This window comes from Carassius gibelio, chromosome B8, assembly GCF_023724105.1.
Source record: "Carassius gibelio isolate Cgi1373 ecotype wild population from Czech Republic chromosome B8, carGib1.2-hapl.c, whole genome shotgun sequence".
NCBI classification, from domain to species: domain Eukaryota; kingdom Metazoa; phylum Chordata; class Actinopteri; order Cypriniformes; family Cyprinidae; genus Carassius; species Carassius gibelio.
In genome coordinates, this window is record NC_068403.1 from 24,534,989 (window position 1) to 24,607,077 (window position 72,089).

Here is a 72,089-nt window from a genome sequence, read left to right on the forward strand (position 1 = left end):
CAAACAGCTATCTCTGACACGAGTGACACAGGTCTGTAAATGAACAGTGGTGCTGGATGTCGTTTATAGAAAAATGATGTTATTATTTACACTGTATGCTTCTCTTTTCTTTTCTAGCTGGTACATTTTATTTAAAGCTGTTAAAATATATGACTTATGATCTGTATTTCTGAGACTTTTAAATTCAAATGATACTTTTGTGAGAGTGTCAGTGATTTCAGTTTTCATTGAAAATCGTCCAATCCAGCTTTCAGAATTCAAACCTCATCCATTACAGTAATTCCCATTCTGGATACACTACACAGACAATGATCAATGGTGAAAAACCTGATATTCCAAATTCGGCATGAATGAGATTTCAGTGATTTATTATTTTTTATTTCATTCTTAATATGTATGAATGCATGTTTGTACTTTTATTTTCAATTGCCAAAGCACTTTTCTATTTTTTTATTAATTATTTTTTATTTTATTTATTTATTTATTTATTTTAGATTGTCGGAAGTCATAAGCAGTGAAATGTCCTTAAAAGGAAAGCAGAGGCAGTAAGACTGCTTTTGTATTCCACAGAAGAAAGTAAGTCAGTCAGGTTTGTAAAAACATGAGGGTGACTTAATCATGACATAAATTAAATTTTAGTGAACTATCTCTTTAGCTGTCAGTTAAAATAGTTTAGCTTTTTTCAAGACTTAAAAAAGGTTTGCTTGTTGACAATAATAACAACACACACATTTCATTCTCTCTGCCAATTGACTAACATATTGAACATATTTAAGAAGAGAATGGCATTGAAGCCAATCCCATAAATGTTTTCACATGACATCACAACGAAATGTGTTTGCGCGTACAGTATCAGAAGTAGACTTTGATGGGTAAATTAGGGTGTAACAGAAAACATATTTTGGTAAAGTGAGGATATTGATACGAAGAGACAGAAATGGACAGACGCTGAAAATTCCAGAGTTTCTCTGGAGCCGGGCCGAGTGGGTGGCATTAGGTGAACCTGCGGTCTTTACGGAGGAGAACCCTGTATCTACGCTGCTCTTATCTCACAAACCAAAACAATGTCACCACACAGATTACTATTATTAAGTGGCATGACATTGTTGTGGAGATAGAAATATGCGGGTGGATATGCCCTGCTTGGGTGGATCTGCAAGCTTCAACTGAAAGAAAGGGGCCAGATCCAGAACTAGTTTGATGTCAAAGTCAGAGTTCGCTGGACAGGTTTGAGTCTTAGATAATAGCTGAAACTGGTTTGAATCGTTTCAACTGGGAAGTGGAGAATTTCTGTCATCGGACCGATGTCTGAAATAAGAAATAATTTCCACCAGTCATACAACAAATGGGAACGGTTGATTAAGATAAAATTCTTGCAGCAACATCAGTGTAAAGTTATGCAGTAAGACAAGATAAGAGCATATGTTATATTATATTATATTATATTATATTATATTATATTATATTATATTATATTATATTATATTATATTATATTATATTATATTATATTATATTATATTATATGCTCTTGAATATCTGTTAAATAGCCATACAGACATACAAAGGTAAGAATTACATTTGTGTGTGTAAAATATAATATAATATAATATAATATAATATAATATAATATAATATAATATAATATAATATAATATAATATAATATAATATAATATTGCCTTGTAGGGTTGTGTTTAAGTTTACTTTTAAATGGCATCATATTCAAAAATATTCAGCCAAACTTAAGGTTTTTTTTTATGTTTTGGAGACACATTTTGGTCACACTTTAGTTTATGGACCAACCAACTGCTATTAACGAACTGCTAACTTCAACTTTTGTCTCAATAAACTCCTAATCGGCTTGTTATTAATAGTAAGTAGTTTAGTTTACTTATTGGGTAGAGATTAAGGGATCTAAAATATGCAGAATAAGGCATTAATACGTGCTTTATAAGCACTAATAAACAGCCAACATAATGCTAGAAAATAATGAGATTGAAGATTTTGGATCCTAAAGAAAAGTGTTACCAATATTTATGCATGCCTTATTTTAAAACCCCTGTAACAAACACACTGCTATTCATATAATCCACATACTTACTGAGACATTTCTTTGTAGAAATAGCTAAAGAGCTCTGGTTATGCCTGAGGGCTTTTTAAAGACAGGTGATTGATGACCTACGTGGCAGTTGCTTCCTGAAGGAAAAGTATCGCAAACAATATTCTTAGAAGGTTGAGGATTTTTGTGTGTAGACCACAAAGTGGTTCGGTTATTATTTCTATCAGATTTATCAGTTCAGCATTCAGGTTGAGCGATCATGACTCACTGATTAGACTGCATCTCTTACAGGGTACATCATGAGATCTTTCCAGAAGCCTACCTGTATCCCTCAGACAACAGACCACCTCCGGTCTCTAGGTGGTTTAAACTATCGCTCTGCTGAAGTCAACTTAAGTTGAATGGAAGAAGGATAGGGGCGCTTGAGATCACTATCTCTTGTAGCAATGTTAAACTTCTATGTTGAGCAGACCCACATGTTTTACAAAAGAATCCTTCTCTTGATTTATCAGCTGGCATGGCTTGTGAACGTGGCAAGTGTTCAGGCTGAAGAATAATTACAGTCCTTGTTAAACCATAAAGCGCTTTTAGGAATTAGGGAGTGCCATGATTTTTAAAGAATAATGATGTATGTGTGAAAACATTTACTGAAATCCAGTTAAAAAAAACACACTAGATGACTGCAGAGAACACAAATGTTAAATGAAGTTAACTGAAGACCACAGTATAACGTGAGCTTCCAACACACTCACATTCATTATTTTAGTTTTGGTAAATTAATGGCTAATGATTTGGATGCCAATAAAATATTGCATTGGCCTTGTTGCACTATTTTTCACAGTTCACTTAGATCCATATTCTTTAAGTTCCTCAGTTGAAGGTCAAAACATGCTTAGTCTGTTTAACCAGATAAGGCAAAAATGCTTTTCGCAAGTTCACGTTAATATAGGCTAAGTGAGATAAATGCAAGATAAAGCTAAATATGTGTGGCTTTCTGTCAATGATAGAAGCAACACACATCTGGACTTCTTACAATGTATGAATCAAATATAAAAAGTGAAGACGAAGTGGGGATGATTGAAAAAATGTCATCGGAGTGACCACAATACTTTTAGCCTATAGCTCATGAGGAAACACACACATGCACCTTTAATAAAAATATTTTATTTCACAAAATATAAAGCTGTACAATACTTAAAATAATAATAATAATAAAAAAATCACCATAATAATTAAGAATATTATTCACAATAATCTGAGAAAGTCCATTTTAATGTCCCAAATATCATCAGAGTGCTGATCTCCATACACTCAGTCCGTGTAAGTCATACACGTAAGGCCGGTATGGAAATGATTTATAGACCGTCGCTAAAAGCGAAGCTCTGAAGAAGTCCTCCTCTCTAGCAGCCATAACTGTGGCGTCGGGTTTCTGATAGTCTGTCGTTAGCTGCCTCCGCTTGGTTTTATATCTCCTGTTCTGGAACCAGATCTTCACCTGCGTCTCCGTCAGGTGCAGCGCGCTCGCGAGGTGCGCGCGCTCGGGTGCGCTCAGGTAGCGCTGGCGGCTGAACTTCTTCTCCAGCTCCAGCACCTGCAGGTGCGTGAACGCGGCGCGCGACCGCTTCTTCTTCCCGCCGCCGCCGCCTCTCGCCGAATCCGCGGTCGACTCTGATCTATCCTCAGGGCTCTCACAAACCGACACGTCCTCAGAGTCTGTGAACGTAAGTACGATACATTTAGGGTTTTAAACTCAGTTTCTCACAAAAATTAATTGAACTCAGAATACATGCTTTTACTACAAATATAACCAAAAACACATACTGTAGTTAAACCACGGTATCCACAAATCCACTATGGTTTTGCTAGACTAACCATATTTTAGCCATTGTATTTTATTTAGTAAAACTGTGATTATAGACTACACACGGTAAATGGTAAACATGGTTACTACGCTTTTACTACTCTTTACCATGGTTAATTTTCTTTAGGGCAGCTTTTCACAGAAAAACTGGTTTCAGAACATTAAAACCTGACAGATATCTCTGCTAGCTAGTACAGATACTATGTCAGGTCTATTTTTAAATAACTTTAGAAAAAGGTATTGCTTTTTTCAATGGTTTTGCAAAGTTTCTTTTTTTTTTTTTTTTTTTTTTTTTTTACATGATTCTTGTAGACCAACATAGTATAATCATGGTATTTGTAGCCTAATAGAATTGTGGTTATACAAAAGTCAATCCGCCAAAAACATGGTTACTACACTTTTACTATGCTAAAACCATGGTCGTAAGGCATAACGTTACATATTCAGTTTACCTAAACTACCTACAGTAGCCTACATACAGATGTAGCTAACTGCCTACTAGTTTGGCATGCAATTGTCATAACTGCTTAATCTTAACTAACTTAACTAAGCTAGAAGTGTACCCAGAAATGTTCTTCAGAGAGCTGTACCTGTTCGTCCGTCTGTGCTGTCGGCTCTGTCGCTCTCAGATTTGTAGAAGTCTTCTTTTTTACCCTCTTTTAAGGATAAAATGTCCTCTATGAAAAACGACGTCAGCTGCTTGTTCGAAGCCGCCATCTGTGTTGCTAAATTCCTGATAAAGGTAAGGATAAAGCGTCTTCTTCCTCGGGGTTAGTAATTGGCACTTTGATTCTCCAGCTCAGCTGCGTGACTTTAAATAGCGCGTGAGTGCTGCTGTCTCTTCTGCTATTGGAGGAGCGTCCTGCCTACGTCATCGTTCCAGGCTCGCTGATGGCTAAAACAGACACGTCTTCATGGACCACCATTCTGACTAACACCAGAGACAACTGCTGCTTGTCCTCTAGTCTTAATACATTTACACAGTCTAGATATTTTATTTACTTAGTTGTTCTCCCAACTGCAATCTTATATAAGCATAAGATATAATAAATGTATAATATATACAATATTATAATTTTATATTAGTAAAAATATACAATAACAAATATACTATATACACACACACACACACACACACAATATTAAATATTATCTATTATACTACATTTTTGTATTTTGTATTTTAGATATGCAAAATAAAAATATTATTTATTAAAATTAAATTAACAATGAATTTCAAGACCAAAATTCAAGAAACTAAGACCATGGAAATTGAAACAATTATTTATTTTTATTTTTTGGGGGGAATATTTTGTAGTATATTGTAGACTAATTAAGACTATATATATATATATATATATATATATATATATATATATATATATATATATATATATATATATATATATATATATATATATATATTGTTTTATTTTTATTAACTTTGTGTAATTTATTATTATTTTTCACATCTATCTATCCATCCATCCATCCATCCATCCATCTATGATTAATATTTATAGTGTGTAAAATTATTTGAAATTTGTCCTTAAAGCTTTGCTTTTATCCTTAAACTTAGAACATGTCACTGCATTTGAAATACAACAAATGCATATGCAGTGAGCTTTTTATTAATGTTGCACTGAGCCGCTCTGCCCCTCACTCTCAGTCAGTTGAGTATTTAGTGAGATTTATTGTGTAAAAAGATATCAGTATTAGACTCCTATCATCCCTGGATGTCAAGCTGGGGTAAGCCCTGAGGTCCAGGGCACTGGGGTATGTGTTCAGCCGGGGTCAGAGTGGGTGGCCCCCTCTCCGTGGAGCTAATGACTTCAACAGATTTGGTCCTGGCTCCTTCTCCTGACCCACACGTTGTTGCATGGCTGTGTGTTTGTTGTGCCCCTGTGCTTCTTCTGTGTGACCCCACAGTCCTGTGCAGAGGGGAGAGAAGAGGAGACAAGAGAGAGAGAGAGATGTGGTTAAGGGGGAGGCATGTTGAGGTAGAGAACGGGACGGGGAAAGAGGACGCACTGGCCCCAGGAGAGACGAGAGTTTGCTTGGAATAACACAAAAGCTGAGAGTGACAAACGGTAGTAATGTCCACCGGCATGACCTCCCACCAACATAAGCCCTGAAATACTCTACAGTTAACACATTTAACAACTTAGACTGTGTCTGGTGAGTGGCATAGCATCCACTCCAATTGTTTTATGAATATATTAAATATAAATATGCCTCACATCAACTAAATAGGCGATATTAAATAGATTAAGGCAATGTTTTATTTAAGGTACAGTTATGTTTCAATACTTTTAATCTATATTAGTATTTATTGTATTTGTCTGTGATGTGATTGTAAAGTTCATAACTTAATAATTTTTTTTTTTACTCTACAGTATACTTACAGTACATTCAAAAAGGGGTGATTCACAGCGATGCTAGAAGAACCAGTTTTGGTTCCCCAAATAACCTTTCAATGAACAGTTCTTAAAAGAATCTTTTTTTTTTCTTTGTGTGAAAATAAAGAAAGAAAGAAATCTTAAGAACTTTTATATACTGTTAAGAACCTTTTGTGCAATGAAAAGGTTCCATGGATGGTAAAGGTTATTTGTGGAACCACTGATCCGGATAAAGAACCATTATTTTTAAGAGTGTATATAGCCAGATCAATAATTTTTAATGGGGAAATTATTTGAAAATTAACAAATAATCTGGCTATTTATGTTTATATATGTTTATTTATGTTTATGTTGTAAACAGTGAAATATTAAATATAAGAATGCTGCCTCTATTTATATATTTATTCGTTTTGCTTCAGGAAAATCTTATTTTTAAGGACCTTTATATCAAGCCTATCATTCAGACATTATTCTAGTTTCAGTTATATTCATATTTTCTATTGTATTTTTTAGTAGTTTACAGTTTTTATTTAATTCATTTAAATGTATTTATTTAGTTTACAATTTATTTGCTTTTTTCAATAAATATGTTTTAATTGTTTTTAAGGTTTATTTCAGTTTTAGTTATTTACATTAAGCAGTCTAAAACTACACGAAAAGGTCAAATGTTGCCTTTGTAGGAATTAAATAAGTAAGATATATTAAAATAAAATAAATTAGATATATAATAATAAATCTAAATATAATAAAAAATATGAAACATTATAAAAAATTACATATATATATATAAACAAACTAACTTTCAGTTTCCATTTATTTAAGTAACAAAATCTTTTTCATGGTTATAGCTTTTGTTAACAGTAATAAATGCGCTCTTGTTGGTTTTTATTTCACAAAAGGAGAAGAGCTTAAAGATTTTTGGAGGTTTACCTCATTGAAGCTGTTGTCATGTAAACTTTGTATGTGAGATGTTTTTCATGATAGTGTTCACATTGAATAATCTTGCTGTCTGTTTCCTCCATCTCTCTTTAAACACACACATACAGTGAGCAGACTACCTGCATTGCTCATCTTAATTCTCTATACCTCTTTGATCAAGTCATTTTCCTGTTTTGTATATCTTTGTATATCTTATCTTAATTGCACAAACACATATTCAGTTCCTTATTTACACTGCAAGATTCAGAGACTATGTCATACTTTGGCCATACAAAACAAAACAAAACAAAACAAAACAAGCAGTAGTAATTGGATGAGCATTTCTTGTGGCTTGTGTAATGTAACTCCCGCTTTCTCTCCTGACCTCTTGTCCCTACACTAACACAATGTGGAAGAGATGAGTAACCCCGTTTGCTTGTTTTGGGCCAGATGTGGGCTTGTTAGAATCTGACCCTGTCGACAGGAAGACATATGTCACACTGCTCTGTGTGCTGGATGTCTCACTGTGGTTTGTTGGGTGGCATCAGAGGCTTGGGTCACTTTTTAGTACTTTACATTAATAAGGTTATCTGTTACCATACTGTTCAAACAGGGCTTTTTGATATTTTGAAGGTGTCTTATGCTCACCAATGCAACATTTATTTGATCGAAATTATAGTAAAATAGTAATATTGTGAAATATTATTAAAATCTGAACTTGTCTATTTATTTATTTATTTTACATTTATTGATGTGATGTTAATGCTGTATTTTCAGAATCATTACAGTCTTCAGAGTCACATGATCCTTCGGAAATCAGTCTCATATGCTGCGTTCATGCTCAAGAAACATTTCTTGTTATTATCAATGTTGAAAACAGTTGTGCATCTTCATATTTTTGTGGAAAAGAAAATGTGGTTTTGTGGTTTAAAGAAAATATAAATCTTTGGTAAGATTGTAAGTGTTTTCACCTAAAAATGATCAATTTAATGCATCATTGCTGCAAAAAATTAATTAATTAATCTTAAATTTTGACAGCAAACATCTGAGTAGTAGTGTAGGTGTACATTATAACTATGTCATATTTCTGTAATTATATTAACAGTAATTATAGGATTGATTAAGCTTAATTTCTTATAATTATATTTTATCACTATCCAAAACATTTTTTTCCCTATTTGGACAATTCAGCAATATACACTACCTGGCAAAACAAGCAAAACTAAACAAAGAAAACTAATCGGTACGGTTAAGGTCAGGTGGCCATTTCATATGTGAAAAATGGTTCCTTATGCTCACTGAACCACTTTATCTCAACTTGGCTTCAATGAAACTTTGTCATTCTGGAATATGGACCAGTACATCTTCCAACATAGTTGTTTAAGAAATGAAAATCTGCACATCAACACATCAATTTATGGAAAACTTACAACATGTCAGAAACATATTAATCACTGCAATAACGATCCAATCCTTGACTCTTCAGTATTATCATGTTTGGTTCAAATGGCCATAGTTAGTGAAGTGTTGCCCTCTTGTGGCCTTAAAACCTCTTTTCATTCTAAATTCCAAATGCAATATTTACTTTACACTTACAGTTAAATTTAAATTTAGAATATGTTCTCCTGGAGTGCTATTTTGTGTAAGTATACTATAATGGCTTGAGTCACGTGATGAAAATAATTTGACAGATCCCATTGGACAATATCAACTGAATGTTAACTGTGTTTTGACAGGTGTATTGTGCTAAACTTAAAAAATATGACCTCAGCTGCAGAAGATCATCTGTAGTTGAGCCGAGCATGTCTTCATTAATGCCTGCCTTAAGGTTAGATGTCAGTTTTGACTGAGGGATAGTTTGTGTTGGCTGGCACCCATGTGAAGTAATGTAAAGTCTCCCAGAAACCTGTCAGCTAGAGAAAAGAGCTTGCACTTGCAGGTCTGTAGTTCTTTGTGTAGACCAGTGATCAAAGCCTAAAGTGTGTGCTTACATGTTAAAATAATTTCTTCCATTGTAGTGTATCCGAAGAAAGAGCTTTATCAGAATCAGAAAGAGCTTTAATAGGGTGTATTATGTAGAGACAGTTGTAACTGTTATGTGTACACTGTAAGTAGACACAATAAAAGAAGACAGAGGAAAATGTACTGGTAAGTTAGGATTATAGGTTATGGCATTTCCTTTTATCATAAAACACAACACAAGAGAGCTCTGAGATATGAATTTAGAATTATAATAAATACTTGCAAAACTTAAAAATTTATTTTATATTCCACTGCAGAATTCAGAGAAAAACTGAACTATTTCTAAATAGAATTCTAAACTATTACTAAATAAACTTCTGTGTTCTGAGTTGTTTTGCAATGTTGTATTTATATCTTGGCATTTTGATATCATATCAATAAAGTGAGGCAAAAAGTTTGAATCATGAGATAAAAATTGATTTATATATATAGTGGAGATAAAACAATTTTAGGTATAAATTTCAAGGTCACTATTAAGTCATATTTGAACTTATCCTAACAGGAGTAGGACACTTTTAAGCATATTTCATACATTTATTGTATTCTGAAGCACAGTATAAAAACATAAATGAGAAATTAAAAATAAAATAAATAATAATTTTGGCACCTAGTGCTAATTTCCACTGACAAACCCTATTAAACCAGCAACATTCCTTCAGTTTTCACTGAGATTACAAGATAGTGGGCTGTTCTAAGGTGACTGAAACTCTGTGACAGGATGTTGTCCAGATGAAGACCAAAGAGATGACCATTATAGCCATTGCAAGAATATCTGGTCATTCCAATATACTGCAGAATTTAGTCCCCCCAAAAGGCTTGTCATACATGTAAGACAACAGCACGTGAAGGCAGGATAATGTAGAGACTCGGTGGGGAATCGGTTCAACACTGCAGCTGGAATTGCTCACCAGTTCAGAGATGAACAGGGTATGGATCTGTCTCGGCACGTTTAATAGAAGTCGTGCTGAAAGCCCACTCTGCAGTGACCAAACCTCTCATCTCCAGAAAGAATCACAAGCCTAGGCTCACCTTTGAAATGTGATGAGAGGAAGTTTAATTTATTTAGGCCCGATGGGAAACATTGTATTTGGCATCAAACTGGGGAAAGACTGAACCCCGGGTGTGTAAAGATGTTAGTGAAATGTGTCCTGGAAGTGTCCTGGTTTGGGGGAAGTTTTCTGCCGCAGGAGTTGGACAAAAATATGGCTAAGAAACCACTTAAGTCACCGAAGTGTGGAAGAAGAGTGGACCAAGATCACAGCAGCGCAGTGTGAGAGACTAGTGATGTACTGTGGCCACAGAGCAAGGACCTCTACATTTCCTTCTACTTTTTGACAGCTGTAACTCTCCAAAACAGATGTCCTGCAATCTTTTGTGCTACAGTTACTGTTCTCTAGTTTTGATCTCTGCGTTTTTTACAGCATAAATGTGTTTGTTGAAATGCCTTGTTGAAACAGTGGTATACTCACAGCTGATATTCTTTTAAAGTTTGAGCGATGAAAAATAACAATATTCAATATTTCAGAGAAAATAATTTATGGATTGTTCTCTAATTTTGATCTCCACTGTATATGAGTCATTCTACATAACTGATCTAAACTCAGAGTACAGTATATATATATATATATATATATATATATATATATATATATATATATATATATATATATATATATATATATATATATATATATATATATATATATATATACATATATATGTGCCTGTTTTGATAATTGCAATTTTGTGGGATAACACCCCCCATAGAAAAAAATAAAAATAATAAAATAGAAGGATGTCATTACTAAGTTATATACATATTTTTCAGACTTTTTAAATACATTTACCTTGAAACGATGGGGCCTATCTGCTCACCCTGTAGCTAAGAGAGAGAGTGACAGAAATATTTCCTGCTCATAAATGTAGGGGTATAGAGTACACTCACCTAAAGGATTATTAGGAACACCATACTAATACTGTGTTTGACCTCCTTTCGCCTTCAGAACTGCCTTAGTTCTACGTGGCATTGATTCAAAAAAGTGAAGTGACATTCAGCCAAGTATGGTGACCCATACTCAGAATTTGTGCTCTGCATTTAACCCATCCGAAATGCACACACACACAGAGCAGTGAACACACACACACACACACACTGTGAGCACACACCCGGAGCAGTGGGCAGCCATTTATGCTGCGGCGCCCGGGGAGCAGTTGGGAGTTCGATGCCTTGCTCAAGGGCATCTAAGTCGTGGTATTGAAGGTGGAGAGAGAGCTGTTCATGCACTACCCACCCACAATTCCATCCGGCCCGAGACTAGAACTCACAACCCTTCAATTGGGAGTCCAACCCTCTAACCATTAGGCCACGACTTCCCCACAAAGGTGCTGAAAGCATTCTTTAGAAATGTTGGCCCATATTGATAGGATAGAATCTTGCAGTTGATGGAGATTTGTGGGATGCACATCCAGGGCACGAAGCTCCCGTTCCACCACATCCCAAAGATGCTCTATTGGGTTGGGATCTGGTGACTGTGGGGACCATTTTAGTACAGTGAACTCATCGTCATGTTCAAGAAACCAATTTAAAATGATTCAAGCTTTGTGACATGGTGCATTATCCTGCTGGAAGTAGCCATCAGAGGATGGGTACATGGTGGTCATAAAAGGATGGACATGGTCAGAAACAATGCTCAGGTAGGCCGTGGCATTTAAACGATGCCCAATTGGCACTAAGGGACCTAAAGTGTGCCAAGAACGCATCCCCCACACCATTACATCACCACCAGCAGCCTGCACAGTGGTAACAAGACACGATGGATCCATGTTCTCATTCTGTTTAAGCCAAATTCTGACTCTACCATCTGAATGTCGCAACAGAAATCGAGACTCATCAGACCAGGCAACATTTTTCCAGTCTTCAACTGTCCAATTTTGGTGAGCTCATGCAAATTGTAGCCTCTTTGTCCTATTTGTAGTGGAGATGAGTGGTACCTGGTGGGGTCTTCTGCTGTTGTAGCCCATCCGCCTCAAGGTTGTGTGTGTCGTGGCTTCACAAATGCTTTGCTGCATACCTCGGTTGTAATGAGTGGTTATTTCAGTCAAAGTTGCTCTTCTATCAGCTTGAATCAGTCGGCCCATTCTCCTCTGACCTCTAACATCAACAAGGCATTTTCTACCACAGGACTGCCACATGCTGGAAGTTTTTCCCTTTTCACACCATTCTTTGTAAACCCTAGAAATGGTTGTGCGTGAATATCCCAGTAACTGAGTAGATTGTGAAATACTCAGATCTGCCACCAACAACCATGCCACGCTCAAAATTGCTTAAATCACCTTTCTTTCCCATTCTGACATTCAGTTTGGAGTTCAGGAGGTTGTCTAACCATTCTCATCCCAAGGAGTCATATACTGACACTTTTGACATTTCGTCAACATCCTACGCAAATTGCGCCCTCTAGCGTCAATATTAGACAGATTATGGGTTAGGGTTAGGGTTAGACCGCTAGGGGCCTTCTGACTCATATTTATCTGCGTCTAATATAGACGCTAGAGGGTGCTTTGTGCAGTAGGGTGTTGACGAAATGTCAAAAGTGTCAGTATATGACGCCTTGGGATGAGAATGGTCTGGGTTGTCTTGACCAGGACCACACCCCTAAATGCACTGAAGCAACTGCCTTGTGATTGGTTGATTAGATAATTGCATTAATGAGAAATTGAACAGGTGTTCCTGATAATCCTTTAGGTGAGTGTAGTTTAAATTAGTCTTGGCCAATGGACTAAAACATACACTGTTTCTAGTGACACGAAAATGTGGGACACAATTTTTTACATAAAATTTCATAATATACAAAGAAAATATAAAGTAAATATAAATATATATATAACACTAAAAGAATAAAAAAAAATGTTAAACCACAACTTGTTCAATAAAAAAAAAAAAATAATATTGTGGGAAGATGGATCAGGAAGCTTTAAACTCGTTAAAAGTAAAGACAAACTTCACCTTAAACTTAGTGCAAATGCTATAAAAGAATGGTGACAATGAGTTTGTGGCATTCATCCTTGGAGAACTGCAAACAGCAGGGGGAGCCACATAACAGCATTTCAAATCATAATGGATAACGTTTTCCTGAATGGGCTATAGTCTGGAAGCAAGTTTTCACACAGTACTATCATTTACAGTGTTTAAATGATTACAGCATAAACTTTAAAAATTACTTGTTTTAAGCACAATCTTATACCTTGTTTTTTTTTTTTTTATTAATATGAGTCATACAGCTCATCTTATATGAGGCACACAGCATCTTATAAGTGACCATCAGTCCTTCTTTGTTGAGTGTATCAACGCATGTGTCATAGCAACACGAGAGAATACTTGGCTTTGATGAGGTTCAGTCTTACACTGATGTTTTTGCATGTGATGTGACTGGTTAGGGCAGAAAAGCTGGCAGTTGAGACACAGATAAAGCACAGGCAGACAGCAGGGTGAAAGCTTGAGTGACAGAACCTCCTCATTCCTGCCGGGGTGATCCCTGAACAAACAACCAGCGCTTCGCTTCAGGCCACTGCCTGCTCTACACATACAAACCAGTGTAGCTGTGATTTTAAACCAAACATGATAAGCTAGTAATGATATGACGAATGTATTGAGCGTAGTGAATGTTTTTAGCCTGACTGATGGATGGAGGAATTTACAATATGTTTTTACTTCTTCACAGATTCCTTTAACCACAAATTTCTAACAAGAGCTAACAGGAATGCAATCCTGTCTATAAAAAAAAAAGAAAAGAAAAGAAAAAACATGAAGTGTTTAGTAAGTTCAGACAGGATTGCACTAACTATTTTTGGTTGCATTTTGCTATGCAGATAACAATAATTGAATTCTGGTTTCTGCAGAAGAGACCTGATGGACAGCTGATGGAAGTTTCTTCTTATGTAATATTCATGAATCATGACATATCAAATCAATTCATTCTTATTATTTTGAATTAATTCCAAGCCTGTGAAAAAGAAGTGCCCTTAACTTTATTGAATGTGCTTCAAATATTAATATAATATTAATGAAAGAAAAGGCTACTTAATTGTACGTAAAGCAAACGCTCATTAACACAATTAAGAACACTTCATAATAACGACAAAAAAAAGTTTTACTTTAAAGTACACTTTAAATCATTATGTTTAATAAACTGTGTTCATGTCTCTTATTTTGATATGTCAACATATTAAAGCACATGAGAAGTACTTGATTATAATTTTAGCCTTATTATGTTATATTGGAAATGTACTAAATTGCAACTTCATTATTACAAATATACAAATATATATTTAATTACATGACACAAGTTTCAATATACATTAAAGTATATTTTACATTATCATAAATGCTTTTAAGTACATTTTAACCATATTTTAAAGAGAATAGAAGTAATTATGAAATTACATGTACTTAAGTCCTACTTTAGTGGGTCAGAAACACCCAGGTTCAACTAATTTAATATAACTGTAATATAAATGTGCATTTTAAACTATTATGTATTTCTATTTTTTTGCAATTAACATGCAGCTAAGTGTCAAAAACATTCAATTCAGTTTGAACTTAAGTATATTCTTTCATTATTATTTTCAAAATATGTAATCTCATAATTAAAAGATTAGCAAAGTTTTATGTGAGCGATGACATCTAACATCTGTTGCACTTAAAACAGGATGTATGCTACTGTAGGCTCCCCTCAGATGTGGATATGTTTTTGTCACTTGAACATTGGCTCAGTAATCTATGACAGTGACTCAACAGCGTGGCTTTCGCTGTGACCCAGGGTAATGGTAGTCACTCAATCAGACGCACGAGGAGAGCGGATGAGCTGGAGACACTTGTTGCCCATTAGAGGGAAGCGAGGGAGAGAACAAAAGGAGGCATGGTTTGCTAGAAAGGTGAGTACATCTCTTCTGCACCAAATGAATTACTTTTCCCTTTTAAGAAGTGACATAATGTCTCCACGGCTTGCTCTGTAATGAGGCATCAAAGCAATGCACACATCACAATACGCACAATGTAAGCCCTACTAGGGTCATTTTTACAAGATGCAGAAGGTGAGGGGCGAATCTGTGCAAACGGTAAGTCTATAAACTCTGCATACAGAAATGTTCTATAAACTGTCCAGGGCCGTGTTTCCCAAAAGCTTAAGTAAAAGTAAGCTAAGTAAATTGTAAGCGAAGTAAAAAGTAAGCTAAGTAAATCGTAGAAACCATTGGAGCTACGATCAGCTCAGATCAGTTCATTTCAAATTCAGTGGGGCTAATTTTAGTATCTTTGCTGGTGAGATGATGAAACAGCAGTCAGTTGCATAACATGCATCTTAAACATTTTTTGACATCGAGATTGTTCAAATGCAGTTTTGCCAGTATTCTGCTCAGTTTGAATGTGTCTTGCCAGGAGACATGAGTGTGTTTATATGTGGAGGCAGTTGAGTGATGTCTCTTAAGTGCGGACAGATGTGTAGCGTAAGCATTGTTAGGGAGCATTTGAGTCTTTTCTATAGATCTCTAGTCTTTATGCGGACAAAATGTCCAAAACATCTCTTCTGATGTAGTAACAGCACGGCCCGTGACCCTCACAGACCTCACGTTGCCTCAGATAAACGCTGAAGACGTTCTGTGGAGCTGTAGGTTAAGCTTGCAGTTCGAGTCTCTTTAAATGCTGCCACTCTCCCCGTCTTGTGTTAAACTTCTTGTGTGCCCCAACAAGTTTCAGCAGCTTCAGAGGCCTTGTTGTTTTTGGTCACAGTCATTCTGATACAGTTCTTCTCAAGTTCTAGTTGAATTCAGTTCATTCATGTCATTTGTGAACTCTTGTGATCAAAGATAAGCTAAATCTAAGTTCAGATTAATTTTAAACTCAGTAGGTGCCGAGTTATTGAATGCTTTCGTAACTTGTATCTCATTTTGTATTTTGACCCTGTAGGATTAGTGTAGGTTACATTATTAGAGACGTACATTATACATTTTGACCAACTTAAACATTTCGGCCCAGTGACTCGTCTTGCGGTTTCACCATTTCATAAATAATTCGATGGAATGAAGTCAGCTTAACCTTTAGCCTTTTGGCCAGTTTCCACTTCCTTCAGAACTGTGCAACAAGTTCTGTTTTGTGTGTGTGTGTGTGTGTGTGTGTGTGTGTGTGTCTTCCAGAGTGACAAGCCAGCAGTGAAGATCCAGGCCTCCTGTGTGTTGACCCTGTCTGTCAGTAAATAAGTCGGATCAGATCTCTTCCTGACAATACTTCCGACGCAGCTCATTTACCTCTCATTCATTTGCATATGTCTGCATTCTTATAGCCTCACACAATCTCATATAAATGTTCAGTACATTTGTGTATAAACCCAGAGACCCTAACAAGCACCCCCCCACACCCCCCCCCACACCCCCCCCCCCCCCCACACACACACACATCTTATCTGATCTCTTGAAGTGGCCGTAGTCTCCATTCTGTCTGCCTGCTGCTAAATACTGCTCTTAGCTACGTATATCAATCTGCTAAATCCTGCTCCGAGCCACATACTCTTGCCTTATCTGAACCCAGCGCTGACGAGACTCTTGAGACAGTTTTCCATCTCTGCCTTGGTTCTCTCCAACACAGTCTTAAACAGGAAATAAATTGCCCATTAAGATAAGTTCTGAACTCTCCCTCACCAGCATCAGTGATCTGAAACCTTTCTGATTGCTCCTTATAGTCTGTTCATTAAGGCCCTCTACCATGGTATTCAGAAATTTCTGATAAGAATGAAAGCCATTTGACATTTCACAAACCTTGGCTCATAAACCAAACTGGCAAATATAAATATATAGGCCTGTATATTTATAATAATTACTATTGAATTTTATAGTTGTGTTTCAACTGGGTTAATAAGTGAAGCATGCTATAATAACAATCACTTAGTAGCACCTTGAGGAAATATCTTAATGAGCAGAATTAAATTGTAAACATTCTCCAGTGGGTGGGTTTATCAGATCTACAACCGCTTGCTCGCAGTCAGATTTGATTCGGATCGTTTTCTTGACAGCTCGGGAGACGAGACTGAAAGAGTGCCGGCTTGTCTGCGGATCTGTTTACTCTCAGCACTGCGTCCGGGCTCCTCCTCAGACTTATCACGTCTCCTCAATTGCTTTATCTGTTTGGCTAATGTGAGTGTAATGACAAGCTCATCTGAAAAAGCGTTAAGATTGGGAGATAATTGAACTCGTGTAGTTTGCGATATTACAGCGAACTGCAGCGTCTTGATTAACTTCAAGGTTGTCACATCTGTTTAGTCGATTTTACTTATTTTAAATTTGAAAATAAATTCGCGTTGAATATACTAGCTATTTATTCGTAAAGTAACATTTTTACTATCACATTTGTAAAAGCCACAGAAGCATATCATGGGCCATAGAAAAATGTGAAACAGAACAATCACTTTTCTGTAACTTAAAAACAAACGAAAAATGGAAAAAGCGACTAGTTATTTATTTATTTCAAGCGGCCTACAACGTTTCATATAGCAACAGGGCTATCAAAACTTTTTTTTTTCTCTTTAATTGCAATTCTAAAATATTTAATATGATCGAAACAAAATTTAAGGGTCGAATAAGATGGAAAATAACTAAATACAATGAACATAACTTTGTACAGTAAGCCGTGCAATTGCTATAGTTCATATAACTGCAATAATGAACATATCTGCAACCTAAACGAGCGGACAGACCTTTTGTTTTAAAATTGTCTGGTTTCTTTTGTATAAAAAACAAAAAAAAAAACACTCCAAATTAGTCCACATACGTTGGGCTATATAAATAAATAATAAACAATTCAATTAACAAATACATTTGAAAACCTAGCTTAGTTAATGACTTAATATTTTACATATATATATATATATATATATATATATATATATATATATATATATATATATAGCCTGCCAAAATACATTGTATTGTAAGTTATTATTTTCAAAGTGTTGTGTTCACTGGACATTTTACAACTCATCGAGGAAGGAAACCATTTCGGAGTGTACTCGAAAAATACAGTAGTGAAAAATTATAAATTATTTTCAAATGGATCTATAGGCTGCATCAAAGATTGTTACATTTTAACTCACAGACACCAGTGGTATTGCTATTTTCGTTTAATTGATATGTTAAATCGTTTTTTGTCTGGCCTTCGCCACAGTCAACACGTCTCACAATCAAAGCCTTATGTGGCACAAAACATTAAAAAAAAAAAAAAAAAAAAAAAACAATCTCTTTCAAGCTACATGTTATTAAATATTTAGTTTTTATTTGGTGTTGCGTGTTGTGTAAACCACAAATATAAAAACAATAATATATATAAAATCAGACAACAGTTTATATGATATGACAGTGTATGTTCCTCAGCAGTGCCATTCGGTTAAATAGTCTTAATCCAAACTCTTCTCTTTTAGGACTGGTGCCATGGTGTCACCAAGTCCTGATCCCATCCACTCCTCCCGACGTCAAATTCAGATCCACAAAGTGGTTGGGTATTTGACTTGTGTTGGTAAACGGTGGTACAGAAGTGAAGTTACAGTGGTATGGGTTATTTCCATAGCTGTTGTAATAGTTATTGTAGGGATATGACACAGTGACGTTGTACGGAGCTGCGTGACAGGGTTTTCCGTCTCGCACCAGCACGGGCACCGCCACCCTCCGTGGGCCGGCCAGCTCCAGACTTCTGTCCTGCCGCTGTCTCTTACACTTGTACCTCCGGTTCTGGAACCAGATTTTGACCTGTGTTGAGGTGAGCTTCAGCACGTGGGCCAGGTGGTCCCGCTCGGGTGCTGACAGGTATCTCTGCTGCTTGAAGCGTCTTTCCAGCTCAAACACCTGAGTCTGAGAGAAGAGCACTCGAGGTTTCCTGCGCAGCCTCTGCTTCGGTTTCTCCCCCGGTGTTTCCTCTTTTCTACCATTATAACCGGAATCGTCAAATGGACACATACCTATTTGGAAAAAAAAAAAAATACAATAATAAATGAAGAGCTCAGATGCAAAAGCCTCTAAGTGACATCTGAAATTGTCTTCTAAAATGAACATTTTTCTTGTGTATCGGTTCAGTAATTTCACTTTAATGGCAATGAGGTTATTTGGGTCATTGGGTCATTGCCATTAAAGTGAATTAACTGAACATATAGGAACCTGAGGTGCGGGGTGATGCTCATTTTAGAAGAACATTTCAGTTTGCACATATAGGATTTTGCATCTGAGCACTTCAAATAAGGTATGCTTATAAATGCGGTATGAAATTGCATTGAATAAATTATAATAAATACAACAACAACAACAACAACAGGCTATCCATAATTATATTAGCCTATTTTTGTTGTTAACAATAGCAAGCTGCTACTACGACATCTACCATCTAATTGAATGTCTAATATAATTTTCATAGTTTTAGAACTTAAACTTGAAATGCAAAAACACGCTCGTGCAAAATGTAAAATACAATCACGAGGTTACAGCACAATTCGTGTTCGTTATATTACATATTATATAGCCTAACTAATTTGGTTTTAGAGCCAATGATTACATCATATCACATCATATTTATTAAATACATTCTATCCTTTAGAAATAAGAGTTTTCAAAAAATATACAACGTAAGATGTTTCTCATATCAGTGTATTGGTTTCTTGAAGACACACTACATAGCCTGTGCAATAATTAATGGTTAAAAAAATAGAATAAATGTTGCTTGTGGAACTTTAGAACTTTAGAGTGTCAGACTGTAAAATCTTTTTGGGTTGTAACAAAAACACTTGGATTGTTTAACGCAAAGGATTAAAAAGAAACCCTTCACCTTGCAATGACTGAACAGCAGTATTAACTATAAATGTCCTACTTGTTTCTTCGCTCGGTTCCATCTCCTCCTCCGTCGGAGATCCGCAGGAGCTTCTGACGATGTCGAAGTGGTCTGAGTCGAGGGCGCACTTCACCTGTTCCCCGGCGGTCACGCTGTGTTTGTCGGGGCTGTAGAGGAGCTCCAGGCTCCGGCTCAGTGTGCTCTGCATGCACTGAAGCTGAAGCGACTGCAGCGGGACAGTGTCCTGCTCAACACCCATCAATCCGTTGGGGTTCAGAGCATGTTGCTGTTCCAGTTTGAGGATGTCTTTAACCGAGAACGGAGTTGAGGTCACAGGACTCGGGAGCATCTCTGCTGTGGGTGCTTGAAGAAAGGTTCTTCGTTTCACCTTGACAAATTCAAAGCACCATCAGTTGACTTCGTTCCTACAGATGTCCCCAGGTAAATTCTCCTTCACGTAGGCTATCGCCTTAAGAGCTGCTTGACGTCAAGGCTATATATGTGTCTCTCCTCGTGGAAGCGGCAGTAGATGAAGAGTCTCCTCTATCCTCCTCTTTCCGCTTCTGTTAGACGCTGGTGAAGTGTGGAGAGAAGCGCTCTTATCTAATAGTGAGCGTCCTTATCTCAGATTGACCCCTCCCCTTCTGTGCCTCCCATCATCACCTGTCCCAACTCACAACTGTGTTAGGTTGTTTAATAAAGGCCTCCAAATCAAGGCAGTTGTGATTGAAATGTCATTTAATATGCAATTTCAAGTTGAGTTCAAAGAATTGAGTCAATTAACTCAATCGAGTCTAGTAAAACATTAAGGTTTGGCTTGTACCTATCTTAACGTGACCATAATATCTGAAACAACATTAATTTAGGATTTTATAGTTGTCATTTATGTTAGGGTTTTTACTCAATAGGCTTACTACTAAAATGGTAAAAACGTCGTGTAATAAATCGATTTATTTAATATTACCGAATCAACCTAAATAGTATATGAGTCTATTATAACAACAGATCTAAATCAAAGGTAAGATCAGGTAAAATTATTTCAAATTTAAAGTAACAATAGCATTTAATAACTAGGCCTAATATTTTTATAATGCTTTTCGATAGCCTTATTTACGAAATTGAACGTTACTAATTGACCCGTTATAAAATTTTATCGCCACGACATTGTTCACAACTTTTGCTATATAATCAGTCACCAAAAAAATAAAAAATAATTATATATATATATATATATATATATATATATATATAAAATAAAAATAGAGAACCACTGGAAATTCAGTGTTCAAATCCTAAAACCAATGATATATAAATTGTGAAATAGCTTAATAATAATAAAAATAATTCACAATAACAATGTAGTATATTAAGTATATATACTTAGTATATACTAAATTAGAATAAATTACGAACATCTTATTTATATCCACATTTAGGCCTAGGCTGTTTTATTTAGGACGTGCATGCGAAGATATTTGGTTAAATGTTTACTCAAATTGTATATGCCAACAGTGTTTTTGAATATGGCTTTATAATCTTAAAATATTCTTTGTACGTTCCTGATTGTTGCAGTCTGCAGGTAACCTGCGCTTCCTCCGTTCATCCTCGTGAAATCAGGGCTGAATTGGTTTGTGCTTGGGTGGATGTCCGAAAAGGTGACGCCGTCACTGACATCCAACAGGCCTATTAGTGTACACAGGCCACAACAAACAGTAACCCTACACCTGATGTAGTCTCTGGCGCCAGCCTGCAATGCTTGACTGAGGTTCAGACGCACAGGAAGAGCCGCGCGACCACCGGTTTACACTTCAGCTGTCCTTCATGACAGAAAACTTTATTCATTCATGTGCAGTATTGGCCAGTACATATATTTTTGTATATATTGAGCATATCGTGTATTTATTTAAATAGGCCTACATATTTGTCGGATTTATATCAAATTGAGTTTTGAAAGGTCTCCTCAGGTCATTAGAATCAAAATGTTTTCGCAATATAGCCGTCAGGAAAGATTTCCCCTCATTTAAAACAAAATAAATAAAATAAAAACAAAATTTGTCAAATGAAGTGAAATGTTATTTATCGTAGAGCTGAAAAAATATATAACATAATGAAAATCTCATCGCCACGTCGCTGTAATACACTTCTGCCACCCTAATGGGAAATATATCTATACAGTATACAAAGTATTTTTTGTTATACAAAAATTTCGATGCAGCTGAAGTAATATAGGCTACTTAAGTGTGAACTAATGTTTTCGGACACTTGCATGTTGTTCTAAAATTTGATATAGTTAAATACAAGTAAGAGTACTTTTTCACTTAAGAAGGACTTATACATATTTATTTGTAATTTCATATTTCATTACTTCGACACTGAATGTACTTACAAGCATTTATGGCAAACTAAAATGTATTTTAATGTTTCTATTGAAACTTGTATTCAATTAAAATATGTGTAATTAGACATTGATATAGATTTAGTTGTAACTTTGTACATTTAAAATGATTTAATATCAAATAACACACTACAGTTAAAATTAATCAATTACTTTAAAGGTTAGTCAACACATTAAAATAAGTTTACATCTATAAAAGTATGACAAAATAAATATTTAAACAATGATTTAAAATGTACTTTCGATTGAAATTTTATTATGTTATATAAAGGTACAGTATTTTAAAAAATGTCCTTTTAAGATTTGAGGAACACAACAGATGCATATACAATTAAACGCACTTCTTTTTCGCCATGATGACAAGACGTGTGCGCGTGAACATGACACACTGCGTTTGTATTCACGTAGCAACAAAATGCCCCATAATATTTATGCATATTTAGAGGAGATTGGGGCAGTTTGTCACTCTGCAAAATTGTGACCAGAGCTAAATCTCCGAATTAGGGACCGAGTCCAAATTAAACATCTATTTCTAATCCCTCTTTACATACAATTTTCGCAATACTGAAATATATTCTAATAGTTGTTGGGTAAAGAGAACACAATAAACCGCACTTGACAACTTTAAACTAATAAGGATTGTATTTGAAAGATGTAACTTGAAGATTAATCGAAGGAATATTTTTATAATTGGAAGGTAATTGGTCACACTTGTCATTTGTCATGGTGCTGGAGCAGACTCAGGGATAGCTTTTGTGGTCATGACTGGGAAAATGTACTGCTCTGAGACGGTCTTCATGTCCGCAGAAGGTGCTGGCAGAATAATCCATAGTCAGAGGAAGACGTGTGCATTTTCCAGGCATGCAGGATGGCCAAAACATAGGTGAAGACAGCCCTCTTGGCCTTGGCAGGACTGACTTGGAAAATGGGTGGCTTTGGGACAACCTCCGGGCTGGGTTCGGGCTTTAAAATGGCCTCTGGAGCACCAGAAGGACTGGAGGAAGCCAGCTGAAAAGTGTATGCAGCCCCACCTCCATGGTCATAACAGGGAGCTCTGGGACTACTATTCTTGCAGGCTCTGGGACCACTGGCGTCAGGTCCTCCAAGACCCCCAGATTAGCGGAAGTGACATGAGTCCTCTATCTCCTGCACTTGTAAGGGCGAGAAGGTTGCACAGGGGTTGCCACCTCTGGGGGTCCTGCAGCATTTTCAGCCACCTCTGGGGTGCTTTGGCATCTTTGGCTGCTTCTGTTGCTGCTGCAGCAGGTTTAACCTCTTCAGTAATGGGGCAGATGAGGTGGACCGGTTCTTCCTCCACCTTCGTGGCAGGTCATAGGAAGACTGGGGACTAGATAGTTTGTGAGGAGAATGGGAGGAGGGTCAAGAGGAGGAAGGCCACACTCTTCTCACCCGTGGTAGACTTACCCCACAAACTGCCAGAAAGACAGTATCCCCAGCATTTCCCTCTCCCAGGCATGGGCAGGCTCATTATGGTTGGTGTTAAAGATGTCCTTGAACTCCGCATCACTTATGTTGAATACCTCCACTACAAACAGGAACAGTACACAAAATCCTTTACACTGGCTCCCCCTTGCCGAAGAGAAAGGAGCCTTCTGCGTTGAGCAGCCCTCTGATGAGCGGAGGGGCAGGAAGATGGGAATAGCAAGATGCCCCTTGTGCTGGTGAGTCCTCTGTTTGCCAGTTCATACTGTCAGGTTTGGGGCTGTAGGAATGCAAGCACTCAGTGGTTCAGAGAATTGACTCTTTATTAATAATAAATAAACCAAAACAACAACAAAAACTATCCCGTGGGGGCAGGGGGGTCATTTGCAAGGGTTGACACAATAACATTTAACAACGAATTGGGCACAGGACTGAAAACACAAGGAGAATAAATAGCAAATGAGTAGGGTAATGATGGAAGACAGGTGGGGCAAATAAATCAATAATCAGGTAACACGATGGGCGGGATCAAGACAATTGACATGAGCGCACATGGCACACAGGAAACAAAGGCGAAAGCCATGTGCTCGCACAAAACACAAACACATGGCCAAAAAAACAAAAATCACCAGCCATGTGCAAAACAAGACACCAACACACAGCTAATGAGAATACTCTTAAGCCACATGTTCACAAAAGACATAACATGAATGCACCGTTAAATTCACATAAATCGTTATTTATCTATAGCGGCTAATAAACCAGAAGACTCACCCATATGCTTGGTTCCATGCTAAAGAAAAAAGTAGATCGTTTAGAATGAATTTCATATTTTAACCTTTCATATTCTCTGCAGTAGTAGGCTATATGTGCCAAAATAAATACGTTTAATTTAATATGTTGATACATACTTAACACTATTTTAGAGCATTTGAGTTAAAGCTTTTAGAAAAAAAGTCTGCAGTGCTATGCCTTTAACTGGAATAGGGTGTATGGATTGGTGTAACCAGTAGGACCAGGAGCTTTGATCCTGTCCCTCACTGATGAGGTAATGACTATAATTGCGCCTCTGTGTCCTGGGAAGGCAGAGTGTTCATGGGTTCCGCAAAGTTGGGGCCCCAGCATTCATAAAACTCAACGAATCCTTTGGCCTCTGAGCGAAGCTTATGGGCTCCATCTCGCTGCGAATGACGGCAATGTAATGTAAGACGATAGTTAAGTAATAACCGTAATTAATCATAATGCAAAAAAGAGAGCTGATGGCTACTGAAAGGGGACACTCGCCTCCGAGCCTTTTCTTTAAACAGTTAGTCATCGGAGAACTCCATCAAAACGTTACTCGAGAATCAGTTGGTGTGCAACTCTGAAACCTGTAACCTCATACAGTGACGGACTCCGGTGAAGTGTATTTTGATTGACAGTCCTGGATGAAGAGGGCTTACACTGGCCATGGAAACTGTAAGGGATGGTTTCAACAGAGCAATTACTAACCTAAATATATAGCCTATATATTTGTGTTGTTTCCTACTTGTGGCTTAGTTAATGTGAGACATGTAACCTATATATGTACAACCAAGTGTGCATATCAGACTTCACTGAATGTTACAACTAGGCCTATTACTAGGTCACTGCATTAGTCACACTTTTTTTTTTTGAAGGAAAACTAAAGCACTACTAAATTCCTGAAATGTGAATGTAAACATATAATTGTTTCAGAAGGGAGAGTAGTGTAAATAAGAATCTGTATGTTGTTTATTGCATTAAAGGGGGCTCCATAATTTGTGTATACATATATATGTATATTTCTAGTAATTTATTGTGTAGGCTACTGTAGATGCCTGAAAATTTCAATCAACCCTATTAAATGGATAATTCACCCAAAAATACAACTTCTGTTATCATCTACTCACCCATTACACAGTTTTCGTCTTATATGGATTAAAAAACTGTTTTACAGAAGTAAGTCATAAAGTTTTGGAGTAACATGGAGGTAAGTCAATTATATTCGTTTTTGATATGCTTTATTTAACAGCGAACATTACATTAATATAATACTTGTTCAAAGTTATATGTCTTTGATGTTCTCAAAACGTTATTTATACATTCTCCTGAACATTTGTTTTTTCTCAGAAATGTTTTAGTTTGATGTTTGTCTAACACTATTAAATGTTTCTTGTTTCGGAATGTTCAGAGGACATTCAAAAGTAACAATGTTTAAAAAAATGATCAAATGCAATGCTACTTAAAGTTTGCATGACCAATAAAACGTTTTAAAACATTTAAAAAACTGGACGTTTTGAACATTCAGAGAACGTTTTCATAATAAGACCATTAGCAAAACGTTCTTAGAACATATACATATTTTTTAATAACAATAACTACTGGCAGAATGCACCAGATGGATTTAATGTGGTTTACTTGGAGAAAATGAAAACTCTATATCCAATCCTATTTATTTTTTATTTTTTTCATTGAAAATCAATAGGAATCCATATTAGCCTACTGTCATATTGTGATTCTAGCCACTAGATGTCCCTGTAAGTCTTGTTAAACATCTCAAGACAGTCTCTGAATAAGTAGCACAGAACATTAATGCTTTAAAACTCCTTAACTGTAATCGCTCGGTCTTCAAATACGTTTGATTGATAATTATTTTTCTACAGAACGTTGAACCTAATATAGAAGACTAAATATAAAAAAATAAAATAAAAAAAATAAAAAAAAAATAAAGGGAAATATTAAACGGACTCTAAACAACATTTCAAAACCCAAAAACCTTTAAGTAGCCTATATGTTGTCTGTGGAAAATATACACACAATGAAAAAAAAAAAAACAAATATTTATTAGGGATAGCCTACTTATAGATATTTGATATTGTACATAGGAAGTCTTGAGAATTTAAAACAGGTTGATCACATAAAGGCTTTAATATGCTAGAGAAACAAATGACAGGTGTAACAGCTCTAGTCCCACGTGACTATATTCCATGGAAACACAGGCGGAAGTCCAACACAAAACTTAGTGAACACTGCCGCCTGCAGGAGAGAAAGACCGAGGACTCAAAATGCTCAAATGCATAGAAGAAAATGAAACGACGTTTGTAAAGAACTGTAAGAGTCTGCTTTAAAATATAGTTTTTCTGTTCTGCTTATTCCACATGAGCAGTAACGTGCTGTTTACACCTAATGAATCAACTGAATGATAGAAAGAATTGAGGTTACAAGTCTGACTCTCTAACCACCAGGCCACTATTAGCCATTAAGTTGTGTCTTAAACACTGGCAAGCCATTCTAGCAGAGACTAACTATAAGAGCGTGGAAAAATATAACAACACCCTTAAAACCGCTATAATGTGACAGTTACGTTCAACCAAACAAAAGTGACATTATATTTCTATATTTCTAATTTTAATACATTCTGTTCATCAAATGTTATTTGCATCAAAGAATATTGAAAAATATAATTTTATACATTGATAAAATGTATCTTGAGCAGCAAATCAGCATATTATTCTGATTTCTGAAGGGTCATGTGACACTGAAGACGAGTAATGATGATGACCATTCAGCTTTGCTCACAGGAATAAAATACATTTTAAAATGTATTCACACTGAAAATTGTCATTTTAACTTTACTGTATGTTTAACTGAATTTTTTTAAATCAACTAAACGCATTAAAAGTCTAGACTCTTCTAAGAAATTGTACCAATCCCAAACCTTTGAGTGAAACAGGATGTTCAATGAGAGAAAAAGCATCAGGACTTAATTTTATCCATCAGGAATGGATAAGTGTTCTTGTCATTTTCACAGCTGTTGTAGGGTTTGACAGGGTAGACATAACTTTATACCAAACTGCATGTTTTTCTTTTTTTCTTCACCAAGTCACAAATGCTGCTGATTGAGCCTAACTCGTATTATATAGTAAAAAATAAAATAAAATTGTTTTACAGTTGTTATGCAACTGGTAGTATTTTATGTTAATGTTTTCAGTAGTTAAAAGTGTAAATAAAACTTCCCAATTTATTATAGATGAGAACTTAACACATGTCCATTATTTCTGCAGTATATACTCAGTACTCACTGGTGTTGTAGGGGTCTAATTCAGTGCTGTAAGTGCCACGAGCATAGATTAAGTGCTTCATTGTCAGGAGTTTAAGCCAAGCCGAGATGCTTGCCAGTGTTACAGAAAGTATACCGTGTTGAAAAAGGCAATTGAGAAGATAAGGCGAATGCTTGAGAAATCCTCTCTCCAGTTTCAGGGAGATGCCAGTGATTTAACAGATAACAAAACATTATCTCTCATTACGGTTCTTGTCTGTCTCCCCTGCGGCTGACTCCTCAGTGCTGCTGAGCTGCCTCCACTTCATTTCCATTACAATGTATGTGTGCAGACCGAATCTTCATCATGTTGTTTGCAACCAAAGATGCCACGCAGTCACAGTTTTTTGAGGGGGGCATTAGTGGCAGATCATTTACATCAATGAAGTGACGTTGCTTAAACCATTACTGTATGTCAACAATTAGCTAGTTTGGGTTGATATTTTATAAGGAATTTTAGGATAAATATTTAAGAAATGGGCCATTCATTTTATGCACAACTGGGAAGTAATTAAAGGGCTTGTTCAGCAATAATTAAATACATAAATTTACTCATGTTGTTTCATACCCATGTGACTTTTTTCACAACAATGAAAGGACATTTTCTCTCATGGTTAAAAGGATGAATAAAAAACCTAAACGTTCGGAATGACATGAGGGTGAATTAATAACTAGTGGAACTATTTTGTCAGATGCTTAATAAAAAAATCAACCGATTGGATCATTGTAGGGATGAAAAGCCCATTTTGACATTTTCTCTCTTTTGTCTCTCATGGTCCGCTGAATAAATAAAAACATAAAGGTTCGGAATGACATTGGGGGGATGAATACATTTTTGTTTTTCACTTTTTTAATTTTGTGATTGTCCCTTTAAATTTCCTTAGCTATGAAATAGCAACATTTGCATTCATATGAAGATGCATTGTTGACTTTTTATATATTCTTGGAAGTAAGCTGTGCAGCTTTCCAATTTTCCTCAAAACGGAAGGCAATGTCCCAAAGCAGGGACTTCCACACCTGTGAATACAGTCACTCTTCTTGGACACTATGGACTTTTCTGAGTGTTCTTGGCTTTCGCTCCCTAACATCTGGAAAGAGTATGTTACATAATTTCACAGTCCCAAGAACAGAGTCTGAAATAATGTACTTGCTATTTTCCCGGTGTTAAACGGAATGGTTTGTGAAGACGGGCCAGTGTGGATGCAGATCACAGCTTGTGCGAATGTATGTTGTTTTTGGGCTTGGGTTCAGTAACCGGAGAGAACTTCACATGGCCCCTCCAATATGTAATACTACAGGAGCCGTCACTTCAGATTTGTGCAGCTGAGGACCAAGAGCTTTTGTTTAGACAGTTTAGCCACAAATGGCGGTATGGTAATGATGGTCCAATTAGGAGCTGTGACTGCACCCTGGACTGAGTCCCTGTGTCATTTTTTACTACTGCCCTCTCTGCACTCTTCCTTTCTCCTCTTCATAAATCACTGCTCGTGCTGTTGCCAGTTTTAGCCGTTTTGTTTTGAATAGAGCAACACACTTCCCCTGAACTACATGGCACATGTGAGACAATGTCGACATACAGTGCTGATATACAGATTAAACCACCTTTGTGCATTAGCCTTCTGTTAAATTCATAGAAAGGTAAGAATGTGATAAACAAAAGTGAAAGTTTTAGTGTTACAGGGTGTTGGCTGTTATTCCATTATTATAATTCATCTGCAAAAGAGAGTACATTCTGTTCAAACTCTGGTCTGGCCTCTTTTCTTATAATGAAGAACATATTGTGCATTGGTTGTAGAGGGTTTCCAGGATTTTATGCATCTATATGTGTATTTGTCAAATGCATTTTAGTGTTATTTCTTTTCCTTCAGTGTAGTAAACCAATGTTATTAAAATAAAACATCAAAAACAACAAAACAACAAAATTTTAATATAATATAATAATTTATAATATAATCATTTATAATATAATATAATATAATATAATATAATATAATATAATATAATATAATATATTATAATATAATATAATATAATATAATATAATATAATATAATATAATATAATATATAATGCTGCAAGAAAGTCAGAGCAGCGTCTCAATCATGTGATATTTACTTTGACCAACAGAGGGCGTTGCTTGCTATAGCAGCTTCAAATCGATCTTCTTCTTCCTCTGCTTTCTCATGCTAGTTTTTCCAGTGAAAATGGGCTACACTCTCACAAAATAAGATAAAAAGCTGTTACTGAGGCAGTAGCTTAAGGTACTAAAGCTAAAATATACATCTTTGGACCTTGTTTACCCCAACTGGGTTTATTTTGAGGTGATGCTGATTGGCTGGTTGGCCTACAAAGATAGATCATTACTGCGGCAGGGTTACTTAATACAGAATAAGCAGTTACCACATGTTAAGGTGCTCAAGGCTCTGACATCAATATGGATGTGACGATGGATATGAATGAATGCCAAAGTAGAAATATCCCAGTTTTCATTTCAGCAAAACAGCCTACTTCATTTTTGCATTGCAACCCAACAGTTGAGACTGCAGTACACATCTTGCCAGTGCGGTGAAATGAAAGTATAAGCACTGGTGGGGTTAAAAGTCAACCATATTCCAGCTGGAAGAGCGTCCAGGATTCTGAGAATCAAATGTTTGCAGCAGCTTTCATGATGCTTGAGTCGCTGCTAATAGTTGTCGCTCCTGGCATGGTAATCTACTTAGGACGTATGCAAGTGAGTGAGTTAAGTGAATGACTAAATAAGTGGAACATGACTGAATCAATGTTGAGCCCAAGCTGCCGCATCACCTACTCCTGTGAGCTTGTGCAGAAAATGAGAAAAAGCCTTCAGGACTCGTCCAAATTACCATGAAATTATCTCCCTCCCCACTGCTAGAGATAGCTGCTGCCTCGCTCCGCCTCGCTTCAGCTCGTCTCCCTTGCACGACTCGCTTCCTTTCCTCAGGCCTCTTTAGAGAACAGAACCAAACCGCTTTGCAGTTTCAGCGCGTTTGCGAAGTGAGTTTAAGAAAGTTCATTTCTGAAGGCATGAGCACCCCTTGTCTCTCTTCGGGGATGAGGGGTCCTGTTGCAGATTGGTCACACTCAGCATGTATTTTAGGCATCTTTATGAGTGTCGAGCAGAAGCTCATTTCATAATATTGAAAAGCACGTCTCTGTCCATCCATTTATCCCACTTTAGACCTAGACTGTATGTCCTTGTTCTAAACCGAAACCATTAATCCTTCCTTTTAGAGATTCCACTCATCCAAAAAAGCTTTACAGATCCTTTCAGATCTGAGATTTGTGCAGACCAGTTAAGCAAATCTTTTCTATATGAATTTCACTTGTGCACAGCTTCAGAAATAGGCTTTCTCCGAAATGCCAATGGGACAACAGTTGTTTCCATCACCCTTGTTTTATTCACATTTTTAGGAATTGCATCAAAAATGAGAGACGGAAACACCAAATAAATAAATCGAAAAACATTTATTAATGTTCTCTTTGACTCATTTGATGGAAACAGTGCTTTATTTTCAAATGTTTTATGCAATATTTAAATTTTGTGCAGAAGTTACATTTGCATGGGAAACAGCTAATCACATGATGCTCATGTCCAAATGTATCATAAGCCTAAATAAATTGCCGAAACCTTTTGTGCCAATGGTTTATACAATCTATTTAGACTTATAGTGCTTTTGGGAAATGCCGTACTGTATAGTTTTCCTTTGTTGTGTGACTTTGGAGCCCCCTACCATTAAGTGAGTGGAATTCGTAATTACAGTGAATTGCTGTACACATATTGCTGTACATATTAGGGCTGGGCGATATATCTAACGATATGATCATGCGCATCTAATCAGTAAAGCTGCTTCCGTGATCCGTGATGGCATTTAATAGACAGAGCCGTAGATCGCTGACAAACTATACGCAATATCGCGTTCATTATCGCAGATGAATCATTATCGAAGGCGATTCATCTGCGATAATGAACGCGATATTGCGTAGCTTGTCAGCGATCTACGGCTCTGTCTTTTAAATGCCACTCCAATTATAAGCAGGTGATGGCGATTTTAGCAGTGATCACGGAAGCAGCTTTACTGATTAGATGCGCATGATCATATCGTTAGATATATCGCCCAGCCCTAGTACATATGCATTTTTAGCTACCATAAAGCAAATTTATACAACTTTTTCATGGATCTTGTTCCCACTCACCAAACTTACATACTGTCCTCTGGGAAACTAACAGAAGCCATTCACCTTATTAGATGTCACTTTACTACTAAGCATTACTCAAGGTGCAAGGAAAAAGTTGTATTTCTTTTAAATTGACGGTTACTTTTTTAGTAATTAAATCGAAACTTCAGTTTTATAAATGTTTTTAGTATAGATTTTTTTAAAGATTCCTCCTGTAATTCTCTATATTTTCTTTATTGTGAACACTGAAAACTATTTTTTGTCACTGATCCGGCCACAAATACAAAAGCCCAGAATTCTCTACAATGTCATTATATGGTGTCATTTTAACACGTTTTATTGCTGCATTACTGCAATACCCAAACTAGAATTAGAGTGGAAATATTTTGCCCATATCTGTATGTTCATAATAGTGTTGGACTAGACAAATTATTGTTGATCTTTTATTTGTTGACTGAATATGAAACCCCAAAGGTTTGTATAAGTGCAAATTCACAGATTTTCAACCAGTGTTGTATTGTTATCTGTAGTGTGAAGATGAAATGAAGAATAAGTATTATTTTTCTGTGTTAAAGAACCTGCTAAAGATTCCTGTTTATTTGTCAGCAAAAATCTACCTGATGATAAAAAAAAAATGCATTAACCAAGGGCAACTTTTGTGAAAACTACAGATTGTATTTTTGCGTTTTTGTATCCCCAATTATGTAAGTTTTCCTTCCTTTTTTCACTACATCCCTTTTTCATTGTTTTCTTGAGTCATGCAGCAAGGATTTTATATAAATTGGCTTTCTTTAAAACCCCATCAGCCAGCAGTAAATTACCCCTTTAAGATTGTCCTAGGGATATTCATTATCATTACTTGAGTCAATTCATTGTACCCAAGCCAAGTTTTTAATATTGTACCATTTAGAATATATGGGTTAGGAGCTCAAACATGCTCATGATGAGCAGAACAAACACCTGCACCTCATGCATCCAGTACTTTAACTAAGTTGGTTAATAAAAACACAAAAATTGATATCACATGCCAGATCTGATCATAGTTTATTATTACACAGTAAAAGACACATAGTTGATGTATTTGTATCTTTTTTTTTTTTTTTTTTTTTTTTACCTGTCAGCACAGAAAGAAACCCCAACACATATACACAAGTATATATGTATATGGGCTCTGTATAAAGTGCAAATCAATCACAAATTTCCATCATGTGTAACATTAGGGACGAAAAAAAGAAAGAAAAAAAGAGAGAATGACTTAAATAGAATGCCTTGCAAAACAATCTTTTCCCATTTTGGTTTCATACTGCATTTGAAAAGAAAAAAATAGCAACAACATTGAATCTTGAACATAAAGAGGAATATGAGTGATATAAGTGGTTTCAAGTTTTGCGAAGAGAGAGTACCATACAGTTTAATGGCTTGTGTAGCCTATAGTCCTCAGGGCCCTGGATCAAAGAGGAGAAATCACCAGTTTTTGGTGATTAGGAGACAATGAAGTTACTGTATGAACAGATCGCTTCTATTGTAGTGCATCCTGATCTTTCTGGTTACGACGTAAAATGACAGTATCAACGAAGTATTACACCAACCTGAAACGTCTGATTGGGACAATTTGAGCACACAGAACATCATGTTCCAATCATTCCCACTCTACATTCTATACTATTTCTATAATGCAGACAAATAGAGTTCGATTCAATTCTAAGTCTAGATGTTTCCTTGAGGCAGTGGTTCCATAAACTTTAAATTTGGCAACAAGAAGGGTCAGTCTCCAAGCTCAGCTAAACCACCGCGAATCATGATAAGGACACAATGCAAGTTCAAATGACCAGAGGGCTGCACAAAACTTTCAACGCCATAGGCACCCCTTTGCACCAAATACAGACATTTGATAAAATATACATTCTCTGAAGTTTACAAAAATCCGTTACTTTTTGGAAAATTCTCTGAATCACAATATGAAGAAAAAACGGTGAGCTACATGACAGAGGCTTCCAATGAGAGAAAAAAAAAAACCTTATATCCACAGCAGTCTAACAATTGCATTGTAATAATTTAACAAAATAACATACATTTACATTTAAATGTACAACACCCTTTCAGTAACGGAAGAAAAGATGCGATCAGGACAAGAGTGGCCAGACCTTCCGAACAGCTTTGCAACTTTAATGCTACTTAAGAGTAGTTCGCCAGCATCTTTTTTAAACATCAAATGTCTCTGAGCTGGGCTGAAGCAAACGTCTGCACTCGCTGCTGTTTCTCTGGAGATGGTATGGACCCCTTGTTGCTGAGATACCAGAAGTGCCTGCAAATGGTAATGCATGATCGAGTCACTGGTCATTAAGTTTGAAAATGTTCACACCACAGTGAATGCTGGACAAACCGGTGGGATTTTAATGGAAAAATAGCTTTAATGTAACACAGTGGGGTTGGAAATCCGTTTAGCAGCTTTGTTTGGTACAGGTACTTCCTTGGTGTTTAAAAGATTGAGATATCATACCGTATTTCCCAAACAACAACAACAACAAAATCCTCATTTTGCCATTGCATCCACATATGTTCAACAAGAATGCAGCAGCTACTCTGGTGTTTCTGAGCAGAATCTAACTATGCTTCAATGCCCTATGGTAGTGGTCCTGTGAGACAGAAAGTGCATATATTATTATAAATACACATATATACACACAGAGAAAAGGTGGCCAGAAACAGGAACGCAAAACAGGGGGGAAAAAAACAAAGGAATACTGGGGGACTGGGGATTTGATTTCATATGGGAGAAGAAAAAAAGCTACTGCTGCTTAGTCTCAAAACGTAAAAGGCCCCATTTCCGCTTAGGGCCTGATAGCATGGATTTTAGTTTGCAACCTTTCTAGCGATTATTGCATAGTTTGGTAAATTACTTTTAGATTTTAAGATCATTTGGTTTAAGTAAAAACAGTCATTCTGCCCTCTCCGGTTCTGCTCTCTCATTTCTCTTTGGGTCCAATTCAATCAAACTGCTGTATTATCACCACAGTACCAATACGGCGCCAGTGCGAGCTCACCATAAAACAAGCCGTTTAATGGCTAGCCTGGGTTTTTCAAACAAATCAGGTCATATTAAGCGATGCAGATTGGTCGTCTGAATGGTTAAATCACTCAGTGGTGAAATGGCTTCTTTGCTATGGAATTTATTTTTGGACGGGAATAGTCAAAAAGTGGTTTTGCGGTAGTTTGATTGGATTTGGCCCTCGCTCCTTAGTCGTTCCCAAGCCAAACACTGCCCTCCAGTCTTTGCTAATCTGAACTTCCCCAAGAAGCACTTAGAGAGAGATCTTCCCCATTCACCCTGGGTAAACACTCTGAGAGAAATAGGCCTTTCGGCAACGTTGTATATTGCATAGTGTCGAGAATGGCTCCGGAAAACACTTTGCAGTGACTGCCCCAAATTAACCGCTCACGTAAACCGCATTAACGACAGCGCTATGAAATACCGGATGTCAATTACTCTGATAAAGCTATATATATAAATATATATATATATATATATATATATATATATAGCTGATTAACCCTGAATGCATACACAGCATGTTGCAATGCTTGATTAACTCTTGACAAAGTTTGCATTATAGTGGTCCCATATAACATTCGTATGACCAGCGTGTTCCCCCATGACCAGCACAGAGTCATTACATGGGTCAGTCAACTCAGAATGACTAAATAAGCGATCGATTAAATACATTTCAAATAGCTCCCAAAAATGGACGCCGATGCAATTAAAAAGCACTATATCTGTGAACCAATGCTTGCTGAATGAACTAATATTGCCCACAGAAATTTAATAAAATAAACATTTAAATAATATAGTAAGAAAATAAATATTAATCATTCAGTTTCATATGTTTTTAAATAGACATCTAGGTTATTTATTTTAGTTTTTGACTCAGCAACGCTGGGAACAGCGCGCTTGAACTGACTTCTGCATGTCATATTCACTAGGGACTAATTTGTTCATCTGTCCAATAAGTTGGCCAAAATATGTGTTTAGACGTAGCGCTAACAATGAGCTCAGGGCTTAGAATTGAACTTCCTCTCAGAGTTTATTTGCACTGCACTACTCGAACAGATAATAAGTAGAGAGGCGATCCAAGAGTTAAGTAAACGTTTGCGATCAGTGAAAAAAAAACAAAAAAGCTCCTGTAGGTCTACAGAATGAAGCTGAAAGATTGCGAAGAGAAGTTATCGGTCCCTTCCTGTGCATCTCTAACTCGTTTCATCAATAGTGTTTGGTCGTCCAGTGTGGATCGCTGACATCTACTGTTGTGAACTTGAGTTTTCTTTTTTTTTTTTGGTATTTTAATGAATTCCTGCACATCAATATTTAAAGATAGCTCTCGCCAAATGGGAGAGTTTCACAAAAAGGCTAGTGGCAATTTGAGATTAACAGCTAAAGTAGTAGTAAAATATCTGTTAATAAATAAATAGTACACTCTTATTTCTATAACACATGCCAACTATTTCACATCAATGCTAGATTCAGTTATTTATATACACATACATTTTCTTTGCTGTAATCTGCGAAATATATATTTCATATACAAATGGCTATATATTTTTTTTTGGATAGTATTTTTCTTTTGTTTCTAGAGATATTTTCATGGAAATAAGTCTAAGAGCTCTCTACATTATGGCCTGGGTGACTCCAGCTGGATGACCTTGACTCGACCTACAGGCCGGTTTCCCCTCGAACATGTAAAACTCGTTGAATATGAAGTGATAAACATAGAATTGGACATTCGAGATGTTTTCGCACTGGTGCATGCCTTTTTCCAGTTGAGAAGGAATGTGTCCCTGTATAGCCTTGGAAAATAAACCACTGTTTTGTCTTGCTTTTTTTTTTTTTTTTTTTTATGTGTGTGTGTGTGTGTGTTTTCAATTGCGTTTGTGTATGTGTGCTCGATGGCTAAGTTTGGCCTGACAAATTGGTCTGAAGTTTAAGAGCTGTCACCAATGTTGCGTTTCTTGCCCAAGAGGTTCGAGGCATCTCTGTTGCGTAGATTTGGCTGGTTCTTGAATCCATTGGGACTGACAGACCACCGCCACCCACCACGGGTCTCCATTCCAGTAGGTACTGCAGCAGACGGACACGGCTTGTTCTGCAGTAATTGGAAGAGCATGGTGATCTCGGGCCCTAACCGGGTCAACAGATTTGCCCTCACCAGGTCCACCGTCTCATCGTCACACTCCATCAAACTCTGCAGTAGTTTCCCATAAAACCTGCGGTGGGACAAGAAAACTCATGCTGAGCCATGCAGTGCGTCAACAAATTAGCGGCTTTAGCAGCATTAGAAAGCTACAGATAGTGCTGCGAATGCTCAGCAAATTCAGAATAAAAAAGTAAAGACCATTTATATTTTTTGAATTCCTCGCAAATTATTATTTTTTAAAACGTTGGTTGTTGCCACAAAATCAGTCAGATTTCGAGCAAGCTCGTTTCCACTGTTTCTACTTTTTTTAATGCAAATTTTGAATTTGTGCTTTGGAACACGTGGAGGGAATTGTTGATTAATCACGATTAATCAATTTCACAGTTTTAGAACAAATGCAAGTAGCTGTTTTTTTGACCCTCTTAAGTAAGTACATCTTTATGCAATTTGTTAATTATCAAGCGTAGTGTTAGTTCTGGCAGGTCACATTTGTCAAGCTCGCATCAACTGACTCTCTGCTGATCCCAATCTACCTATAGGGATACGATACCTATCTAGGCATTCATATATAAGGTCCTTCAGTATTATCAGCAGTTTTAGCATTGCTCAATAGCTAATTACCCTCCTCCATCCCCAGCTCCTCCTCTGTCAGTCAGGATTTAGCTTCTGATTCTCCTTTGAATTAGACTAATTATCTAATTAATTATCTGATAATTATTCATTATCGCTGCTCTTCCTTGCTCTTATCCATGCTATGCTGCATGGATGCGCAGGGAGTTCCTGCCCAGAACAGAACCATACCACCAATCCAAACAGCATGCTATGTTAGTGGTCCTGACAGAATTTTTCTATCGTCTTGGAAATATGTTTCAAAATGTAAAAATGTGCTGCTGAATGTACAGACAAGCATTTATGGTAACTAAATATATTTTAATGTCATTTCTGTTGAAACTTCTGTGTAATTTCTTTGTCAAGTTAAATTATATTCACTTTACATGTAATACTGAATAACACACTACAGTTAAATATATAATCTTTACATGTGCTTTAGTATGTTAGTCGACACATCAAAATAATTGTGCGTTTTATTTCATGACAAAAGTTTAATAACGAATGGCTGATATAAAATCTAATTTAAAGTAAAACTTAATTTCAGATGATTAAAAGTGCACTTTTCATAGTCTACTTGCATAAGTTGTATTCAGAAACATACTGTAGTCATGAAAGTGTACGCTTTATATACTTAAGTGGTCTTTTATTTCAGTAATATTATATTATCTGCAGGTACATTTCTTTAAATATACTTTATGTTTTATACTTAAAAAAAAATATACCACCTAACTGATTCTTTAATTCCTAAATCTAGCATGATAGTTTGTTCAACAACTCTGAAACCTTTTTTTGTGTACACCAAAAGATGAAATCTTTTCATCTTGTTCATGGGCCCTATTTTAACGATCTAAACGCAAAGAGTAAAGCGCACGCGCAGGTGCACTCAGGGTGTATCCAAATCCACTTTTGCTATTTTAATGACGGAAAAACAATTGGCGTGCCCAGGTGCATGGTCTAAAGGGGTTGTCCCTATTCTCTTAATGAGTAATGGGTGTTTTTTGGCAAACGCAAAGACAGAACGCGTCTCCGAGATGAAACGGAGCTGCTCGTGTGCGAGCAAATAGATAGCCTTATTCTGATACATGTGATTAATATCCATTATGACATGTAGACATTTATATATAATTAGCCTACAAAAAATTAGTATGCATTGCAATCCTTTAATTTTTAATATTTGGCATGTTTGTGTGCTGCTGTGGACCCACCTATACTAACACGCTCTTTAAATAACAAAGAAAAACATTGCACCAGACTTTAGACCAGGTTTGAGTTGGTCTATGGCGCAGTTTATCTTCAGCTCCTTAAAATAGCATTGCACCATCGCCCTCTTTTTAAGACCAGCACGCCCATGGGCGCAAAAATGGGCGCAGATGCATTTGTTAATTAAATGGTGTGGATGGGAAAATGCGAACGGCGCCGGACTTAAACTAGCAAACACACTTGTGCTGCGCCTTGCGTCGCATTGCGCCGGGTGTATAATAGGGCCCCATAAGTCTTACCTGTTGGGGAAGTGGCTGGGAAGCTGAGCCACCTCTGCAATGGCTTCTGGGTTTGATTTGGCCACTGTACAAATATCCTGCTTGCTGTAACACTCATCTTGAACCTCTGAAATCATCCTCTGGAAGGTGGAACACCTTCTGACTGTTAGAAAGATCTTGGAAGTGATGCCATTGGCGATGCACTTCAAGCTTTCTTTCACAAAAGCCTTGCCCTGCAAAATGAACAGGAAACCATATGTGACTTCAGTCCATCTTATAATTAAGTGGAACAATGGCCACTAAAAAGTATAAATGGTTCTCAAACAACTCATTCTTTTGATATCATTTGAGTCTATATAAGACCATCAGACTTTCAGAGCTCAGTGGAATTCAATTGCATTCATTTGACAGGATTCATCCAATCCTATTGCTTCTTAGCTTCCTACTGTTTGCTGAGAAGGTGCCTTTGACTTCAATAGGATATTGTGTATCCATCGATTAACCGATATATCTTTATTGTTCTTTGGCTTGAATTGTTTGCGAACATACATACCTGAGTGTCGAATTTAGCAGCACTGTAGAGAAAGGACTTGCAGATGTCGTGCATGCCATCTGTGTCACACGTTGAGTTTTCAAGACAGGCGAAGGCACTGCAACCCACCTGGAGCGCACTGTTCAAGCAGCGCGTCACATCCGCTGCAAAAACAAAATCACCGTTAGATTTGACAAGAACATTAGCAGAATCTGAAGAGCAGTCTTGAGCACATTTCTTCTTTTAATAGGCATAAACGTACATCAAGTAATATTTGTCCAAACCAAATTTGGCAATATACAGTACAGTATATACTGTATGATATTTAGGTATAGGTACCCGTATTGAATGCATTAGTGCCCAGCCACATTTTAGCTGGTGCTGGTTCTGGAAATATCCTTCCACACAAAGATGTTGATGCAGGAACATGTCACACTTGGTCAAATCAGGTTCTGCTAAAGCTAATATAATAAAATTATGGGAATACGTAACTGTACGTGAATTGTTTGACAGACAAAGGCAATTTTCTGCAAATAAGTTACGTAGGAATTTGGATTATTGTTCCATGTTGTCATTGGTTTGTTGGCATGTGATGATGTAAATTATGTTTGCCAGGTTGTTTGTATGATTACCAAAAATGTTGAAAGTCCACTGAAAACATTGTCACTGACAAAGTATGTTGAATGTATGCATTATTTGGCAACAAACTAATCAAAATGAACATTTCTGAGGGTTTTTGTTCCATTTGTTTTCCCCATGCTTGACAAAAAATAGTTCAGATTCTGCAATATTTCTCACTCACTAATCCATCCATCCACTGGATTCTCAGCTCGGTCGTTGAAACAAATGAACTTCCTTCTACTACTTGGACAGTTCAGCCTGTACTTTCTCACAGACCTGGAGACAAGCCACTGAGGGTTATTGAGGGAACAGTCTTTGGAGACGGTCTGGACTCCCATTGTGAGGAACGGGGCAGTTAATGCTGGAACATATTCTCATGGGGAAATGATTTAAGGAGAAACACATTGTGCGTAGTAGCAATGAACTTGTGAAACCATTTAGGCAACATAATGAATTCCTCACCTTGCTTACAAGTGAACATGGGATCATTTTTAAGGGGACACTTTCTCATTATCACCTCCAAGCCCACGGGATATTTTAAATACCACTCAGTCTGGGGGAACTATAGTACAAACTGGAACAAATACTTGGATTTTATGAGTGAGTTTCCATCCGATTTTGACAGCCAGCCAAATTTCGACTTAAAATGACAAATAACAACAAGCTTGACTAGCCACTTGACACCCTGAAATATATAGCAACTGAGCCAAGCACTGGCGTCACGGCTCCACTCCACTCTCTGCCATAAATTTTATGGGTATTCCAGCCATTTTTCTCTTCTTGGGACTGTGACCCACTGAATGAAGAATATCCACAGCAGGCTTTGTGGTAGTCTGGGCGTTTTGTGCCCTGCATTTGGCCCCGTAGTCAGGGAGTGACAGAGAGGGGTGTAGGGCATGTGTGCCACGCTGTATTGGGTTCTGCTGACTGTCTCTTTTGGCAATTGTTTCCATTACCCTTACATGTGACAAGACAGTAACTTTCAGTGGGTTGAGTAAGAGGGCCAAACCACCACCTCCAACAGTTCCACGCCAAAGACTATAAACGCTTTGCCGCACAAACTTGTAGCCTGCAGGGCCAGGATCCCACGCCACGCCGAGAAGTAACCTCAAGGGTGTGTGTGTGTGAGGGAGAGAAAGACAGGCTGTTGTTGCTACACACTCACTTTACTGTATCTGAAGGAAAATAGGCTGTGTGTTGCTGTGTCAATGCTCCTGGCAAAAGGCAGACTTCTGAAATAACCAGAAACCCCCCAAATGTCATGCAGTGAATATGTCTATTGTCCATAGGAGCAGGTTAGGGCAAGATCTCAGATGTACATTCTGTTAAGGCCATTCGCTCACTGTGCACATTAACGGAAAATCCTGGGTTCAATAAAAGTTAAACTCTGTTGACAACACTTGGGCCACAATGTCGATTACAGCAAAATATAATATCGGCTTGTCTGTGATTATCTGTATAAAAAGCATAAATCAGGGTTACAGTGAGATTCTTACAGTGGAAGTGAATGAGGCCAATCTGTAGATGTTATGTTAGCCGCAAGATGTAAACAATATGTTAGCGTGAATATGTTGTGAAAAACTTTTTTGTCTGTGTTGTGTCCAATTGAAAACTTTGTTACCAAGACAATGTAATAGCAAAACCCCCAAAATGACCATAAAAAATAGAAGAAAACGACTTTACAGCTTAAATAAAACTCATTATAACAGATCAATTAATGCAAGCGCTTTTTTATTAATAAGCTACAAATCTGACCACCCATAAGAATGAAAAAAAGTTGGTCTGGTGTCAGATGGACAATATGTTCAAGCTGGTGTTTAGGTGGTTTAACTGAGTGCTCAGTTGGTCTCTAAGTCTAATTAGCTAAAAGATGCCCAATCCCTTCTAAAACCAGCTAACAAACCAGTCTGAGAGACCAAATAAGACCAGAAAACAAGGTTTGTCTCCCAGTATGGACCTATTACACGTCTCCCCAACATTATCTCCAACTGTGTTCTGCTTTGGCGAAATACTGCAAATACTGAAATCAGAGATCGCAATACAAACTCAGGTGTCTCTCATCAAATTCTTCCAATAATAAATCAGCTGTGCTGTCCAAATTAATATTGTGGTTGTTTCTATTTTCAGTCTTCCAAAGGAAATTAAGGAGAAGCATCCAAGACAAAGTTGATACTTCAGCGAAAAGCAACCGAGAACTCTATTACATCCCCTGAGCTATGAAAAAGTCATAAAAACGATAAACATCTTCATTTTAATACCAAATACAATTGTATCACTTTCCTACACTCGTTGTTAGCCTCAGGACAAGTGAGGGTGAAATGTTTCCATGACTGGCCTCTTTTATCAGCGGAACAGTTTTCCTTGTGAATACAAGACTAGAAGTTGTTCTGCTTCACCTTTTTTCAGAATCAAGGGAAAATTTTACCGTGGTGTGAACGAAATCATGTGATCTAACCTGAGGTGTACTTTTAAAGAGAAGTGTGCTAAATTGTATTGAATGTACACTTTTAGTGTACTTTTAATCTTAAAAAAAAGTATAATATTAATGAATTAAAAGGCCACTTAAGTGTACTTAAAGAGAGGCACTTTTATCACTATGTTTCTTACATTTTTGTAATAATGTCAAATTAAGAGTTTTACTTTAAAGTGCATTTAAAATCAGTTATGTTTTAATAATGTTTTGAGGCGCTTTAAATGAGTGCACTCATTTCTATGTGTCGACTAACATACAAATAAACACAGTGTTCCTGTGGCTCAGTGGTAGGGCACTGTGTTTGCAATGTAAAAGGTTGTAGGTTCGATTCCCAGGGAACACATGCTAGGTAAATAATAATAATAACATAAAGATGTACTTAAGTGGATCAAAAAAAGCACTCTTAAGCTAACTGTAATTAACCTCTATTTCATTGCAAATCAAATGCAATAAGTGTCCAAATACATTCAATTCACACTCAAGTATATTACATTAAACTATATTATTTCTGTATTTTGTGTATGTATGATGAAGCCAAATCACTATGTGGCTTCCAGGGAAAACACTGGGACTCTAGCACTGCCACATTAAAAACAAACAAAATCACTCTGATTTTGCTGCTCTTATTGCATTATATGAGGGAACGTGTGTTGGCAAGGCTTTTTTTTGTATCACTGGACAAACCCTAGATGTCATCAGTAACCTTACAAGGGAAAATAGAGTTAGAGATTAATCAGGCCACACAGTTCAGGGGCTGTCCCTTCAGTTCCACTGCACACGGCTGAGAAGAGGCGTAAAATATGGGTTTGATATTGCATTTGATGCTTTCATAGAGCACTTATTGTACTGTGGTGGGAAAACAGGCATGATGATTAGACATATTGTGATGAATGAAACTTGAATACGGCTTGGCCGGCTCACTCTAATCATTCTGAGGGTACTGCGATGGGCCTCGACAGGTCAGGACTCATTTGAGATTCAGGAAAACGCATCAATAGACAATGCACAGTCTTGTGTTTGCTTTCTCTCTTACTCTCTCGTGTATCATCAAGTGTTGTAAAACCTCAACTGGGTAAGTTATCAGAGATCCTGCATATGGTTCTCGACAGGTGATATTACTCATTTCCACGCAGACTAATAGGGTGAATTGTTGAAATGAATAATTCATGTTCTATACTTACATAGCTACCTGTTCAGATTTCAACTTGCGGAGCGCGTGACCCCGACTTGAACCTGTGGCCCTCAAGTGTCAGTGTTTCACACCAGACTGTAATGCATGACTCAGCTAGACCTCGCGGATTCGGAGACGACACTGCAATTGCCTTAATATGTCAAGGAGAGTTCATTCATTTAAAGCACAATTGGACTTGTTCATTATTTGAAGATCCCATCTGTGGTTTTATCATATTCTCATTAAAGGTATAGTTCACCCAAAAATGAAAATTCGGTCATCATTTACTCACCCTCAAGTTGTTCCAAACCTGTATGAGTTTTGTTCTTCTACTGAGCCCAAAAGAAAATATTTGAAAGAATGTTTGAACGAAACAGTTGATGGTCACCACTGACTATAGAATGGAAAACATACTATAGAAGTCAGTGAGGACCAGAAACTTGGTTACTCACATTATTCTTTAACGTTTAACAGAAGAAAGGAACTTACAGTTTTGGAGCCGATTTACATTTTTTGGTGAACTACCCCTTGAACTAGAATCAAATGCTGTTCAAAAGGTACCTAATTGACCCATAAGGGTGCATTTTAGTACCTTAAAGTTACATTTCAGCATTTGAAGTTAACAAATTGGCACCAAAATGGTTCATATTATTACCTTTTGAAAAGGTACTGCCCAAGTGTTTTTATTTTTTGTAATGCATACATTATACACAGTGCCCGGTTGATTATTTAAGAAATGCAATCTATTAATTTACCCATTAATGACCTATTAACCCCCTTTTGTTTTAATAACAGTAAATACACTGTTCATTTTGCTCTTTTGGAATTATCAGTGCACCACTGTCTCTTTGTCTCAAAAGCACTGAGTCAGTACATGTCTCCCTGGCAACTAAGTACAACAGGAAGTTATGCAAATACCAAGTGGAGTTTGACAAAGGTTTTCACGTCCCGTCCAGAGACAGAGCGGAACTGAGTGTCCCACACCACACACAGATCCACTATTTGACACTTGGACGAGCTTTTCTCTGCAGCATATTAATTACTGAATTCATTAAAGACAAAGGCACAACCTATTGTAATACTGACACCAGATCTTCAGTTTAAATATAATGAGCAGAAGGTCAGAACAATTCATCATCTTTAATAGTGTTGGGTCTTTTCAGGTGCACACAATGTCATTTAAAGCATCCATTGTGTCTAGTCCATTAAACGTTAGTGTAAGCGAGCTGTCCACCCTACAGATCTCTACCTGTATAACCTGTCATTTTCAAATGGACCTGAAGACCTCGGTTAGCTGGTTCAGGTGTAAGCCATGAAAGCTGGAATATGAAGCGTGAAAGTATGACCTCACTGGGGAAAGCCTTTCATATACAAACCACTCATTGGATCTACCTCAAACTCTTTCACAGAGAATGAATAACCAACATCACGAATGGTGCAATGCTTTATATTTAGAAAGTACTGTAGTGACTTAAATGTATGTGGAAATGTTTTAAAACATTTCTGCTGGGTATAAGAGGGTTTAACTCTATCACCCTATATATATTTATATATATATATATATATATATATATATATATATATATATATATATATATATATATATATATATATATATATATATATATAGAACTTGGTATTTATATATAAGCAACTTGGCAACTGTGCTTGCAAAAAAGTATCAGAGAGTAATAATGATATATCATTAACTTATATAATGTCGATAAACCAACCTATTCAAGCTATTGGAAATCTGTTACTGTAAAATGTAATAATAACATAATGCAAGACCACATAATGACTAAAAAAACATACAAATTCGCAGCTGTTGCTAATCATAACATTAAGACAGAACCAGTGTCACCCACACAAATGCAAAACACTAATAACTGAGTAACACACAAAATGACCCAATTATCACACAAGAATGCTGTAGTAGTGAATATCAGCATGACTTTGATTTCCTGTGATTACAAAGCCATACTGATATACAGTCCACCGCAAGAGGTTAATATTCTTTTTTTTCATACAGAATTTGGCTAATTATTTTCTATCTCCCAATAAAAAATAGTTACAAAAGGAGAAAAGGAGCCAAGAAGCCCACTGACGTTATGCCCCAGTGCTGTTATATGAAATAGCAGCACTCTCAGTAATATGGTCAACAAATCGGTTTAAAGGACTGGAAAATGTAAACAAATATGATGGTTTCCACAAGGATATAAATAAATTATAAAACAATTCGTATTTTGTTCCTACATATAATAACATTATTCTTTTTTTCTTTCTCTAAGTTACTGAACTGCATTTAACAAAAAAAAAAAAAGAAAAATTATTTATATATATATATATATATATTACCACACTTACCACAGTCTTACCAAATTTTTACATTATTACTTGCAATTTCATGGCAATTAAATGTGAAATTCGCAAGCAGTTTCTGTGTGTGAATTTTGTTTCACGTTTTTGTTTTCCAGTATTACGTAATAAGCATAATTGTATTGTATTGCCTTGTTAAATTTAATAAGAAAAAGCCTATAGTTGTAAATAATAATTTTGCTCTAAAGTGTCTCGAAACGGTTAAAATACAAATTAAATGCAATTTCTAGCCTACTTTTTACTTCCAAGGAACACCATTTAAACAGAGTTTAAAAGAATGTGGTATTTATTGGCTATATATAGCCTACATGTTCTTTTCAATTATAAGGCAACTCCTAGTTTTAATTTTTTATTAATTTGTACCATTTTACGTTAAAAGTATACTATCTTTAAAATGTCTAATGCTGTTTTCACGGTATGTGGTCAGGTAACCAACGAACAGGTTTTTACTCTAGCATTTTCTCCCCAACGTAGAAACTCGTGCATGCTTTTGAGGCTGGAAGCGGCGGCGGAATCATCATTCATATTCATTCATCGCGCTCAGTGCATCACAAGAAGCTCATCATGAGCTATGATGAGTCCCTTATATGCAGGTCAGAGGATGAACGTGATATTCACTGATACATCTCTCACAGACGCATTGGATGAGAGCTCATCCTAGGAGAGATGACAGCTCTCATCTGATCTACCCTACACCGATGCATGCGTGTCAGCAGCACACAGCCGGCTCATCATTCCCGAACGCTTCCTACTTACAGGGGCTGTTGTGGGAGAAGCGTGCTCTCCTGGGCGAGTAGGATTCGTTCTGATCCAGTTCATACGCGGAGGCGATGAGCACGGCGAGCAGCAAAAGTCCGGTCCTTGGCGGCATCTCTCACTAAATGACACTGGGGCTTTTATGAAGGGCAATAAAAGAGGATTTCCTTTATGTCTTGCGCGTTGCGCGGTGCGTGTTCTCGGCGACTTCGTTGAGGAAATGCGTGTGATGTGGGCAGTATCATGAAGGCTCTGTCTGTCCGGCTGATCTCTCCAGCAATTTCTTCTTCCAGCCGCGTGCATGACAGGAGCGCAGGTCGCCCTTTATATGTGCCCGAGCATCACGAGCTCGCCGCTCAGCCCAATCACATCACAGCAGGCGCACAAACACAGCCTCAGCTCAAACTTTCATTCATTGATCCGTGGCATTTAAATAGGCTTCTCGTATGGCGTAAAGTTTGCTGTTCCTTTTTACTTGGGAAAGGTGATTGGGAAAACGCTCACATCCGCGCACTGTTGTCATATACAAATATATATATATATATCCACTTCAAAGAGCGCGTCCGCGTATTTGATACTACTTCATAACAAGGAGCTCACGCGCGCTGCGGTTCAACTATCTAAAAATGGCTTATTATTTACCACAGCCACATCGACCACTTTCTATGCATACAACGATCAGTGATGTTCTGGCCAAGCTGGTTTCCTCAAAAAATGACCAAACTCCTTTAAAACCAGCGTCTGGCACATCCTCACGATGAAGGCTACTAAGAAAAATGAGATTTATGTCACTTTAAATGAGGTCTATTAAATAATATGACATTAATATGACCCCAGTCCTGAAAGTCTAAACACTTTCTCTACATACAGAATTGTGCGTTTTAAACCTGATTTGGGTGATCGGGCCAAACTAGTTCCCCAAAAAATGACCAATCTCTTTTAAAACCTCATGAAAATGAGATTTATGTCAAAAAACTGAGATTTATGTCACTTTAAATGAGTAAACCGGGCTGTTAAATAATTTGGCATCCATATGACCCCAGTGCTGTTGAACTCGAGTCTGATCACGCACGTCTAAATCTCAATAATGGCGTTGGCAAATGTTTTTCTTTATCTTTTTGTTTCATTCAGTAATCCTTAGTGTTATATTTCAACTGTCTGCTAAAGCCGCTACCACATGGTCGCGTTTTAGTCAAATGCATTGCGTTCTTTGTTTTTCTTTTAATGTCTTTGAGAAATAACATTTGAAGTTATTCAAATGACCCGCATTTTTATCGCTTTGGCATTTTGATGGACCCTCTGCAATAATGCCGCTATTGTTGGGCGAAGCGGGCGGAATCGTCTCTAGCTGACAGATAAACTACGCAGTTATTGACACAAATCATGCAGCGTATGGAAAGCATCACTGTGTTGACTTTGCGCGTCTCGCAACTCGCGCACTCGAGCTCGCGCAGGGCGCACGTGCAGAAGCGCACGCGTAATGTGACACTGAAGTCCGTGCGTGAATAATCGCGCAATCAGCACAGTCATGTTCAAGTGAGACATCTGCTCACTTTTAGCATTGAAGAAAGGAAAAGAGCAGTATTTTATTCCGAACACTCTTTCATTCCTAAAGGGAAGGTCTCTTAATGAGCGTCTTGTTGCAACTGAGGCTGGGGCTAGTCGACACACTTTTTACTCCAACTGATATTTCTCAGAGTCGGTTTATGTGAATTACTGTACTTTGGTCCTGCATGTTATAACCCTATGGGGTAAGTTTTCACACAGGGGACCGCCATTACACAGCATATTCATGCTTTTCAATACTATTTAAACATAAAAAAAAATAAAAAAAATAAATAATAATAATTTAGCAGATGTCTTTATCCAAAACGACTTATAAATTATATAGACAAGCCTCATCATAACATGTTCAAATGTGGTTTTATTGTGTAGACCTGATTTTCGGTGAAGTTTACTAACATTTCATATTTCCTTTAGCCCAAGCACATCACAGTAAGACTTCATATTAACAGTGTTCCTTCATATACATTACACTGGATCCTACTTTTACTGATCTTTCTTGTAACAAAGCATTGAGGTTGAAACCTTTCAAACGACAGTCTGTTTCTCACTGTTGATTTTTTTTATTTTTTTTTGGCAACACTTTATTTGAAGGTATTCTTGTTACACGTTACATATACTTACTATTATAATAACAATAAATTAAGCAAGTAAACCTATAGCCATAACCCAATCCTAAGCCCAGCCATGTAGTAAGTACATAGTTAATTAATATTACCCAGTACTGAAATGTATAACTACACCATAACAGGGATACATTCAGATAAAGTGTAAGCCTTTTTTTATACCATTGCCAGTTATTTAATCAGCCTTCAACAAACATTCTTAATTTGCTGAGTAACCCAATGTGCAACATCTGAATGCTTTTCCCGTCTTTGAAAGCAGTGTACATTCAGCAGGTGTTTCCAAGTGAAAACACCATCAATGGATTGTGAGTCAGCTACAGATCACCACATCCTCTGCAACGCCATCAGATGAATCAGAAGGTCTTATACCTACTATTTCCCCTTTGCAAAGCTACAGGAGCACCGTAAAAACACCATTACGGATCAAATTGCATCATTGCAAAGTACCTGTTTAAAATGCACCAGTAGTTTTGAGAGATTCAACATTTAGAAGAGATCTTTACATCTAAAGAACATTGCTTTAGATATTTTTATCCCAAGTGAAAATAGACAATGAAACCTTAACTTGCTATAATAAAGTGAAACTCTGTTAGTGGCTTCAAGACTGTTAGGGAATGAACTCTTCTTTTCTCCAATGCAGCAATTAAGCAGTTTCAATAATAATGGTGAAAAATACAGTAGGGGTTGAAGAGTGCAGGAAAGGTCAACCTCTTTTCATTTAAGGCATTCAGATTCATGCAGTTGATAAAGAATAGCTCTGAGACATAACTTGCCAATAAGAAACTGTTAGTTTGTAGTATTCGGCTACTTCTTGATACAGATCTATTAAATTGGTTGGCAAGCTTTTTTTCACTTCGATATCTGGGACAAGCTTTTCAAATGAAGTTTTTAAAGGCTTTACCGTTCAGAGGTTTGATTTGTAGACATTATTATGGTAGGTCTGTCGTTTTATTTATATAGTAACACTAAAACTAATATATCATCCTTCACAACGTCTAGTGACCTGCTTCATTTGTCAATTACATTGATAGCTTTACATCTTTAGATCTTATATCTGCTACGCCAGGAAGATTCATTCTTAGATTCTCTCAGCAGTTTATTGCAATTTCAAAGCAAAGCACACTTGTCTTTAAACGCTTTGGGCAATAAACACTAAACTGGGATTATGCCAGCCTGTTAGTAACTGAGCGACTACAAAACATTTGAATTCATTGCATAATTTCATTCAACTGAATTTTATGTTATCACCAAGGTGAAGAAAGCATTATGATAAACAGGATGGAGTATGATAACAGGGGTGCCAGTCCAGTCACACATCGCACCAGTCAATCAATGCCTCACTGCATGTGTGCACTAGACCTGCCAAAGCAAGAGGAAATGACTTTTAGATTACATTAGCACTTGCTAATGTACTTGCTACACTTGGACATATGAAGGACCTGCAGTTCTGAAAGTTTACATGTTATCCAGAGTTTCCATGATGATGCAGGTGTAAAAGCAAGCTGTCAGTACATTTTTAGTACAAATAATGCATCCAGAATGCTTTCAAAAATCAAGTTCACAGAGTTGCATTTCAGTCCGTTTCAAAGCCTATTACAAGCCTATTTTTTGACCACTCTAGTACTGAATGCGACCATATCTCTTAAGTGCATCTTGACTGTTACTAAGATATTGATTCTGTGCAAATGTAGGAAGACAGAATTCACCCCAGCAAAAAATGAAGAAAATGGTATTACAAAATCCAATTTTCTGCAAGATTGACTCGAGCAGTGTTTAGATTGTGGCAAGGAGTTCAATCCAGCTGTTCTGGGAAAGTTATCAGAATTATTATTATCATTAAAATGGCTCCTTGGGGGCACATTTGACAATATGAGAAAAAAATATTTTACCTTTAAGAGCCCTCTTTGGATGTTCTCATAAGCATACGCATATCTGAGCATTATGAGGAAAGTGATTCTCAAAATGATTCTCCACTTTTTTGGGTTCTTGTCCCAATTCGATTTTTTTCGACCATGGAAAGACAAGGATAAATGGTGTGTAGCAATGTGTTTCTTATGCCCTTCGTCTCAGCTTAGCTTTGGCATCTTCAACCAGCAATTGACTTTTGTCATGGTTTGAATGCTTTACACCACATCGTTTATTTTGAACAAAAAAAGTAGAACATCTAAGCCAGATTGTACCATTTCATTCATTTGAGGAAGTACCCAGAGAAGGCTAAAGATTCAACAGCTGCGCTCACATATGGATTGAATTCATCCTTGGCTAGTAACAGAGGTAAGTCAAATTCAGGTGGTCTTGCACCCCAAATGAATGCAACCCTTGGGAATAGTGATATATCAGGCAAATGTAGTCTCCTCCTATGAGTGGTTAATCAGGGACGTGTTACTATGAGAAATAGAAACATCTGGATGCTGGACATGAGGAATTGTAAACCTTTCGTCATTGTGAACGAAGTGTGTGTGTGTGTATGTGGGGGGGGGGGGGGGGTGGGTTGAACGTGTGTATGCTGGGCAAGGGTTCAAAGACAGGGCATGATGGCAACCAAAAGTGAGCATTCTGCTTTGGCCTGATACCACATGTGGCATATTTGCATTGCTTTGCATGAAAGCAGTTTAACTGATTCTATGATTACTCTCCATTTGCATCCATTTATCATTTCTGCCAAGAGGTCAGCTGTAACCCTGCACTTGCTCCTACAGCGTCATGGGGCCTGTGTGTACACGGATTACAAGCTCGGGTTTCTGCTTAAGAAATGGTTGGACATAACACATGACTGGACTAGACTGGACTGGACTGGACTAGACGGCAGTCGTGGTTTAATGGTTAGAGAGCAGGTTTGTAACCCAAAGGTTGCGGGTTCGAGTCTCAGGTCCTGCAGGGATACTAAGTGGGATGAGTGAATGTCCAGTGCTTTCTCCACCCTCATTACCACAACTGAGGCGAGACCCTTGAGCAAGGCAAGGAACCCCCAAATGCTCCATTTGGCTGCAGGTGTGTGTTCACGGTGTGTGTGTGTGTGTGTGTGTGTGTGTGTGAGTTTCATTACTCACTGGTGTGTGTGCGTGTACATGAATGGGTTAAATGGAGAGCACAAATTCAGAGTATGGGACACCATACTGGTCTTCAAGTCACCTCCCTTCCCATGCTATACTATACTATGCTAAACTATAAAAGCTGTTACAATGATGTTTGGCAAGATGGAGTGCAGATATGTCTTAGTTACAATAGGATGAATAATGACATTGACATGAAGAAATACTAATATGAATAATCAAAGTTTGCAAACACACGCACACACACACACACATATAGTTACTGTCTATGCGTTAAAGAATTTGGCATTGCATTAAAGGTGCAATTTCGATATAATCAAACACATTTTCTTTATGCAACTTTATAAAACTGACAACTTGTAACAAACCAACTACACTGTCTTAAGTACTCCTCACAAAGGTTAATTTGGTAAAGTGTGCTGTATCATGGCTCAGCTCTAAGAATGAGTCTATTTGTGTCCTGCACTTCCTGCACTGTCCACTAGAGGGTCTTTGTGGAATGTGCTTTGATGACCTACTACAGGTGCAGTATGATGCTCACTTAGCCTGCATTAGAACTAGATGAGAGCTTGCACAGACTGTGATGAGCAATACTTTTGTGGCTCATCAGTTTAGTGAAACTCCCATTTAGTAAGCTTTTTTTAAGGATAGTTTACCTGTCAAATGTTGCAGAATAGCAGCAAAACTGTGTATGCCTTAAAGCTTGTACTAACTTCAGGCCTTTCGGTTTTCCAACAGACGTCTATAGGAATGTTGGTCCAAAATAATCACAATCCAGTGGATGCCAACAGCATTAAATCTTCAGTGTTGACTTTTAGGTCAATAAAGTAAGAAGCAGGTCGGGAATGTGCGGATGGTGGTTTAATAGTCTATATATTTCCATAAAACAAGCACTGCATGAATCATTTAGTGTAAGTATATTACAGTGTGCTGAGGCATATCATTGCATTTTTAGCCTGGCAAAGAGGCTGGCTCATTTATGACGGATATATATTCATTATATCAGAGCTGTTAAGTTGTTTTCGTCATCTTAGAGTTTTAGGTGTTTATGCTGTCATTGCAATGATTTATAAACTTGGATGACCACACAAAGAAACTATTAGTGAGCTTTTTATACTAAAGTAATTTAATTTACCTATCGAAACAGTAAAATTAATAGAAGTGGATACAGATAAAATAGTCAAAAGGGTCTTTCTCTATACATGGCTTTTTTAAAATGTTCATATTCTGACTAAATCAATATATACATTGCAAATATTTCATTATCCGTTATGTTATATTACTTTATAATTGATCAGATGTTTGCTAGTCACCAACAATTTCATTCTCCCTTAATAATAACATCTCAATTCTTCTATTCCAGAATCCAAATTTAACCTGTTAAAAAAAGTTATCCAGTCACTAGTGCAGAATGACAAAAAGTGCTTTTTTTTCTTTCCACAAAAGATGACGTACATTTGCAGAGATTAAAAAAAAAAAAGTTTAGGTATGCAAGTACAAAGCCTGAATGCATCACACCAAAGCAAAGTTTACACTGGTGTTAGCTAGTTGAGTGAGTATAAAATATGTCACATGCTCATTTGACGTCTCAGAGTTGAGCAAATGCTCTACTACAAACGTCAACCCATGACACATCATCATATTAAGTCTTACTTATCAAAACAGTAAGATATATCACAGTGAATGTAAAACAGATGTGGTTCTGTTGACATGGCCACAGTCAAGTGGATCTGTACAGGCCTGCGTCACATTGTCACAGTCATCACCTTAAACCTTTTAGAAACTTGTTTCAGACCATCCAATATTTACACATTTACCAAAACAGCCATCACTCCCAAAGTCACACACTCAAGCGCTGGTGTCCAAACAAGTCATTCTCTCATTCTCTTGTCTGCTATCCAGGTAGACACGAGTAGTATCAGTGAAAAGGTCAACATCGGGGGAGCTGCCACTTGATGTTATTATGTGAAGAAAAGTCCAACTTGTCAAATATAAACTTGCAATTGCATGAAAAAGCCAGAATTGTGAGAAAAGTAGCAATGACATAAAACAAAAAAAACAGGATTGCAAGATTTTACATTTTACATTGCAACCCAGGCTCATTGGAAATATGTACTTGTTGCAAAGTTTTTGCAACAACCATATTACATATGTTAGTGTACGTTTTATGGCAGTTTCAAAGTGAAATGTCCAGTGAGTGGTGCTAAAACCTGCATTCAATACATGACCGTGGCCGCTTTTTTATTAAAGGGGTACTCCACCCCAAAATGTAATTTTTGTCATGAATCACTTACCCCCATGTCGTTCCAAACCTGTAAAAGCTTTGCTCATCTTTGGAACACAATTTAAGATATTTTGGATGAAAACCGGGAGTCTTGTGACTGTCTCATTGACTACAAAGTAAGTTGCACTGTCAAGGTCCAGAAAAGTATGTCCATCTCTGGCCTACAAAGCAAAAAGGCAGTAACTACGCAGAGTGCAGAACTGAGAAAAATGACTTAAAAGTTATCCTGTCATCCAGCCTAAGTAGTTACTGTACAAACAACTACCATTTTTCTCCAAAACGACACACATTTCAGATAAGATGTTTTGTCACATAACAAAGGATGCCTTGAATGTCATGAAAAATACAATAACTAATTTTTGACCAAAAATGCAGTTACTGCCTTTTTGCTTTGTAGGGCAGATTCTGCCATCAGTGTTTCAACCATAACGTTATGAAGCGACGAGAATACTTTTTGTACTCTAAGAAAACTAAAATAATGACTTTCTTCAACAATTCCTTTTCTCTGTTTCTCTCCACATCACCGTAGCCCCATTTAAAATATTATGATCTGAACGCAGGTAGCGTACGCTCTTCTGAGTCAGTCGTGCCACAAGGTTGCGCTGTTTTATTTCAAATTTATGCTTAAAAAAACATATCCTTGTGCCTCCGCTGACACAAAAGAGTGTACACTGCCTGCGTTCAACTCAGATTCTCCAAAATGGCGCTATAGTGATGTGGAGAGAAACAGATGAGATAAATTGTTGAATAAAGTCATTATTTTTGTTTTCTTCGTGTACTTAAAGTATTCTTGTCGCTTCATAATGTTACGGTTGAACTACAACATCTTTCATATTTTCTGGACCTTGACAGTGTAACTTACTTTGCAGTCTTTGGGACAGTCACAAACCTCCCAGTTTTTATCCGAAATATCTTAAATTGTGCTCCAAAGACGAACAAAACTTTTAGTTAGAATAATTTGAGGTTGAACAAACTCAGGGTTACAGGATTAGTTTTGAGTTCAACAAAACTAAACCAATCCAATCAGGCTTTGTTTCTGCACATCAATCTTCTCCAACAACTCAGTGTTTTTTCATCCTGAGCTCATGATAACTATGGAGCTTTTGCACATGAAAATGAACTGCTAAACACATGCCTTGAAACATGGAAACTGAGATTCACTTCTCACAGAAATGTCTCTTTCTGAATTTACATAAATTTACACAAAAAGAAGAAAGGACCTGTCCATGAACGAGGACAACTAAAAGAAAAGATCTAGCTACACTATATACTGTAAGTGCAAGTCAAAGTTGTAAAGACAATCTTTTGCTATTAAGTGAATTTGAAGCAAGAGAAACAGGGAGATGAACTTTATTGCATTAGAGATTTGTCACTTTGCTCACTTTGATTGGTCCAACTTTAGTTTGAGATGTCTTATCCAGAGCATTATCTGCACCAGAGCAGATTGTATGGAGCGCAAGTTACTTGATCAGTACCACCAGTCTTCATGGTGCTTAAAAATTAAAAAAAGATAAAAAATTAGCAATTACATTTTTGATTTACTTTTTATTCTGTGGTGGAAATGGGAAATCTGATTTTTTTTTTTTTTACAGAACCTCTGTAAAAAAATATTTAAAAAATTATCTAATCCTTTTTTTTTTCTTGTAAAACTTAGTGGTTCTCTGAGAGGTCTAATCCTGTGATGCAATGTTTTTTTTTTAATGAGTATTTTTACCTGAGCTGCCGTTTGCACACTAATCTTCCACATTTCAACATCAGAATGGCAACTGAGGAAAAAGTAGGCCTAGACTTAGTTATGTGTGTTTGTTATAAATAGCCACTTCTGTAAACCCATAAAAATTATATTAAAAACAAAATAATGAATATAAAATGCATATGTCACACATGATGCATACAAGCACAGCATGAAATTCTGTAAAGGCACAAAACCCATACCCCCACCTCTATAATAAACACCGAGATCTGTTTAGAAAAGCAGCCAAATACGGCTGATGGAGGATGTTAAATTCAATTGGATCTTACATACATGACTCACTCAATGCACCTGTATGTACAGAAGGCATTACAAGATCTCTGACTCTCCTGTAGCCGTCTGAGGCGGTGAACCACAGATATCACATCCTACATGTATTAACCCAGCATTATCCCAGTCACAGAGGAAACCACTCATACTAGTGTCAGAACTAATCTGATCCGCTAGGCCTAATGAGTTTGCCAATATTTCTGGTAATCGCTTTATGACTAATCAAGTTAATGAATAAGAGAAAAGGGATATCGCCAGCTCATTGTTTCTGAACCACAGGCATTTCACAGATGCCTTACACTGAGCGGCTACAACTTTGATCTGTTCGGGTTCTGTTGGCTTCTACAGTGCACAGAATGAGGTTTTATATATTTTAGCATGAGCAAAGTAGTATGTGAAACTGATGCAACCTTTACTGATTTCAGGGTTCTACATTAAACATCGTGGGAGGTGAGCTTGACGCACAGTCCTGACGCAAATCCCCGTCACTAAAAGAAAACGCGGTCAAACATAGAACATGGAGTCTGACAGGTTGTCAGGTTGAGACTGAGAACTCACAGATGTCCTTTGTTCTTTGCAGAGACAGTCTGGACAGATCATCTGAAGGAACCTTCAGCAGAACATATGTAGTGTACAACAGTGTACAAGTGTTTTTGTTTTTTTCAGCAAGGATGCATAAAAAATTATCAAAAGGTGTAGTATAAAGACATTTATAATGTTGCAAAAGATTTCTATTCAAATAAATGCTGTTCTTTTGAACTTCTTATCAAAGAATACTGAAAAAAGTTTCCGCAGAAACATTGAGCACAACTGTTTTTAACATTGATAATAATAAGAGATGTTTCCTGAGCATTAACTCAGATATTAGAATGATTTCTGAAGGATCGTGTGACACTGAAGACTGGAGTATGATGCTGAAAATTCACCTTTGATCACAGGAATAAATTCTATTGGAAAATATATTCAAATAGAATAAAAAAAAAATAATTACAATATTACTGTTTTACTGCTTTTTAAATCAAATTAATGCAACCCTGATGAGCATATATATATATGCTATATATATATATATATATATATATATATATATGTTTTCAGCAGCAAATCAGTATATCAGAATGATTTCTGAAGGATCATGTGACACTGAAGACTGGAGTAATGATAGTTTTACATCACCGGAGCAAAATACATTTTTAAAATACATTCAAATAGAAAACAGATTAGAAAAAAATGATTAATTGCTAGATCAAATGAGTTCAAAATCAAGCTTTTCCTGCATGCAATGACCTCATGGATAAGGTCAGTTACGCAGCACTTACTGACAAACAGGTGTTCATACAGCAAACTTGCCAGTGTTAATTCAACTCTGATATTTTGCCGTGCAGGAAAGAGTTTTGTTGCTGTTAAGTGTTTTGGGAGGGGAACATTTTCAAAATGGCTTTTTTTCCTCAGAGGGCTTTTAGCCTTGTACCCTTTTGGTTACCCCAGAGCTGAAAGTCTGGACTCTGAATAGACCAGTGAGGGTATACCTTCACAGCAATTGCTTTAACACAGAAAGACGCTGTCCATGTTCTATAGTCTCTTCACCTAGAGTCACAGTTATAATGACATTATGCATAATGTTATATTTATACACACACAAACATTGCATTACGCTTCGCAGGTTGTTAAAGTGTTACAAATATAATGAACTTCTAAGAAAAGTCAATGCTTTATACTGTAAATCTTCTTCATGGACCCCCTACAGCACTCATAAGGATATCACTGGTATTAACCATGAGAGTGCAGCGGTTCTGTGCATGCCATGATCCTTTTATAAAGAGTTTTAATAGTGCTCTAGAGGCAATAACTTGGTTTTATTAAACAGGATCCAGGGTGAAAGAGTTTCAGAGCTCTGCACTGTATCACGTCCACCTACTGCACTGGATTCACAAGGTTCAGCAGGGAGGGCATGAAACGGTCAGAGCACTTGCGTTTGTCATTCAATGAGCCTTTTAAATTGCTTTTATGTGTCTAGAATTGGTTTTCTTTGACTAACGAGCAAATCACTGAGTAGGTTGGAATATCATTCTAAATAAATATTATGAGAATTATTATGCAGTTAAAGGTTGAACTCTTATGTTGACAGCACTGTATTCACAAATTTTAGACTTCATCTACAGTTACTGTAAACTTTCAACAAAAACACTCTGGCATGTTTTAATCCACTGTAATTAATAAATTATGCAGGAAATACATTTTATAATACTGTCTTTAAGATGTCTAATTCTAAATAAAATATTGCTTACCTTAATATTGCTGTTGCATCTCTCATTGGAAACACGCGCATGTTGCAATATTTCTGCAAAATAATATTATGTTACCGTACTTCTTGTGCTCTTAATTTAAAATATCCAGTGGGTGGCGCTAGAATGTGTTGAATTTATCCCAAAACAGATGAACATGAATGTGCCAATGCTTTGTAAAGTTGGCAATTGTACGTATATCGGCAGTTCGGAAATGAAATATCCAGTGGGCGGAGCTAAAAGATTAATGATTCATGTTTGAAAATAACGTAATGCAGTCACTAAACATCACAGACAGTGTAAATAAACAGAAACAGGACATTAAACAAATTTGCTGAAGCAACCATGGTATTTTACTGTACTTTGTGTCATGCTGTACCAGGTGAGCTACTGAGCAAGTTTACAAAGTCAAGTTTACTTTACAAAGTCAAGCAATTTTACTGTAAAAAATATATATATTTGTTCATCGAAAAGTTTATGTTTTACTAGCACTCCTGTTCATTTTAGGTGGCAACTGCAGTCAATTGTATGTTACATTTATGGAGGATGTTTTTGACATGTTTTTGTCTTGTTGCAGCTACCACAACAGCTCTAAAGCATCTCCCATATTATTAGATTTGCAGTATGTGCAGAACCTATTCTCCTGCCCTTATAGATCAACCTTTGAAACTAAATCAGGAAATTTCACCTAATTTGTACAGTAAAAAGTCACATAAATTACCCTAATCTACAGGGGCGAGAGAAAATTGGCCTAGTCAAGGTTGTCATTTGGACATGTGTGTTCACATCTGAACCCCAGATGAGCATCTTCCCCACATTGTGGTAAACCAAGAGTCACATAGGAGCATGTCTTCCTGGCGGAAATGTCAGCATTGTTTAGACCTGCGTACTGAGAAGGAATCAAATCCCCTTGACAAATTTAGTTTGAGGCCCTTGTGTTTCTAATACAGAGCCAGACTGACATCTGTACTAAAAAGGCTACATCGTTATATTATGGCTTGGCTGCTGTAATGCATCTGGAGCTTTCTTATTTAAAAGGTCTGTTAATATATATATATATATATATATATATATATATATATATATATATATATATATATATATATATATATATATATATATATATATATATATATATATATATATATATATATATATAAAGTAACTGCAGAGAAAACATTTACATTTATTATTTAATTTATCTAAATGTATTTAATAATCGGTTTTATAAAACCAAATCCATAATCCAGATAATCCCTTTAACCTGAAAATGGGAATAACTGATTTAGGATCTTTGGGAATCACCAGTTTAGATAATCAGTAGGTACAAGCTGGAAATAATCACTTCAATTCAAAATTCATACACATTCATGAATAAATAAATTCTAAAAATAGTGATTTCACTGTAGATGTTCACAAAACCACCTCACTCACCTCTCACTCCTAGAATATTTTCAAATGTGTGTGTCTTTGTTTCTCATATAAATCTTTAGCTCGTCTCCATCTCCTCTCGAATGGGTTTAGGTCCTTGAGCCCAGCAGGCTATTGTGATACATCGTGATCAGTGTTTTCAATTGTTTCATTTGAATCTTTTTGCTTTCCCTCACCACAACAGCTCAAACATATTAGGACCATATTTTATTTAATGCTATACTGCATTAAATGCTAAATACTCAACGAGCCAGGCTGTATTGCATGATCCTTTTGAGTTTAGATCTACTTTGTGTGGCTATTGAATTGTATTTAATGATTAAGTATAAAGCCCCATGGAAAGGCTTACCCCCTGTGAGACTGAAAGCATCAGGTTAGCTGATGTTTTAAAGATATGTACATAATGGGACGTTAGTTTCCTTTCCATCTGTGTGAAATGTTCTCAAGGGAACTGTTAAGTCTGAGAGAAATAATTAAACCATACATTACATCAGCTGTTACAAAATGAAAAGTGCATTTGCTTAGTTACCCAGCAAAGTTGGTGAAACTCTGAACTTCAGAGTTTATTTCATATTGTGGTGTTCATTTCCTTAAAATTACCAGTATGTCTAGTGAGAGTAGTCTAATAACTTTCATTAATAACATTATTATTGTACTTTGCTTTCATTGTAATGTACTGCAATAATATAATATATTATAATATAATATACACAAGTTAAATTAAATTCCTTAAGTCTGCTTGGTTGAGCAGCAGTGGCTCAGTGGTTCATGTAGGTTGCCTGCAAACCGGAAGGTTGGTGGTTCAATCCATGACTCCATCTGACCAAGTGTTGAGGTGTCCTTGAGCATGACACCTAACCCCAGCTGCTCCCAACGAGCTGGATGGCACCTTGAATGGCTGACACCACAGTCGGTGAATGAATGAGTGAGTGAATGTGAGGCAAGTTGTAAAGCGCTTTGGATGGCAATGGGGTCTGTTTAAAGCACTATATAAATGCAGTCCATTTACCATTGATGATTGGCATTTTTGATTTTACACTGAGATGCAAGTAGGTGGTGAAAAGGCTTTATGAATGAGTCACTGAAATATCGTTCGACTTATTTGTAAAAAAAAAAAACACTTATTCATTCACAAAAGAGTAACTGAATCATTCAAGCAACCAATATTTGTTAGTCACTGAATTATTCACTCAATCAATATTAATAAGCTACCAAAACATTCACCCAGTCGATTTTAATGTGTGACTCAATCACTCACTCAACTGATATTAGTAAGTCACTGAATCATTCACTCAACTGATATTAGTGATTCAAAAAATCATTCACTAAACCAATAATAGTGGGTCAGACCCTTACGAAAATTAACCATGGTTTTACTGCAAATAAAACCAAAAAACCATGGTTACTATAGTTGAACCATGGTATCCACAAAATAACCATGGTTTTGCTATATTAACCATAGTTTAACCATGGTATTTGTAGTAAATCTGTGGTTATACAAATGGTAGTCAACACGCCAAAAAACCATGGTTTACTACAGTTTTACTATAATAAAACCATGGTTATTTTTCGTAAGGGGAGAATCATTCACTTGATATTCGCCATGGTTGTATTACTGTGAGGAGTACAGAGCGAGAAACAAAAGAGATGAAGATTACATAAATCAAGAATTTTTTATGGATTCAAGGGAAAACGGAAAACACATGTAGCACTCAGACAATACCCTGAACTCTGAACTCTCCTTAATAACACAACATAATCAGGGGAAGACGAGACAAAACCCGATAACAAATTAGAAACAATCATGAACTCAATAAACAATCCCGTGCCTTAACAATTCCACCAGTGGGTTGGGATGGCCTCCTGAAGGCTGGTGTAGCACTGAGACATGAATACCTCCAGGGTGGATCAGGCAGTCCAGGGTACAATGGCAGTAAAGGGAGCTCAGGGGCCATGGCGGAGCAGGTAGTTCAGGGTGCCATAGCTTAGCAAGCAGTGCCATGGCGGAGCAGGCAGAGCAGGAAGCCATGGCAGAGCAGGCAGCTTTGGGTGCCATGGCAGAGCAGGCAGACTAGGAAGCCATGGTGGATCAGACAGTTCAGGAGGCCATGGCGGAGCAGGCAGTTCAGGAGGACATGGCAGAACAGGCAGACTAGGAAGCCATGACAGAGCAGAGAGTTTGGGGAGTCATGGCAGTTCGGGGAACTCGGGGAGCCAAGGCAGAACAGGGAACACAGAAGTCCATGACTGGACAGTCTTAGTGGGCCTTGGCATTGCCACTCGGACCGGCAACTACAGATGAGAACTCAGGACGTAGGCCTAACTCAGGAACTGTGGACCTCCCTGGGATTGACTTGGGGACTGGAGGCCTTTCTGTGCTAAACTCTGGTATTGGATGAGGGCTGTGAACAGTCTTTTTCTCCTCCTCCCTTTGTTATAGGTAAATTGGGCAGCCTTGACAATGGTGTATCCGGTAGCCTGACTCGGGAACATCTGGCAAGCTTGAGAAAGCCATGGCCAGCGGCCTGGACTGATGAACTGCTAGCTGGTTTGACTGAGGAACGGACAGCAGGCTTGTCTGTGGAGCAGCTGACGGGCTCAACGATGGGCTGGTTCTGGCTAGGACATTACAGATCCATGGGGCGATGGTAGTTGGCCTTGAGTAAGAACAGAGATTTATTTTGGTGTCATCCAATGCTTATGCCGTGGTGAGCCCGCAGAATTCCCAGGTGTACTCCTTTGAAGAAAGAGAGATCTCAGTGGGTTAAAGCAGAGAACAGAGTGGCTATTTTCATCACCACAGGAAGAAACAAACAGGAAACAAAAAAACTTTTCAAAAGAAGGAAAACAAGCAAGGGGAGATGGGGTACCGCTAACTATTCTTTTTTCGGTCCGGTATTCTGTCATGGTTGCACTACTGTGAGGAGTGCGGACCAAGGAATGATAAAATTGTTAAAATAAGTACAAGCTAGAAAGAGAAGGAATAAATAAAGAGAAATACTTTTTTCATGATGAAGTTAAGTAGTTCAGAAAGATATGAGTTTTCAGCTGTCACTTGCAAACTGTCAGGGATTCAGCATTCCGTTTAAGGGTGGGAAGATCATACCACCAGCCAGGAATGGTGAACGAGAATGTTCTGGAAAGTGATTTTGAGCCTCTCTGTGAAGATAACAAGAGGTGTCGCTCATTAGTGGATCTCAGACCTCTGGAGGGGATGTAGATTTGTAGCAGTGAGTGGAATTAGGTATTTACTGAGCCTGTGGCTGTTCTATATGTAAGCATTAATGTCGTGAACTTGATACAAGCAGCAACTTGTAGCCAGTGCAAGGAGATAAAGAGAGGTGTAACATGGGCTCTTTTGGGCTTGTTGAAGACTAGTCATCCTGGTGCATTCTAAATCATTTGTAGATGTTTGATAGTGCTTGATGGAAGTCCAGCCAGTAAAGCATTGCAGAAGTCCAGCCTAGAAATGACAAGGGCCTGGAACAAAAGGTTGTGCAGCATGCTCTGTTAGAAAGGGCCTGATCTTTCTTATGTTGTGCAATGCAAACCTGCAAGACTGAGCAGTCTTTACAATGTGGTCTTTGAAGGTCAGCTGGTCATCAAATATTACACCAAGATTTCTGATTGAAGTTTATGGGGTAATTGTAAAAGAACCTAGCTGGATGGTGAAATTGTGCTGCAGAGTTGGATTGGCAGGAAACACAAGAAGCTCAGTTTTTGCCAGGTTGAGCTGTAGGTGTCTTTCTTTCATCCATGCCGATATGTCCGCCAGGCAGCCTGAGATCTGTGCAGCTACTGTTGGATCATCTGGATGAAATCTAGATAGAGCTGTGTTTCATCAGCATTTCAATGGTAGGAGAAGTCATGTGCCTGTTTGATGGGACCCAGTGATGTATTCTATAGGAGGGGTCCAGGAACTGATTCCTGGGGAACACCAGTGACCAGTTGATGTGCTTTGGATACCTCCCCTCCCTAGTCCACCCTGAAAGACCTACCAGTGAGATAGGATTCAAACCAGCGAAGTGGAATCCCTGTGACACCAAGTGATGAGAGGGCAGACACGAGGATCTGATGATATAAACTGTCAAAAGCAGCAGACAGATCTAGCAGAATAAGAACTGACGATTTGGAATCAGCTTTTGCAATCCACAAGGCTTCCGTGACTGACAGTAGCGAAGTCTCAGTTGAATGGCCACTCCTGAAACCTGACTGGTTAGCATCTAGTTTGTTGTTCTGTGAAAGAAACAATGATACCTGGTTGAAAACAACTTGTTCGAGGGTTTACGCTATAAATGGAAGGAGAGAGACATGTCTGTAGCTAATAAGAGAAGTGTTTAATGTAGGCTTTTTGAGCAGTGGGGTTACCCAAGCCTGCTTGAATGCAGTGAGGAAAGTGCCTGTGAGAGGAGATGTGTTGATGATGTGTGTGAGAGCTGGTAAGAGTGTAGGAGAGCTTGCTCGGAGAAGGTGTGAGGGGATTGGGTCTAGAATGCATGTTGTAGGATGGCTGAAGAGGAGTTTTGATACTTCTACCTCAGTGATGGGACAGAAGGAGAAGGTTGGTTTGAGGTCCTCTATGTGTGGGGCTGAGAAGTGACTACTGGTTGTTCTAGTTTTGTCTGTGAAAAATGTGGCAAAATCTTCAGCTGTTATAGAAGTGGTGGAGGGGGACAGAGGAGATAATAGAATGTTTTGAAGAGGTTATGTGTGTCTGGAGCGCTGTTGATCTTGTTGTGGAAGTATGAAGATTTGGCAGTATGGACTTCAGCAGAGAAAGATGAAAGCAAAGACTGATACATTCTCAGTCCTAATTGATCTTTTGATTTGGGCCATTTTCTCTCTGTTGCCCTGAGTTTGGCCCGATGCTCACAAAGAACATCAGATAACCAGGGGTTAGAAGAGGCCTGGCCTGTAGGAGAGAGGACAAATATCGTCTAGACAGGAGGTTAAAGTAGAACATAAAGTAGCAATCAAAATTGCAATCAAAATCAATATCTATTTCAAATACACTGAAATTATACTTATGTGATCACTTAACAATGCATATAATGTTTAGATTCTTACTGTTACGGATCACTCGGATACAGAGGAGTAACAGATGAGTAAGATGTTTATTTAAAGAGGAGGGTGTGCGCCGTGATTGTGTGGAGGTGGAACCTGGCGTGTTTGTAACACTTACCTGTCACTGAAATTTTACACTTCACTCATTGGTCAGATGTTAGTTAAACAACTGATCTGGGATGCATTTACCAAAAACAACTATGGTCACAAATCCCTTCATTACCAAACGAGTTCAGTAGAACTTTGACCATAGTTGGCTATCAATGCTTTTGAGGAACTCACGTCTGAGTGAGTTTGTTCAGTGAAGGATTTTTCAGGTTCATTCAAATTAGATTTACTAAAAAGGATCGGTTCATTACAGTAATTTGTTTCTGAATCAGACGACACTGTGCCATTGGTATAAGAACATTTCAATATTAATCCAATTAGTCAAAATGAAGCCAGTTGCCGATGTATAAATGACTTAGCAGCATTTATAGGTCAAGAAGATTAGTAATTACTCTCATAAAACAGAAAGAATGCATGCTATTAAATTTATCACAACATTATGATATGTATTTATGGTAGAAATGTCAATTCTGCGGATGAGCTGTCATTTGTTTTTCATTTTTATTAATTTTTTGTCCATCACAACTGAGGAAACTAGATGTACACAGTGTCATCTCTTGTCGGAATATCTTAAGAGTATCTCTGAAATGTTCACATGGAATTGTTTCCACACAAGATTCCAACACATCTGTGACTCTATGAAAGCAAAGCAAGTGTACAAACAACCTTTACCTGGCCTGTTCCTAACTCTAAAATGTCCCTCTTCTATCATGGCCATCTGGTTTCAGTTGTTGGCTCATCTGGTTCTGTCTCCAGTGAAAGAATTTCAGGAATACGTCCTGGATCCATGCCCACATCCGTTCACACAGACCAGTGTTTTCAATTACACTCCTTTTAAATGGCTCTGAGGAGCTTTCAGTGTGTAAGTGTGTGAGTGTGTGTGTCATCTGTTCACACAGAAGAGTGTTTTCAATTAGCCTCCGCTACAAGGAACCTGTGACTCGGTGAGAAGTGGGCTTGTATGGCTTTGTTGGGTTCTGCTGTCACTTTAAAATATGGTGATAAAGACCCAGAGTTTTTATGTATGTTTATGATAGAGAGGCAAAGATCTTGACATATCCAGATGAACTTTTGACATGTGTGCATTCCCTAATAAGACAAATAGAGAAAAAATAGCTAATTATCATTCAAACTGCTAAAAATCTTAGAAATGAAAATATTATTTTTATAAATTTATGTCAGTTTTACACAACAGTTAATTTCAAGAGATTCTAAAATGCTCGTATTTGAAAGCACTGGGGCATTTAACTGTTTCTATCTTGCACATCTGTTCTAGACCAGAGTATGCGAGTGACATTTTTAGCCGTTAGCAAGAAGCAGGTGTCTGCAAATCACTCAAAATGGGTTTCTTTCATAGTGGAAGATGTAAAACTCGGAAAAGAGCTGGAACCATATGGTTGCTTTGAGCTTCACTCAAATATTATTCAACATTGGCTTTCATTCTTTCCATTGCTTAGCAGCACATAAAAAGCTAGATGTTTTAGACTCTTGTGGAACTATTTTCTTGACAGAGGACAAAAATGCAAACTAACTGGCCAGTTACTGACTGATAATACCACTCTAGCCATGATTTCTTTATGAACATTTACTGTCAGAACTACTCCAGAAGTAATCCTGCATGACATAAAAAGTTAAGGGGAGAAAACTGGTGCATTCAAGTCATGTCAGAAATTTGTTATTTACGAGTTGAACATACCACCACACCACAAAGTCCTTTGAACCCCCACTTTCCATACTGGGGGACTGTCAGTGAAAAAACTTGGTGGATGCTGCATCCCTATTGATGGTACATATGTTAAAATGTTTATACCGTGTTTATACCTTGTACTGTATATGTGGTAGTATCCACAACCACAACAAGTAATTTGTTCATGTGAACTGACACCTTTCATAATCAGTGTAAAAGTCATCTTTAGGAGTAAATCTGTATAGATATCCCACTGTATAATTTGCATCTTTGCACGTTCTTTGCAGTACTGCAGTACTTTGCAGTACTCATTGCAGTACTTATAGTATAATGCAACTCTCAGCTGCTTGCCTCAGAATAAATTACCTTTAGAAAGTCACTTTCAATCTTTGCATCTATCAATACAAGACTGTGTATACTGTAGCTATGATTGGTAAACCTCAATGGAGAAACAATAAAATAACACAGTGAAACTGGCATCTTCTGAGTTACTGAAAAATCAACCATTTGTTTAAAGGGATAGCTCATCCGAAAATAAATGTTTGCTGTTAATTTACTCATGCTCAGGCCATCACGCATACACCCACAACATGCTGCTGTGAGCTTGTAAGAAATATTGCTGCTGCAAATATAACATACATGAAATAACCCCCATATAGCATACATGAATCACCTCATAGCAGATCTATACAGGTGGAGCTGGGGAAGGTGGAGGGTCTTTGAAACAAGCTGCAACTGCTACGGTAAGCAATAGTCATATATTTGAATGCTGAGAAGCTAGCTCATTGGCTACTGATACAGGAGAGAACCAATCAGCTGTGTCATGTAATAGTGATGTCATTAAGTCAGATTGAGTTAGTTCAGTAATGTTCAGTTCCTTGCACAGTCCAATCGTTTCGCTTCAGAAGACCTCGATATATCACGAGGAGCCATGAGTAATAATTTTGTGTTTCTCGATATATTTTTTTTTTACTCAAGTGACTGTAGACATTGACTTATTTTATGAATCACCAATGACCACGGTTTCAGCAAAAACATATTCTTTACCTTTCTACTGCAGAAACATTTACTTATCCTTTTATGGTGTGTAGCATATGGAGTGTGTTAGTATTAAAGTAATACAGGTCTCAAATACAGCAGAGCACAATCTATGATTTTGAAGCTTTCCAACAGGAAGTGCTCTGGAGCCACTGGTTTACATTTGCCTTGCTCTCCCTATCTCTGGCTTCTGTTTTTCCTTTCTCCCAGAGCTCCGATAAGGAGTATTACACTGTCACATACAGTGGGGGATGGCTAATCTGAGAGAGAAACATTGCTCCCTGTTTTCCAATTTGCATGCTAATAGAGTTCCCATGCTCATCTGATCATCTGATATATCCTGATCATATCTATAACCAGGGGCATAAACCATTTATTATTATTATTATTATTCGAGGGGGCACCAGCAGCTCTTCTGACCTAGGCCTACATTGTCATATAAATGTAAGATATGTTAAGGCTGATTCACATATCCCCAACAAAATGCAACGTTTCAGACATTATACAATTATCAACAGTACAAACCTGAAATCAACATTCACTTGGCCGAAAGTAAAAAAATGGCTTTGAGTGGGTATGACACTTCTGGTAAAAGCACATTATCCACTATATTTTTAAATATGGTAAAGAAGGCATGTGGCTGTATAAAAATAGCTTGCACTCTAATAAACACATTACATTTAATTCCGCTTAATCCACTTTAAAACCCAGACACAAACACACACCCACACATATTAACCTTTAATTCAGACTAGACTTAAAAGAGGCAGATATTTATACACTTATGTACACATACCAACAGATATAAAGGAAGTCATGAAATGAGTTCATATTCCACAGTCAGATTGAATTATTTTGCAACACATGTAACTTTAAAAGCGTGCATGTGTAAAGCGTCCCAAGAATTCAGATCAAAAGAGGAACTGTGAACACTTTTGGAGTAAGGTATGGCAGCATGAAAGGGAACTTTGTTTTGGAAAGCGTGTGTATGGCTGTGTGTGTGTTCGTGTCTGTGTGTGTTCCGCTGAACACAGCAGCATCCTTCCGGCCGGAAGCTGTAGCCCAAGTACATCAGCAAGTCAATTACACCGGTTAAGGGACTTTCTCAGAGATTAGTGTGTGTGTGTGTGTATGAGAGAGAGAGAGAGAGAGAGAGAGAGAGAGAGAGAGAGAGAGAGAGAGAGAGAGAGAGAGAGAGAGAGAGAGAGATGTGAATGAATGCCAGTGTAAATGTCTGACTCATGCTCAACACCATACTGTATCCAGAATACAATTCTGAATGTTACAAAGCTAACAAATAACATGAATATGAACTTTCCATCATTGTTTCTTAAACTAAGGGAACTTTTATGCCCTTTTTCCTTTTGATAAATGTTCAATGTTTTATCTGAGTTCATCTGTCAGTTTTGCTGCCTTTCAGATGGATGTAGATTTGATTGATTTTGTTTTGTTTTAGAACTTTAGATCACCTTTTTTATTCAAATGATGTGAAAAGCTGTCATATAGCTTGCGAAAACTTATACATACAAAACTGAATAAAACAGGAAAACAGATTGTCCAATTTACTCAATCATATTATGGGATCCACAAAATTGTATTTCACTTTTAAACTAATTTTCTTACTTCTCAACAACATTTTTATGTTGTTGCCATTGCTCGTTCATTAGACATATTGGGGAATATACAAATAAAATCTTAAGTTAAAAAACCTCTTAAGTCCATCTGAGATTTTGCTGATATTGCTTTCTTTTAAATTAGCATTTTTATCAGGCTCCTATGTTTAGGTTCAGTATTTTCACTTTAATGGCAAATAAAAGGTTATTAGTCATTTATTGAATGCCTTATTTTAAAAAATGGTCAATATCATTTTTATGGGAGCCTAATAAAAATGCTAATTTAAAAGAAAAATCTCAGATGGACTTTGATCAAAGATGAAAGTTTTGGATCTGAAATCTTCAAATGTTGAAATGAAGTATTATTTTAGTGATAAGTTACATAACTGTCACTTAAAATAGACTATAATATAGACTATTTCATAGTCATTTTATAGTGTTTTGGGATCTTGACAGACAATAACTACCATATATTTTGATTGTAAAAGAATCTAAAGAAGCTGGTATTTGAACAACATAAGGGTTATTAAGTGATGATAGAATTATTATTATTTTTAACTGTCTGAGTTATTTCTTTAAATACGTCCACAGTGCGTCATGAAAACAGTGTGTACAATGATTCAGAATCATGTTGCAGTTTTAGGAATATTTTCCCTTGTTATCATAAAAGTATATATATATATATATATATATATATATTTTTTTTTTTTTTTTTTTTTTTGGCATATTGATTACCATTTGTACAAACACAGTTTTACTACTAAAATCATTACTATGGTTAGTGTAGCAAAAATGAGGTTAATTTCTGGTAAACTGCAGTAACCCTTTGTTGTAGTAAAATCATGGTTAATCTTTGTTAAGGTTAAAGGTGAAACATATGCAAAATTCCATCTCCATATTTTCAATTGTTATGTTCCGTCAGCGCATACTTCAGTTCCCTTGGCTTTGTCCGCTGCATCATGCTTCAGAATTCTCCGAACACATGCATATTTCCTTTAGCATCTCTCAGAGAATGCAGGCACGGCAACAGAAGTTTCAGCATGCCTTGGGAATAAAGACGAACAAAAGCCAGATGTGAGTATGTTTACTCGGCCCATAGTTTCTGTCGACAGCGCTGTACACAACCCCCTCCCTCCTCACACCCACATTTTTCCATACTCATCTGACTCTTTCAGTCCTTCCTGCGTTAAGAAGGCTACATAAGATGTGTGGGCCGCTCACGTGTGTCACACTGGTGACAGTGGGGTCACTGATAGAGTCGACTGTGATGCTATTGAGAATGATGTCCGTTTGAGACGAGCGTGAGGAAAGACACTGAGTTTGAGTTGTGAAGCGTTCATACATGCATCCTGTGAGATCATACTGATTTATGAATGGAGACGGTCCTTAACATGTTCCTTAGAGCATGGCTTTACAATCTTAATAAAAATGCAGGGAAGAAATGGCATACATAAATAGAATAGTCATAGTTGATCTCTCTGATGCACAGCAACAAAGGTCATGAAAAGTTACAGGCTCATATGTCATTTATGTGAAAACTTATAAAGCATTAAATAAAATATAGTTAAAATATATTTAGTGCTTTTTAAATGAGTGAAAATTGTGAAAATGTACCTACCCATAGGCCATCCAAGGTTTAGTGGAGTTTATGTCTTTATAACATTTGAAGAAATGTAGCATTGCATCACTTGCTCAGCAATGGATCATGTGCAGTGAATGGGTGCCGTCAGAATGAGTGTCCAAACAGCTGATGGAAACATCACAATAATCCAACTCCAGTCCATCAGTTTACATCTTGTGAAACAATAAGCTGTGTGATAGTTACAAATTTACTGACATATTAGTTTGAACTCT

General features: G+C 37.2%; 3 protein-coding genes across 3 annotated transcripts; all 3 read right to left on the bottom strand.

Moving 5' to 3' along the window:
* Positions 1 to 3,120: 3,120 nt before the first annotated feature.
* On the bottom strand, positions 3,121 to 4,914 carry LOC127962844 (homeobox protein Nkx-3.1-like). The gene is made up of 2 exons (XM_052562439.1): positions 4,512 to 4,914; positions 3,121 to 3,773 (listed from the first exon to the last, which is right to left on the bottom strand). Exons 1-2 carry the CDS (start codon positions 4,636 to 4,638, stop codon positions 3,349 to 3,351), a joined length of 552 nt encoding a protein of 183 aa, XP_052418399.1. The 5' UTR covers positions 4,639 to 4,914; the 3' UTR covers positions 3,121 to 3,348.
* Positions 4,915 to 18,420: 13,506 nt separating this feature from the next.
* Positions 18,421 to 20,713, bottom strand: nkx2.7 (NK2 transcription factor related 7). The gene is made up of 2 exons (XM_052562440.1): positions 20,155 to 20,713; positions 18,421 to 19,255 (listed from the first exon to the last, which is right to left on the bottom strand). Exons 1-2 carry the CDS (start codon positions 20,462 to 20,464, stop codon positions 18,738 to 18,740), a joined length of 828 nt encoding a protein of 275 aa, XP_052418400.1. The 5' UTR covers positions 20,465 to 20,713; the 3' UTR covers positions 18,421 to 18,737.
* A 16,397-nt stretch (positions 20,714 to 37,110) lies between these two features.
* stc1 (stanniocalcin 1) lies at positions 37,111 to 47,777 on the bottom strand. The gene is made up of 4 exons (XM_052562441.1): positions 47,461 to 47,777; positions 40,082 to 40,224; positions 39,550 to 39,761; positions 37,111 to 37,508 (listed from the first exon to the last, which is right to left on the bottom strand). The coding sequence occupies exons 1-4, from the start codon at positions 47,573 to 47,575 to the stop codon at positions 37,226 to 37,228; spliced, it is 753 nt and encodes a 250-aa protein (XP_052418401.1). The 5' UTR covers positions 47,576 to 47,777; the 3' UTR covers positions 37,111 to 37,225.
* Between the last annotated feature and the right edge of the window lie 24,312 nt (positions 47,778 to 72,089).

Excerpts from the sequence above, each read along its gene's own strand:
- LOC127962844 (XM_052562439.1), bottom strand. The coding sequence starts at position 4,638 with ATGGCGGCTTCGAACAAGCAGCTGACGTCGTTTTTCATAGAGGACATT. Across the intron at positions 3,774-4,511 it reads CAGCACAGACGGACGAACAG|ACTCTGAGGACGTGTCGGTT; the intron begins GTACAGCTCTCT and ends TTACGTTCACAG.
- nkx2.7 (XM_052562440.1), bottom strand. The coding sequence starts at position 20,464 with ATGCTCCCGAGTCCTGTGACCTCAACTCCGTTCTCGGTTAAAGACATC. Across the intron at positions 19,256-20,154 it reads GGAACCGAGCGAAGAAACAA|GTATGTGTCCATTTGACGAT; the intron begins GTAGGACATTTA and ends TTTTCCAAATAG.
- stc1 (XM_052562441.1), bottom strand. The coding sequence starts at position 47,575 with ATGCCGCCAAGGACCGGACTTTTGCTGCTCGCCGTGCTCATCGCCTCC. Across the intron at positions 39,762-40,081 it reads CTGCTAAATTCGACACTCAG|GGCAAGGCTTTTGTGAAAGA; the intron begins GTATGTATGTTC and ends TTCATTTTGCAG. Across the intron at positions 37,509-39,549 it reads CCCAGCCACTTCCCCAACAG|GTTTTATGGGAAACTACTGC; the intron begins GTAAGACTTATG and ends GTCCCACCGCAG.